The 72,089-nt window shown below is 41.2% G+C and overlaps 2 protein-coding genes across 2 annotated transcripts in view; both read left to right on the top strand.

The window, feature by feature from the left end:
- Positions 1 to 5,654, top strand: part of Pfdn2 (prefoldin 2) — an 18,604-nt gene extending 12,950 nt beyond the window's left edge. Inside the window, exon 3 of the mRNA XM_067157306.2 lies at positions 2,635 to 5,654. Within this exon, the coding sequence (XP_067013407.1) occupies positions 2,635 to 2,808 (174 nt within the window). The 3' untranslated portion in view covers positions 2,809 to 5,654. The remainder of the gene's footprint in view (positions 1 to 2,634) is intronic.
- Positions 5,655 to 31,050: 25,396 nt separating this feature from the next.
- On the top strand, positions 31,051 to 62,714 carry LOC136884669 (tsukushi). The gene is made up of 3 exons (XM_067156924.2): positions 31,051 to 31,180; positions 53,525 to 54,689; positions 57,176 to 62,714. The coding sequence occupies exons 2-3, from the start codon at positions 53,527 to 53,529 to the stop codon at positions 57,486 to 57,488; spliced, it is 1,476 nt and encodes a 491-aa protein (XP_067013025.2). The 5' UTR covers positions 31,051 to 31,180; positions 53,525 to 53,526; the 3' UTR covers positions 57,489 to 62,714.
- Positions 62,715 to 72,089: the final 9,375 nt, after the last annotated feature.

The following is a 72,089-nucleotide window of genomic DNA, read 5'->3' as shown; positions in this document are numbered from 1 at the left end:
TTTCATAACCATAGAGTTGCCACTAGGATAAAATATACTTCATTTTCCAATACACCACTTACCCCCTCTGGGTGGGGGATGCACATGAATACACCCATGGTATCCCCTGTCTGTCGTAAGAGGCGACTAAAAGGGGACCCAGGGGCTTTCAGCTTGGGAGCGTGGGTTGGAGACCACGGGGCCCTTAGCTGAGTCCTGGCATTGCTTCCACTTACTTGTGCCAGGCTCCTCACTTTTCTCTATCTTGTCTGACCTCCATTGGTCAACTCTTGTTTTCTTGCGACCCCGACGGTATTAGAGCATTCGAGGCCTACGGAGTCTTTCATTTTCACGCCCTTCGTGCCTCTTGCCTTTCTTCATTTTTCGAAGTGACGGGTCCCTTCATTTTTTTTCCTGTCTCTGTCTACACCCTGTGGTGGGGGATGCAGACGAAGAATACACCCACGATATCCCCTGCCTGTCGCAAGGGGCGACCAAGGGATGTTTGTACTAAAACCATAAAACTACTTGTGATTATTACCATCACACGGGGAACACCATGGGTCGCCTTTACTTGTGATTAGTACCACTATGTTAGGTACACAATTGGTTTGTGATTAGTAGCAACAGAAGGTGAGTCTGTATGGGTTTTCCAGTACCTGTGATTAGTACCATTGTGAGGAACACGACGGGTCTGGGTTGTTGCCTGTGATTAGTATCCACTATATGAGGAACACCACAGGAATACCGGCATCTGTGATTAGTACACCTAGGTGAGGAACACCAATGTTTTGTCGGAAATCACCCAGAACAAATCGAGCTGCTTTTCTTTGGATTTTTTCCAGTTCTTTAATCCAATAATCCTCGTGAGGTCCCATACACTGGAACCATACTCTAGTTAGGGTCGTACCAAAGACTTGTATGCCCTCTCCTTTACATCCTTAGTACAATCCCTAAACACCCTCATAACCATGTGCAGAGATCTGTACCCTTTATTTACAGTTCCATTTATGTGATTACCCCAATGAAGATCTTTCCTGATATTAACACCTAGGTACTTACAATAATCCCCAATAGGAATTTCACCCCATCAATGCAGGATTTTTAACCCCGTTTATCATCATACCATTGCCTACTGTCCATCTCACAACATTATCAAGGTTATTTTGCAGTTTCTCACAATCTTGTAACTTATTAACTATACAGAATAACATCATCTGCAAAAAGCCTTATCTCTGATTCCACTCCTTTAGTTATATCATTACCGAGCTCGATAGCTGCAGTCGCTTAAGTGTGGCCAGTATTCGGGAGATAGTAGGTTCGAACCCCACTGTCAGCAGCCCTGAAAATGGTTTTCCGTGGTTTCCCATTTTCACACCAGGCATATGCTGGGGCTGTACCTTAATTAAGGCCACGGCCACTTCCTTCCCACCCCTAGCCCTTTCCTGTCCCATCATCACCATAAGACCTATCTGTGTCGGTGCGACGTAAAGCAACTAGCAAAAAAAAAAAAATTATATCATTTACATACACAGGATAAGAAAACATAAAGTTCCAATAATACTGCCTTGAGGAATTCCTCTCTTAATTATTACAGGGTCAGATAAAGTTTTGCCTACTCTAGGTGCCAAGGATTGCTAAATGTGGCTTAGTGCACTTTCCTGTGGTGCCAGGATCACTCTTTGAAATTCTCAGTAAATGTGTGTTTTCTTGACTGTTGTGTCATCTGTTGGTTAAACATTTGTAATAAAAAAACTTTAACGTTTCTAGTTCACACTTATCACCACTATTGTCGCTTTTGGTAGTATTTGTTCGAGTTTCATGTCTATACAAATCTTGTATCTAGTAGTTGTCATGTGAACGTAATAAACAAAAATGGCTTGGTTGAAATCAAAAACATTGCTAACTGAATCGGATATTTTACAAGCTTTTGATGAGGGTAGTGACTTTACTGAAATTGATAGTGAAAATGATTCTGAGGACATTGAAATTCCAGGCGAGGCTGGAGGAAGTTTGGTTAATTTGTCAGATGACGATACACCATTGCAGACAACTGAGGAAATGTGCTGTATGTGCAGTGACAGGATAAGAGTGAGGGCGATCCAGACATTGTTGTCCAGCATGTAATGTGGCAGTCCATAACACATGCTGGGATCAAATCAATCAGAGCACCTCTTTAGAGCAAGGAGACACAAAAGGAAGAAAACCCAAGAAGAGGAAGTAGAATCAGAATAAACTGCAAGAAAAAGTTATTTTTTTCTTTTTCCCCTGTTGTGACATAAAGTTATCCGGGAGTGCTAATTATGTACAGATTTTCTTGAAACTTTCGTGGTTATTTCAGCATTACATGGGGAACATCTTGTATATTTCTTTTTTGTTATGATGAAATTTTTTGTGCAATTTCACTTTTTTTTTTTTTCAGGATAACAAAAATTCAAACCATCAAAAAGTCTGCTTTCTTATAAAGGATATTTAGTTCTAATATTTTCATATTTTATATGTATTCTTATTGTGAAACAACTCTTTTTGATCAAAGTGGTGTCTATAATGTTGGTTTCTGATATTTACCAATTTTATTAAATATTTTCTAAACCACTACATTGGCACTTGTAGGGTTAAGAGAGTTAACGTCAACTTTGTTTTGTTTTCTTACAGCTAGGCAACGTCATCTCCACTTTGTCCGAACAGCTGTCCAAAAAGGGCGTCGAGTTGAACGAATACAAGGAGAAATACAACATCAGGCTTCGAGGCCAAGATGAGGCAGCGACAGAGGCTGAAGGGGAGCAGAAGCCTCGCACTGGCAACGTTCTCGTAGAACAACCTATGTAGAGCTCGCAACGAACTTAGTGGTGGACTCGTCTTTGAAGTCTCAGGGGACAGAGCCATTTGCCTGCCAGGTGTATCGTGGTACATAACGACTGAAAGTGTGTGTTGTTTGATAATCAGTGCGATCATGCGGAAACATTTTTAAATACTCTAATTTATAGCGAACCTTCATGCCGTTGTCTTAGAATTAATGAAACAAAACATTCTCACCATTTGAAGATCATTGTAGGTAAATTCTGCCATGCCTCTAATAAAGATAATTTCGTAATATAAGATACCGTATCATGTCTAAGTACCGTATTGTCAGCGGTGGTTTGGAAATGTGTGTTATAGGACTCTTGATTGTGGACTTCAAAAGTTTAAATTTAGCTCAGTTTCACGTTAGATTCAGAGTTTTATGATATTTTCTTCCATTTAGATCACAATTTTTGTTAGTTGTAGTCTTAAAAATATAGTATTTATGCATGTATTCTTTGCTTCTGTGTAAGCTGATTTTGGTAAATAATTTTAGTATTACATTCCCCGGAATGACTTTTGTACTGGGCTGAATAGCTCAGGTGGTAAAGTTGGCAGGTTTAATTTCAGTGATGTTTGAAAGTTTTCAAGTATACTGGCCCCATGTCAGTGCTTAAAAATCCTGCTGGACAAAATTCTGGCTGCTCAGCAGCTCCAGAAACTGCAAAAGAAAAAATAGACATGATCTTTTGGGATTTGGCTATGTCGGAGAATTAATGAGTAGAAATTCTTTGTTTCCCGAAGACTTCGGTCTGCATCTTCGAAAGAGAAACAAGTCTGTCGATCAATAACAATTAAGGTTGTAATGTGAAAATCACTTGACCGTTGGTATATTGTTAACACATTGATGACGGGCCCTGAGTGGAGCCTGCTACTCATGTTGATGAGATAGTTCAAGTCTCCAAGAAAAATAATTACACTGCTGCACTTAACTACTTTAACTTGAAAAGTATTCATGATATTGACCTCAGAGTTGGATCACGTAATCACTAGGTTGCTTAGTAGTCTCTACGGTGTGATACCTTACAAAGCAGTACACTTTGTGGTTTCCCTTTTATTAGTCTTTCTCAGCGGAGCGTAGTAGAAATACCTTGTTTGCGGCTTTCATCAACTTATTGCTGTTTTTACAGACCACGCGGCTAACACATCCTAGATATGTGCTAGTTAAATAATATTAATACATATGAGTCACTGGGTGCTCCAAATTAAAATGTAAATACTGTAAAATTGTTTATTTCAATGTTAAATCTTCACCTCGCCCGGTTACTCATTCCTGCCACCCGGCTGACGAAAATTTCTGGAGAGAACACTGTTACTGCATCAAGTATGCAAGGATTTTTCTTTATGGCTACTCCTGGTTTAGTGTTAGCCATTCATCATTAGGAATATCCAATTCACTGTCTCTCATTACATGGTAGTGGCGATTGGGAATTTTAAGTGGAGAACTGGGGGCACAAAAATGTATAGACAACATTGAAAGAAATTGCAATAAAATGGTAAGTTTTTGATGCCTTCGGAGCAAATTTTGATAGAAGGTTGACAGTCTACCAACTTAAGTGCAGTAATAATAGTACTATACAATAAAACTTTCACCAGAGGAACAATAATTACGCATCTATTACAATTAAATAGAAATACAGCACGATTATACAATTAAAAAAGTCATTTAGTATTTGACTACATAATTAACAAAGTAATAGACACTAACTGAGCAGATACATCTTGAAGGAGATTGCCAGACTGACATATGACCGCGACTTGCGAGTGACCTAGGCAAAAATATACCCCTGCTGCCCTTCATCATAGAACATACTACACATTGCTCCGCAAGTCTTCACTACTTGCTGTGGCACTGTATAATTTGGTTAGCCATGATGAATGACATTCTATTCATATTTCCGCCAAGTATTTTTCTTACCGGTAATTAAAGAAATTGGCAGATAAAAAGACAACAGGATTTTTACAAATTGTTTTTTTAAATAATTCCCTGTTTCGGGCAGCTAAAATGGAATAAAATAATTCCCCCCCCCCCCAATAGCCGCTACTGTCAGTACATATGATAACCAGTCTGCACATAATTACTGTAATCACAAATATCTGCATGCATGATCGCATCGCGCTATGTTGACATCCGCACTGAAGCTCTAAGGAATACCTGTTACATTTCTGATATTATTTTGTTAATTACATGAAGGTTCAAAGAACGTTACAGTGATAACTGCCTTACACTGTATATTCCATGACTGCATCATTTGAAACTTATAGTCTCACCACCAAATTGTAGCAGTGATCAAGGGAATACGACGTGCATGAAAACCACAATTCTTGCAGCCCGTCTTGCAAGAATTTTCAAGGCCAGTGACCCATGTGGTACATCAGATAATGAATCTGCGTATAAATCTTAAAATATTTTGTCGTCACGTAAGGCAACATTGCCGTGGGCTCTTGACATGTAAGTATAGTGTATGCGTGTAGTTATAATGGCTGCAAAGAGCATGCAAGTGGAAAAATGTATCACTACGTAACATTTATGATCCCGCTGCTCCACGACATGCTTGCAAGTTGTTCTAAGTTTGACCTACAGATAGCACAGCAAGCTGCAAACGATGACCGTGTCTAAAAACGGAGATTTCCGGGCTCTGTCAATCACAGCTGGCCACAGTAATATGGAGATCTCCAGGGCCCGTCATCAATGTGTTAACACAATAGTTTGTCAACTCGTCTGTGTTGTACGTAATTTTGTTGCCAAAAAATATATATATATACAGGTTATATGAGGTAAAATTTATTTTTAATGGCAAACACTATGAATAAACAGCATATAAGAAAATTTACTAGGTTGTGATGATTTTTATGAGTGCAGTGTCCAAAATTACACTTGTGTGTAGAACATCTCCACATTGCGCAGCCATGGTAGAAATAGTTTTCTAAGGTTGTAACTTGGGCAGTGACATTTAACTCTAATTAAACACACTAATGGCGTGCATAGTTTGTTCCTGATTTTTAATATCTTGTCAAAGCCTGCTGCAATCTCCACTGGCGGCGAGTCTGAAACATTTCTGCTGCTCCAGGCTATGCTCGCTCATAGACTGGGGTTAATAAAGCGACAGAATTTTGTGCAATGAAACCTGAAGTGTTTTTTCAAATGATTTTGGACACCGCTATGAACGACAATATGCTGTAAATTTTCTTGTGTTCAAAATTCACCAACACTGACCCAAAGGAAACTTAGGTTCTTGGGCACACAAAAAATCTGGTATGTTAACCACTTGATCACTTGTAGGTACACTAGAAGATCGTTCGGTCGGATCAGTTGAGACCAGAGCTGATCCAAGTTAACTAGAGACTGTGGGAAATATCAATGAAAGATGACTATCATACTTAAAGAAAATTGCCTTTAACAGAACACAGCACTTTTGAAATATATTCACAGATTTCAAACACATTATCACACATAACAAGCACATATGTAGTAAAGTCGTCTTCTTGGAAGAGTAAGTCGTAAGCTCCTATGTCAGTTCGGAGTTCATTGTATGAGCAGCTTTTAGCTTTACTCTGATTATCCAAACTGTCTTTCGTTATTATTTTAACTCTTGTCAGGCAGATTACATTTTTGGTTGTGAGCGTAATTAATTTTTGTTATGTTAGTTGTTAACAATCACTAACGCTCCAGAAATATAAAGCATAAATAAGCCATTCATACGTAATTTGCTGGTATCCATTTATTCTGGAAGAGAGAAATATCCAACTGCCTGTTTTCCAACAAAAGTGGCACGGGGCATGCCACACGGTAGTTTTGACTAACGTACAAAACACTATATTTTACATCCACAAATCTTTGTTGTAATTCACTTTCTTGCCTACTTCATAATTCATTATCATAATACTACAGTATAATTAGAGAAATTGAAAAATTCTTTAACAGATGAGCACAGTACACTGGTGTCAAAATGGGAAGCAAATTGAAACTTTATTTATGATGTAAACTAGAATTGTTTAGAGTCCTGAATCCTTTTTTGTGATCTTATACCTTTCTATGATTTTCTTATCACTGTTATTGACCTTGTCAAATTCTGATGATTAATTCCACCAATAATATTTAGGTACTCATTGTCTGAATCTGTCCTGTTACTTATGTTGTTCTCGCACTCACGTGCATAAATTTCACTTTTTCACCCATTTTCGCTCATTTATTAGTACTCATTCACACTATCTAGTAATTATGCCTCTATTTCAGACTCATTCTGAATTCGTTGTTCAGGATATATTGTGTACAATAGCTCAGACACGAATATTTGCAGTGTTAACAAACTCCTGAAAATAACGTCACCATGGAAATTGCGCTTAGCAGCAAAACTTTTCTTCTTTTTCATTTCAAATCCCTTTGTTAAGCCTAACTGAGGGCTGTGTGTATTCGCTTGTGACAGCCATCAGCTAATACTGTATTATAAACATAATCTAAAATGTGCAAAAGCGCGTAATTTACTATTCCAGATAAAGACATCTTTCGCTCGCACGGGAGCAGACGAGTTCCAGATAAACACTTGGCTGAGATTAAGAAAACTCTTAAATATTTTTTCATGTTTTTCTTCCAGTCCGTCTCTGTTCACGTTCCAACACCATACTCTACAGTAAGTACAGTTCGATTGTGTGCTACAATTATAGCAATAAATCTGCCGTAATTGTTGCACAAAATGCATTTTCATTGTTTTTACTCTCCCTGTTTATTGTGCAAGGTTTCTTAACCTATACTTTTTTTTTTTTTTTGTTCCTCTGAATTAGTCCAAGTTACCTAGAGGTCCGTGTTTGAGGGGGTGATGTAATGAGATTCTGCTGTACCAATACATTTTTAGAGATAAAGGGTCTGTATATTTATTGTTAACATTTTGAAAGGAGCTTCAGCTTATTTCAGGGGTCATTGGTTTGTTAACAATGGGGTATTAAAGCTGGATGCTTTACTTTCTGCGACATGACTTTTTAAGGTGGTAATCCCACCTTGTTTCTCCCTGGATTTATTGGATGTGTATGGAGAAAACCAGGAGCTCAGCCTCTGTGCTCATTACACATTGCAATCCCCCTCCCCTTTTATTCCTCCCCCACCAGAATCATTATATTCATAATTTTAAAGATTTGCAAAACATTATGTATTATACAACACAGTTTTAAGTGACATTAATTGGCCAGTGTAAAGTCATTTGGAACCAAACACCACAAAGTTATTTTGGAGGAAGGAGAAGTTGAAATTTAGTCATGAACATTTTGTAGAGAAAATTACTATTGATAGTGGTATGTTTACTACCTTGCGTTTGAAAAAACTTTGATGTAAGCAGTAAGACGTTAATGATGAATAACAGTTTACTAAGATATTGCATGCATGGGTTAATGGTTTTTTTCATTTCTTTGTTGGGTATGGTAATTTCATACTTTGTAGCTGTCATGGCTCAGGCACAGCGTGCTGACCCCTCGGGGTCTGTGGTTCAAACCCCGCTCACTCCATGTGAGATTTTTGCTGGACAAAGTGGAGACAGGACAGGTTTATCTGCGTGTACTCCTGTTTTCCCGGTCATCTTTTATTCCAGCAACACTCTCCAATATCATTTCACTTCATCAGTCAGACAATAATCATTGCTGCAGAGGAGTGCGACTTCGTTCCATTCCCGACCCGGTCGAATGACTAGAAACAGGTTGTGGATTTTCATGGTAGTTCTTCTTTTATTAAACTGAAAGTAAGTAATGAAAGAAGACAAACATGTGCAAATCAAGACATATACATACCTGCCAACTTTCCAGATTTAGGCGGGAGTCTCCCGATATTCGACAGTTTTTCCTGCCTCCTGATTATTCTATTATTTCTCCCAATTTTAGAGTGAGCTTCAAGCATTTGTTCTCGAATGCCGCCGTTTCACCTTTGTACGCAAGTGGTCGGAAGTCCTTTGCTCGTTGGCCCCTTTCAGATGAAATTATTGATGTTTATTAATACGAGAAATATGCGGGAATGTGCAATGTTTATTGAAACCTGTGTATCGCAACACGTATATCGATTGACAGTCTCTCGTTCTCGCCTGCTATATTCATGTTTGTTCACATCAGCCTATTCGATTCTAGAGACTATTCACTAGATTTGGATTCTTTTCTTAGTAATTTAGTGACAGCATTTCAAAGATAGTGACCAGTGACTTTCCTAGAGATTTTACAAGCCGTTTGGTGACAGTTGTGGCAAATTATAATTAATACATAATTTTTATTGATAAAAATAGCATTGCAGTTAGCATAATCGCACGGGCGCGTGATGCAGTATATTAATTTATGCATCTAGGTGCATGACTGATTCACAGGTCTGGAGCATGAGTTCATACTATTTTCAGAAGACTTATCAGAGACCGATCATCTCACTCACATACTTCCTGTGAGGGATTAGAGATGTGTAATTTTTAGCCTTGTATAGCAACAGTCTGGTTTTGAGACAGTATGTGTTATAATATACCATAGTTCTCCTGTATTGCGCAAGACATGTAGAAAAAGCAGATTTTTGAATTAACAGACTTTGAATTATCAAGGTTCTACTGTATATAGATTATTCATTCACTCATATACTTCAGGTTCCCTATGATGATCAATATCTACATCATTTGATGGTCTAATAGGCATCAATTTTGTAATGGGGACCAAGTCTCTCGTAGTGCATTGGCATTGCCTGTGGCCCCAACTAGCCTGTGCAGTGGCGTGCATTATATGCGCAAGTACATTATCAACATCGAAATGTAGACACTATTGGTGTCTTCCTTGTTTTCCTCATCCACATCTATACTTACTCTCTGATGATGAAAGCAGATATCTGAAGATGACAAATCTCACAGGCTGCTTTCAACCAAAGCTTCTTTAAAAGTCATATTCTGTTGTATGTTAGTTCCTTGTACAGTGAAACCTTGCTAGTCCATTCCTCGTTAAGACGTTTTCTCACTTAGCACGTCATAAATTCAAAGTCCCAATTTACGTTGTATTAAATCTGTATAAAAATACCTGTCTTATTGCATCAAACATTTTTGCTATTACTACTTAGTGCAATCACATTTTTCCTAGGCCTGAAAATGTTCTTTGTCGTCCGTTGTGAAAGGAACGTAATTTCCAACACAGATAAAAGCCCTCACCACAGGAGGCAGGTTAGGGAAGTTGCTCAAAATGGGAAAGGGCCTTCAGTTTACAGGGTAAATACACCTTTGAGGAACTAGCCATTAGCCTCGGGAAAGTTCAGTTTTATTTTCTGGTTTTCAGTGATATTGCTGGTTGGTGCAGTAAATCTGTATATGCTCATATTTCGCATTCCATTTAGAAGTTAGACCTGAAGTCTGTGTTGATTGATACAGTGAAAGGTAGCAAATATTTGTTGTGTGCCGGGCTGAGTGGCTCAGGCAGTTGAGGCGCTGGTCTTCTGACCCCAACTTGGCAGGTACAATCCTGGCTCAGTCCGGGTGCTATTTGAAGGTGCTCAAATACGTCAACATCATGTCTGTAGATTTAGTGGCACGTATAAGAGCTCCTGCAGGACAAAATTCCGGCGCCTCGATGCCTCGGAAAACTGAAAAAGTACTTGGTGGGATGTAAAGCCAATAATATTGTTATTTATCGCATGATAGCCTATCTATGGATTAAGAATGTAATCATGTGAAGTTGAATAGCATGGTGCATATTTGTCTTCTGGTAGCCCAGTTATGGATACTGAAAAAGTCGTAAAACCACTTACTAATGAAGACAAAATTACATTCTAGGAAGTGGATCGGCATCCACATCTTTCAGCGGTGGCGCGTATGTTGAAAATCGCACCTCCTAGTTTATCTTGAGTTGATAAAGTGTTGTCACATTCAAGATGGCAGTCAGTCATTCTCTCGCACGTGATCGAGATTAACCTCCGGATAATTCATGGTTGAAGAGTGTGACCAGAAAACAATGTTTGAGGTAACCCACTGGTCTGAAATATTAGGCTTCAGCTAACGTTTGTTTTAGAGTGTATCTGCAATAATAAGTGATACTTTTTTTATGGGCATCAGTGCAAATGTTTTCAAATTTGTTGTCTGATGTTTTACACACTTCTTCACACACTATTGTTATTTAGTAGCTGGCACCATAGTGTAGGGGTAGCGTGCCTGCCTCTTATGCGGAGACCCCAGGTTCGATTCCTGGCCAAGTCAGGGATTTTTACCTGAATCTGAGGGCTGGTTTAAGGTCTACTCAGCCTACGTGATTACAGTTGAGGAGCTATTTGATGATGAGATAGTGGCCTCAGTCTAGAAAACCAAGAATAACGGCAGAGAGGATTCGTCGTGCTGTGCACGCGACAGGTCATAATCTGCAGACCTTCGGTCTGAGCACTGGTCGCTTGTTAGGCCAAGGCCCTTCAGGGCTTTAATGCCATGGGGTTAGTTTTATTGTTATTAAATAATCCCCAGTGGAAAAGGTTTTCGTATTTGTTGCTCACATCTTTTTCATGCCTTTTAATACTCTCGTCTTTAGAAACTGTAGATAGCCTATATCTTTCACTTTACATACACAACGTAAAATGCACACATCTCATAAGAAACGTATCAAGTATTTCCATATCCCTGTTAGGTTTTGTTTGTGTGTTAAATAGTACCTTTCCTTTTCCCCTGTAGAAATATCTCAACGATGTTTTACTGTATTTGATAAGGATTTTGACCAACTTAGGCACAGCTAAAATATAATTTTCTCAGAGGGGAATTTTGTACTACATATCTGCTATGGTTGTATGGTACCCTTAGCACATTATTATCCGAACTGGAATTTGGTTCAATTTGAATTTACACTGACCGGTTAAAATTGTATATATTTTTGTTGTTAGTGTACTTTTTATAACAACCAACGTTGTAATGTTCAAGATACTTTAATACTACCCAATTTTCTATGCCTCTATTTGTTCAAATATAATGTATTGGATTTTGCAAAGCAAGATGCAAGATATTATACACTGCTTTTCAATTGAAAATGCAACATGAAATAATCATACGATGTAGTATTTCTTTTCTGAATTGCCTTATTCCAACCCATACAATCCAAGAGCTTATGGCACTACCATCGAACAGAATGAAATCGTCATAATTTATGCTTTCTGTGTTGATATCCCGGTTTCTGTAACTTTAACTTTGTTTTGGATACTTCCACCTAATCAAAATCTTATTTGAGATACAGTAAAGTCGTATAACACAATTTGTAAGTGTTAATTAGGAGGAAATGTCCAAAACGAAGTTAAAGCTACTGAATTAAATCTTCATCAACATTGAGACACAGCCTTTTCAAACATTGTCTACAGTCTTGCAGAATAGAATTTTATGCCAGGTGTGTCTAACTTATTCTGCAGTGTGATCTACCTTTTCCCATTAAGATCAGCCGTGAGGTACTACATCCATTTACTCTTCTTCTTCATTTTCCATTTCCAGTCTTCTGGGTCGGTTTGTGAATCAAGGACGTCCATAGTTTTCTATTTTTTACAGTTCTCCAAGGACGATAACACCAGAGACTCTGTGCTGCATTTAGGAGACGCCCTAATCGTTTCCAAGGCCTCAGCTCACTCTCAATCATTTTGTAGGCTATTAGCACGATGGGCTCGCCACACCCAAAGGCATTTTATATCTACTGCCAGGATTTCTTCAGGCTGCCCGTAATGTGTTTTGCAGTCGCCCCTTTTATGGAGTGCAGACGCTGCTAGATGGACTTTCGTGTTATCTCCACCAAGGGACCACCAGCCCTCCTCGTATTCGCCCGAGGCTGCCTCTTCTGCCATTTCCACGGTACCAAAGTACATCTTCTCCACTATAGATGTTGTTCAGGTCTTCACTTGTAACCCTGAGCTGGGACCCTTACTGGATGTTACACACTGGGTCGGTGTGCTCTGGGATTCACATAGGCAGGGCCACCACTACCTGGGCAGAGCTGCTTCCGAAGGGGAGTATATACCTGCTACCTAATCTCTTCTCAGTGCTGCAGCTACAAAAACGATCTACATACAATATCAAAATAGTTTGCTATGCAGTTTAGGTCACATAGCTGTGAGCCTGCATTCAAGAGATATTAGGTTCGAACTCCCACTGTCGCAGCCCTGAAAGTGGTTTTCCATGATTTACTGTTTTTACACCAGGCAAATGCTAGGATGCACCTCAATTAAGGCACGGTCCCTTCATTTCCACGAGACCTGTTTTTGTTAGTGCAATATAAAACAAATAAGCAATATCAAAATAGATTTATTCACTTTACAAAGGAAAAATTTAATGTATCCTCCTATTCAATGCATAACATAATTCCATCATTAGATGGAGTAATAAAATTCAAACATGTTTTGACTTGTCTGGGCCATCTTCAGTGAAATAACAAGCGGGGGTGGGGAGGTTTAAGTTATTTTCATAATACAAGCTAAAAATATGCTAAAAAGGAACAAATGAAAAACAGAGACACGACAGAAATAAAAAACAATACAGTATACAACATTTCCATCATTAGATGGAGCAATAAATAATTCGAGACAAATTCAGTGGAAAAAAAAAAGGTTAATATTATACATAATTGAATCTAAAAAGTGTGTTAAACCTATGAAGAAAAGAAATGAAAACAAATGATAGACGGAAACGAACAGTAAGCGCTTCTAGTGAGGTTGCGGACCTCTTAGTCTAAAAATTTTGCAGTTTGAAACAGTTTAAAAAAACAGGGCGAAATTGCTGTGTTGAAAATTCAGAATTTACAGTCTGTCTCTGTAGAGTCACCATCACCACAAATGGCTAGGAGGGGAGCAACAAAATTGAGAAGCTGTGTTAGAGAAGATAACAGGTGCATGGTAAACTGTCTGTGACCATAGTGGAAACCGTCAATGAAGTTCCAATCTGTAATGGAAAAATGAGGTTGTGAGAGAAACTTGGGCTGATAAGTAAAAAGTGTAAAATGAGTGCAGAGAAACTTGAAACTTACGGTACTTAATAGGTGGTTGTCCTCTCGAAACGGCCTGTCCTTCTCATAGTTAACGGTCCCGTTCTTATGATCGTGTCTATTGTTGACTCAGCTGTGTTTGCAAGGATGGGAGGAGTGGGGGAGGAAAGGGGGTGCAGGGCTGGTGGGGAGGGGGGAATGGTGGTGAGTTGGAGAGGTTGAGGCGAGGTTTGTTTTCTATTATAGAAGTTCTGAAAAATATATGGATTGAATGTTTCAAGTAGAAGGATACATTAAATTTTTTCCTTTGTGAAGTGAAAACCATAAATACAGAATGATTCTAATATCTTCTAATAGATGTACAGTGGACACCGCTTATTATGATCACTCTGGGATGCAGATAATTTGATAACGTTAACCGGCTGATAACAGTAGCCGAAAAATAGAAATTGATAGATAGCCTACTATATTTATTCATAACCTATATGCACTACAACGAAACAGAACCGGTACACAGCACTGCAGTACAATTAACGGTTTTCAGCTATGTAAAATAGTCTCTAATCATTGTTTGCTTCTGGTTGTCTCTCAAAAGTCCATTAATATCTAGCGCCTGCCGCATTTCAGCATTCGTTGGTGTTCAGGAAGTTTCGGCAACATCGTCGTCATCAGCATCGCTATCTTCTGCTTCGTGTTCTTCACCTATCATATCTAATTCTCCAGAAGTAACTGCCTCACATATGCCGTCTTTGTTTCGAATCAGTAATGATGCCCTCATCAATGTTCGTCTTCCGTTAAGCCTGTTGGACAAAGTTCAACATCGTCATCTACTTATGGTAACTCTCTTAAAAATCCCCCCCCATGCCGGAAACAGTTCCTTATTGTAGGTTCTGAAACATTGTCCCATGACATGGCTAGAAGATGCAGGGCATCGAGAAGGCTGGTTGTTTTGGCAAGGGCATTGGCACGAGTTTTATGTGAGTCCTCTATGTTTTCTAAGATCCTTGTGCGCATTTCATGGTGCGAATGATTCATTGATCGCATGGTTGAATTGATTGTCATATTCGCCAGTAAGAAAACCACAATGATGTTCTTGAGCTCACAATTCACAACGCGTGCTGCGCAGTTGTCAACCAGCAAAACTATTTTACAGCCTAGCCTATTATCCCACTTCAGTAGCCATTCTTTGAAAATCTTTAAATCGTTACAAACTGAGTCCTTTGTCATCTTGGTCTCCCTCTACTTCTCTTACCCGAAATGTTGCAGAGTTTGGGCTGGGAAAACTTGGGAGAAAGGAGTCGAGCTGCTCGACTAAGTGGTATGTTGATATAGATGTTGATTCCCATAGGGAATCAGAAATATTTGTTCCGAATGAGTAAATTTATAATACCAATATAAATGGTCCATTATTGGACATTATAAATTTTCTAGCTAACTCATTCCTGGTTGCCAGCGTTTCCCCCCCCCCCCCCCCCCCGTGTGCTAGCCCAAACTCTGCAACATTTCGGGTAATAGAAGTAGAGGGAGACCAAGATGACAAAGGACTCAGTTTGTAACGATTTAAAGATTTTGAAAGAATGGCTACTGAAGTGGGATAATAGGCTAGGCTGTAAAATAGTTTTGCTGGTTGACAAGTGCGCAGCACACATTGCGAATTGTGAGCTCAAGAACATCAATGTGGTTTTCTTACTGGCGAATATGACAATCAATTCAACGCTGGCAACCAGGAATGAGTTAGCTGGAAAATTTATAATGTCCAATAACGGACCATTTATATTGGTATTTTAAGTGGTAAGTTGCAAGAGACTATCCTCATTTTTCCCCTATTGAAAGTATATTAAAAGGAGAATATTAAAATTTTGATTCCACCTATTCAATACATTAAAAGCAATTACAAAATTAGGATCTCATCCCTAATTTATTGCTTGATTGTTAAAACATAGGACATGTTTCGTTCATTTTTTGAACATCTTCAGCCATAAATATTTATACAAGGTTAATTAGTAACATCGTTCCAGAACTTACACTTATGGTTTGCCGTTAACTTATCCATAATATGTTTTTTTTAAAACCTCTTAAATATGATCGTTTATGTATTACTTTGTCTAATTAAGAATAATATGACAGTTTGTTGAAATTTGAAAGTTAAAAACTTATTCTAAAACTCAAAATTTGGTCTCTGTATAACTACATTTACAATCTGTTAAACTGCTGAATGTCTTAAAATTATTCATTGTTTGAACATAAAAATACTTTTTGTTAAAATGTAGCGTAATCTTTTTCACATGTTATACAATATGGAAAATGAGATCTTAATACACTCTCAAAACAGCTGAGTATAGGTGTGAATTTTGTTCTGTTAGAACAAATCGAGCTGCTTTTCTTCGGATTTTTTTCCATTTCTCGTATCAAGTAATCCTGGTGAGGGTCGCATACACTGGAACCATACTCTGGCTGGGGTATTACCGAGCTCGATAGCTGCAGTCGCTTAAGTGCGGTCAGTATCCAGTATTCGGGAGATAATAGGTTCGAACCCCACTGTCGGCAGCCCTGAAAATGGTTTTCCATGGTTTCCCATTTTCACACCAGGCAAATGCTGGGGCTGTACCTTAATTAAGGCCACGGCCGCTTCCTTCCCACTCCTAGCTCTTTCCTATCCCATCGTCGCCATAAGACCTATCTGTGTCGGTGCGACGTAAAGCAACTAGCAAAAAATAAAAAGAGGTGGGGTCTTACCAGAGACTTACATGTCCTCTCCTTTACATCCTTACTACGACCTCTAAGCACTCTCATAACCATGTGCAGAGAGGTGTACCCTTTATTTACAACCCCATTTATGTGATTACCCCAATGAAGATCTTCCCTTATATTCACACCCAGGTAATTACAATGACTGCCATAATGAACTTTCACCCCATCAATACAGTAATTAAAACTCAGAGGACTTTTCTTATTTGTGAAACTCACAACCTGACTTTTAATCCCGATCATACCGTTGGGTACTGTCCATCTCACATTATGGAGGTTATTTTGCAGTTGTTCACAATCTTGTAACTTCTTTATTGCTCTATAGGCTACAGAATAACATCATCCGCAAAAAAAGCCTTACCTCTGATTCCACTTCTTTACTCATATATATATATATATATATATATATATATATATATATATATATAAAGAAAGCACAAAGGTCCAATAATGCTACTTTGAGGAATTCTCCTCTTCAAGAACAAATGTTACGTTGCACTTCATTTGTTGGTGCATCCGGGCCATTAACGTGCGCTAGGGCCGATTACCTAGATGTTAGGCCCCTTTAAACAACAAGCTAGTAACGTGCACTAAATTACTATTATTTTGCTAGTTGCTTTACGTCGCACCGACACAGGTAGGTCTTATGGCGACGATGGAATAGGAAAGGCCTAAAAGTTGGAAGGAAGCGGCCGTGGCCTTAATTAAGGCACAGCCCCAGCATTTTCCTGGTGTGAAAATGGGAAACTACAGAAAACCATCTTCAGGGCTGCCGGCAGTGGGATTCGAACCCTCTGTCTCCCGGATGCAAGCTCACAGCCACGTGCCCCGGAACCGCACGGCGAACTCGCCCGGTATTATTACGAAATCCATTTACGGTCCAGGGTTAGTTTTTCCATCGGACTCAGTGATGGATCTCACCTCTACCGCCTCAAGGGCAGTGTCCTGGAGCGTGAGACATTTGGTCGGGGATACCACTGGAAAGGAGGATCAGTACCTCGTCCAGGAGGCCTCACCTGCTATACTGAACAGGGGCGTTATAGAGGAAGGGATAGGGAAGGAAGCCTTAAGTTAGGTACCATCCCGACATTTCCCTGGAGAAGTGGGAAACCACGGAAAACCACTTCGAGGATGGCTGACCACCCGAGGTTGAGTGGACCCCGTTCCATTCCTCGTATCGCTTTCAAATTTCGTGGCACAACCCGGAATCGAACCCGAACCTCCGTGGGTGGCAAGTAATCACACTAACCGCTGCAGCACAGTTTCGTACACATAAAATATTACGTTCAATTAAGGGCGCAGATAATTTCCATCTACCATAAATCAAATGAAATGTCAGATTCTGCTGTCTGCTTCATGAGTTGACTGGGGTACCAGCTAGCTTTCTTCCCGCTTGCACACACGTCTCTGCTACTCGTTGTGAACGAAAGAGCACACCCAGTCTGCCGACTCGTTCTTTTGACCGAGACGTCACAGAATCAAACTGCTCTACCATGTTCTAAATAGTCGGATACTATCAGCTGATTTTCAGGAGATTTTCTTGCTTTTATCAGGGTCTCCTCTCTCGCCGCTCCTCCTCATTACAATCAAAGATACCGTCACTAGAGATCTGCATAAAATGTAACTTGGACTTTACGGTAAGCTGATGATGTGTTGTTGATCTAATTATTTGGATAACATCAAAATCAACGATGTTGGCCAACCGAGTGTTGGGAATGTTTAAAAGCAATAGGCTTACATATTTAAATGTTAATAAAGTACGATGGAGACTGTTCTTAATTTGGTATTAAGGAATGCCGTACGGAAAGTGTTTGTGATGCATCTTCTTCGACCTCAAATATGCAGAGCGATCTCCAAGATAAGCAGAAGAGAAAACCTACCAACATACAGAAGAAACAGTGTATCTTCGTAAGTAAGTTACATGGGCAATAGCGTAAAATTAGGTTCCTGGACCGATAACCTTAGATGTTAGGGCCCTTTAAACATCAAGCATCATCAAATTAGGTTCCTTACAATGCCCTAACTCTAAAAATTTGGAAACGTATTTACGAGCAAATTTTCTGGAGCCGGCCCATTGTCTTATATAAATAAAAAAAAGATTTACCGGCTGCGATCTTTCAAAGGTTGAGTTCCGCTGCTCCATATTACACGAGCCGGCAGTAATGTTAAGGTATCCTCAACCCAGCCTGACTGTTCGGCGTTGTGGAGGAGCGGGAGCACCCTAGTAAGGAACGGAGGGGAAATTTGAGACGTCATGCGTACCGAAGCTTGATGTCAGTAGTGATTCACGTTGTTTTCTCATTAGACAACGTTCAAGCCCAGTCGGTACCAAAGCTCCACTCAAGATTATTGGCCTGCTAATGATATCTCTGAACATACCGAACAGCTCGTGTCTGTACTCAAAGTTTGTAACATTTCGTAATACTACTCTTTTGCTATGATGGCTTCTTCTTAATTCTCAATCTGAAGATTGGTTGGTAGCTATTCTTGTCCTCCCATCCTCTCTGTAATCTGTTAATCTCTTCATTTCCGCACATGAACATGCTCCTACATAATCTCCGATCTGTATTGCAGTCTGAGTCTTCCTCTCTTGCCTTGAATCATTCCTTCCATCACATTTATGTTAAAACTATTGTGCCTGTAGAGACGGCCAGCTAATTGGTCTCTTCTCTCCTTGTTGATAATACAGATCATTTCCATCTATTCTTTGAAATTCTTTATTTGTGAGTTTTGCTGTCCATGATATCTTTTGCATCCTTCTTCAGCACATCTCAAACCAAACGCCTCCACACGTTTCTTATCGCATGCACCAATAGTCGACGTTTCTGAGCCATACAAGGCCACACTCCGGACATAGCACTAAAGGAATCTCTTTTTGGATTTCACATTTAGATTCCTTGATGTAACCAGCACGTTTCTTGAAATAGGCGGAATTTAGCTTGTGCAATTCTGCTCTTTATGTTGGCTGAACTTTTACCATATGAAGTAATTTTTACTTTCTAAGTAGGTATTTATTTATTTATTTAGCGTATGGCATACAAATACACTGACTGACAGAGCAAATGCAACACCAAGGAGGAGTGGTTCGAAAGGGATGAAAGTTGGGGAAAAAACAGAGACGGCACGGACGAATAATTGATGTTTATTTCAAACCGATATGCAGGTTACACAATGCGCACGGCATCGACTCAGTAGGATGTAAGACCACCGCGAGCGGCGATGCACTCAGAAACACGTCGAGGTACAGAGTCAATAAGAGTGCGGATGGTGTCCTGAGGGATGGTTCTCCATTCTCTGTCAGCCATTTGCCACAGTTGGTCGTCCGTACGAGGCTGGGGCAGAGTTTGCAAACGGCGTCCAATGAGATCCCACACGTGTTCGATTGGTGAGAGATCCGGAGAGTACGCTGGCCACGGAAGCATCTGTACACCTCGTAGAGCCTGTTGGGAGATGCGAGCAGTGTGTGGGCGGGCATTATCCTGCTGAAACAGAGCATTGGGCAGCCCCTGAAGGTACGGGAGTGCCACCGGCCGCAGCACATGCTGCACGTAGCGGTGGGCATTTAACGTGCCTTGAATACGCACTAGAGGTGACGTGGAATCATACGCAATAGCGCCCCAAACCATGATGCCGCGTTGTCTAGCGGTAGGGTGCTCCACAGTTACTGCCGGATTTGACCTTTCTCCACGCCGACGCCACACTCGTCTGCGGTGACTATCACTGACAGAACAGAAGCGTGACTCGTCGGAGAACACGACGTTCCGCCATTCCCTCATCCAAGTCGCTCTAGCCCGGCACCATGCCAGGCGTGCACGTCTATGCTGTGGAGTCAATGGTAGTCTTTTGAGCGGACGCCGGGAGTGCAGGCCTCCTTCAACCAATCGACGGGAAATTGTTCTGGTCGATATTGGAACAGCCAGGGTGTCTTGCACATGCTGAAGAATGGCGGTTGACTTGGCGTGCGGGGCTGCCACCGCTTGGCGGCGGATGCGCCGATCGTCGCGTGCTGGCGTCACTCGGGCTGCGCCTGGACCCCTCGCACGTGCCACATGTCCCTGCGCCAGCCATCTTCGCCACAGGCGCTGCACCGTGGACACATCCCTATGGGTATCGGCTGCGATTTGACGAAGCGACCAACCTGCCCTTCTCAGCCCGATCACCATACCCCTCGTAAAGTCGTCTGTCTGCTGGAAATGCCTCCGTTGACGGCGGCCTGGCATTCTTAGCTATACACGTGTCCTGTGGCACACGACAACACGTTGTACAATGACTGTCGGCTGAGAAATCACGGTACGAAGTGGGCCATTCGCCAACGCCGTGTCCCATTTATCGTTCGCTACGTGCGCAGCACAGCGGCGCATTTCACATCATGAGCATACCTCAGTGACGTCAGTCTACCCTGCAATTGGCATAAAGTTCTGACCACTCCTTCTTGGTGTTGCATTTGCTCTGTCAGTCAGTGTATGTACTCAATACATTTTGGGGCTGCCAACAAGAAGTCTTCATATGGCCCTCCAATATGCTCTGCTGCTGCAGTCCTCCCTAATGTGTTCAATAGTTTGTCGCGGAGCACCACAGTCGCATACCGGTGGGGACAGCATTCGCCATTTAAAAAGTGAATCCCCACATCTTCCGCGTCCCGTCCTGAAGCGGTTGAGCATTGACCATACCTTGCGAGGTTGATCAAACCCTGGAACCGTCTTACTGATGCATGGCATTGGCTGGCATGTAGTTGGAGCATTTTGCATCCATTCTCCCCTCCAGGAATCGGTGATGTTGAACCCAGTGCGATTGATGTCAGCTGCAAAAGGTGGGTGTCTCGAACGGAGTCGGTTGATTCTGAGGTCTGAGACGTCAGAGTGTACCAGTAGTCCAGGATTCGCTAGGATCTTGTATTCTCTGATCAAAGGTACTTTCCTTCGCAGGTTAGGGAGTAGTATGTTACTTAGGACAGGCAGCCAGATGGTGGGAGTAGACATGATTACTCCTGTAATAATGCGCATAGTACTATTAAGTTGGACATCAACTTTGATTGTATGGGCGCTGTTCAACCGTACTGGTGCACAGCACTCCGCCGCAGAGTATACCAAGCTCAACGCAGACGTCCGTAGAGTTGTGGTAGATGATCCCCATGTGGTTCCACAAAGCTGTTGTATGATGTTGTTTCTTGTTCTCAATTTCGCAGCATATCGCCATATCACCAATAGCAACCTATGGGATTAGCATCACCTGGGAAAAATTCACACTCAGCCACCTGATGACAATAGGAAAAGTCAAGGCCCGATATCTCAAGAGAATACTAGGCATTGGGAAGTCAGCCCCTTCAAGGTTAACATATGTTCTAACCAAGGAGGACTACTTCATTGACGATATCAAAACACAGTTTTGTCTACCAAACACCAAGCCCTACGAGAATGCACGCCAAACTTTAAACGAGAAAAGGAATGCTATTTGGTCCGACTTCTATTCCACGGACGCTATAATGACGGAAGAGTGGAAGCAAGCAAATTACGAGCTACGGCACGTAATTACACGTTACGCCACTCGTGGATTTCACCACAGATTCTGCCAAACCAAAAACTTCCACCAGCCGAACGAAGACTGTATATGTAACCTGTGGAACGATCATTGTGAAAGATACCATGCACAAAACTGCAAAATGAGGACAACCTCAATAATAAGAATGGCATTAGCATAGTTGACCATCTGTACAAAAACTGTTTTTGCACATTGTGCGCTTTTCATTTAATAATAATAATTTCGCAGCAGTTTTTGAGAGATGTGATTTAAACGACAGGAATGACAGCTGTTATCGACAAAAAATTATCCATCCTACTGCAATCTTTCCTTTCTTCCTCCCGGCAGAATGCAAAGTAAAAACTGTAGGCTTGAGCAGCGACGATGACCGTTAAAATCACGGAATTAGAATTGTGGACGTTAAAAATAACGAGTGTTTGGAATGATCACCATACTATGTGGCACTTCACCTCATGACCTACACGTGCTCATAAAATAAACCAGTGACATTGACATTGAGACAACCTGAATTCCTTATGAACAATAAAGCACTTTATGAGCCATTAGTTAATAGTTATTTGTTTTAATCTGCTGTGGTATGACTAACATTGAACAACAACCGTGGAGGTTGTCAGCGACGCTGGTGAGAGATTCGCCGGCTGGCGCCTGTTACTATTCCTTGATGGATGTAGTATTTTATGGCGACGATGGGATAGAAATGGGCTAGGAGTAGGAAGGAAGCACCGTGGCCTTAATTCTGTGGCTTGGTTCTTAAAGGGCCAATGTCAAAAAAAAACCCCTCTTTTTTGAGCTATGAGCATTTGAAGTTTTGCTTATAGTTTTCCAATTATTTTTTCAACAGCTATCTTTAAATAACTTTTACCGGGCGAGTTGGCCGTGCGCGTAGAGGCGCGCGGCTGTGAGCTTGCATCCGGGAGATAGTAGGTTCGAATCCCACTATCGGCAGCCCTGAAGATGGTTTTCCGTGGTTTCCCATTTTCACACCAGGCAACTGCTGGGGCTGTACCTTAATTAAGGCCACGGCCGCTTCCTTCCCACTCCTAGGCCTTTCCTATCCCATCGTCGCCATAAGACGTATCTGTGTCGGTGCGACGTAAAGCCCCTAGCAAAAAAAAAGAAATAAATAAATAACTTTTTACTTTCTTTGTGGAAGTCACCTTATTAAGCGCTAATCTTTTCTATCGTATTCTTTAAAAATTGCCAGGTCTCTAATCTTTATTGGTAATCTAACATTATTGGCAAGGGCTTATTTAATTAAACCTTAACTGTTCTTTTAGTATTTAACAGAGACATTGGCCCTTTTAGAACCAAGCCACAGAATTAAGGTACATCTCCAGCATGGGTTCGACCCCACTATCTACCGAATGCAAGCTACGTGACTCAAACTCTGCGGCCACTTGCTCGGTGAAAAAAAAAGTGAATGCTTTACCTGCAGCGATCAAGTACTAACGTTTTCTTATTTCTTCCACATTTTTCCCACTCCATTTGTACGGCAGGATGCCCTTCCCTATGTGGACGGATGTAGTTACTATTGCGTGTTTCTCTGAGGGTAATGTATTGTGTTGTCTGAGTATGAAAAGGAATGTCATGGGATAAACACCCAGTGTCCGGGTCATAGGAGTTAATCATATGCAGTTACAATCTCCGACCCGACCGAGAAGCGAACCCGGGGTCCGCTGCACCGAAGACCAGTACGCCGAGCATTCAACCGAGGAACAGCATAAACAACAATAATAATAATTCGTCTTGATATGCCTGTCGCAGTTATATTGTTTTGCCTGTCCTTTTCAATAGTTTTATGAACATTTAATACCGGTACATAATGACCAAGGGGAATGTTTTCATTCGCTTCCCCGGAGGGGAGGGGCGGGCCACCTAGAAGGTAACGCCTTCTCTCTGGCCAGGAGATTTGGAGGATTTGTAGGAGTTGGATGAGGGGGAAAACGGTGATGTATTTTGGAGTTGTTTTGAGGGTTTGGCCTCTTGGCTAAGGAATGTAGCTCTGATCTCGTGCTTTTTATTGAGAATTTCCATGAATTACATATTTAGTTGCATTTAGTTACAAATAGGTTTTACAATGCAGTTTTACAAATATAGTGATGGTACAGTTGCTGCATTTAGGTACATATAGGGTTTACAATACAGTTTTACTGATACTTATAGTGATGATACAGTTGCCAGTTAGACGTGATGGCTTAGTAAGGGGTGCTGGGGTAGAGTTGGGATGTCAGGAAATGGAGGATTGTTGTGATGTTGGTGATGGATGTAGCTGGAAGACGGAGGAGGTCTAGTATTGGGAGGGGTGATAGGAAGAAGCTGGTTTGGGGAATAGGTGGGTGTATGGCTGGCGGAGGTGTAGAGGGTGGTGGGGGTGGGCGGGGGCGCCGGTGAGAGTTGTTGGAAGGTGAGCGCGTAGTTGGCGGTGGGGAGCGGGAGTGCTCTACTCGGTGGTGCTGACTGTGGATTCGGACGCCGGTGGTTTGAGGTGGTGTGCTTCTTCTTCGGAGGGGAGTTGAATTCGTACCATGAATGTCGGGCCGTTCCTGTTGTAGATGCGGTATGCTCGGAGGGCTGGGATGCCTGTTGTTTGGAGTTCTTCCAGGATGTCTCTTGTTGTTATGGCTGGGTTAATACCCCGAATGACACAGCTCGGCGCTGGTGGCTGCTGAGGTACTGGTGTTGTTGCGGTTGCTTCTTCTTGTGTGGCTGGCTGAGCTGTGCTGGTTGCGTCTGCTTGGTTGGCAGGGGGTTGCTGGGTACTAGGTGGTTAGGAGCTTAGGGAGGTAATGGGTATTGACATTATGGGAGAGGGATGGGTGGTCGTGGTGGTGATGATAGAAGTGTAGGGAGGAGTAAAGGCCGAGGTAGTGATGGTGGTGGTGGTGGTGGTAGTAGTAGTAGTAGTAGTAGTAGTAATTGATATGGACGATATGGTGGAGGGGGCGGTGGGGTCTTCTGGGTTGTTTTAGGTTGATATTCAATAACAGTGTTAACAATGTTAGGGTTATCACACATTTGCTGCAGAATATATTCTGGGGTTGGCACCACTGTATATTGTCTGTTGTCTATCTTCGCTCCGCAGGCTTCCAGGACTGCTGCATCATCTCCGTCTCGTACATACGCCAGGACCTGCGTTGAAGGCTGGGAAGTTGTACGATCCATGAGTCTGCGCACATCGTGGACTCGGTAGCCGCCCTTTCGGAGCTGGGCCCGGATAAAATGTTCTTTGAGATCAGAGTCTACACCTGTGAGGAGGCAGGAATACATGATGTTATGGGGAGGTGACAGCCAACTAGGCGTCTGCCTATTTATGCTTTCTTGGGCCGACTGAGTTGCAATTAGAGGTGAGGGCACCCCAGCCGGAAAAGTACAGGTGTATTTGGTTGATCCCGAGTTTGGTGAGAGATGTACATAATGATTGATTCATTCGCAATGTAGTTTATAACACCTCTTTCCATACAATACTCACTGCGTTTCCACCATTCGGGCGTATCTGGATCTTAACATTTTCAAGCCGTAGTGCGAACATGCAATTATTGGCTCTGGCTGAATATACTCTTTTTAAAGAGTTTGTCCCGGTGCTTTATTACTAGTAATGGTCATGCCTCCCGTCTGCGCGTACGTCGATGTTTTCTATTAGCAGCATGTAAGATATTAGGAAAGTTCTGCCATCTGTTGAGTAAATTCAGAAGCTGGGGAAGGTCAGAGAATCAAAGAGTATATAGTACAGAATAATATTCTTCCATGATCAGAGGAAGTGTATACTCTCTGGCTTGACAGGTAGTAATCAAACATGGCTGCATGCAATGACATTACTAAGGATAAAAATCACACAATTTGATCAGAATCTATATATATAAAATAAGAGTTTTGTCTGTACATTGCTCAGAATTTGAAAAAGTTGTATTTCTGTATCAGTCATGTCCACAGTAACAAGGAAATGCATTTTTTACTTTTCCGTAATTTCTGTCTGTCTGTATGTATGTACACGCATCACTTGAAAACGGCTGAAGAGAACTTCATGAAAATCGGTATGTAAAGTCGGGGGATGAGCCACTACAATCTAGGCTATAAATTATTTTATTTGCGCTGAGCAAAATGGTAGTTTAGGGGAAGGCCTAAAATTCAATTCTCAAATATTTATATTATTAGTGGTCCTATCGATAAATATTACATAACTAAAGTTACATAGAATTTCCTATCATTTATGTCTTATACATTTTTACCGTACCGGCCACGATAACCGAGATATTCATGAATTTCGATTTTTGTTGCTAAGTTCACATCAACGAAGAGCCACGAGAAAATGGATGAAAATAATTTAATCAAAATCGATATATAGAGTCGAGGAAGAAGAAACTACAGCCTAAGCTATAAACAATTTTACTGGCCCTGGATTAAATTATAGTTTAGAGGTAGCACCTCAAATTTAATTTTTAAATATCCTACCTCTGTTATTGGTCCTATAGAAAAGTACTACATAACAAAAGTTATAGAGAATACAACTTCCGATCATTTATGTTTTATTCAGTTTTACCGTACTGACTATGATAAGAGTACCGTAGTATATCAGAGTCGGAAGAAAACTAAATGTGAAGGCCTACAATATCGAAAGCGCATAACATTGATCAACAATAACATTACATTGACCATTGTTTGTTGTGATGTTCATTGTTTGTTATGCTGCGCCTCAACTCCGATTGATGGGATTGGGATTATTGTTGCGTACCGAGTATAACAGCCTGACTGAATATTGGCGGGAAATAGCTGGGGAGTTATGAAACTTTTTTCTTTAGCATGCCATTCCTCTGGTTCATACATTTTCTGATACTGCCGGTACGTAACACACTGGTTCATCATAGTATTCCAGCTATTCGATCCCTACTCTGACGCGGTGTTTTGAATGAGCATGTATGTATGTTGGGTATTGCCCGAAGGCTGGTTTGATCCTCTGCAGCTCCGCCATCAGCTGTCATAAATAGCTTAGGCGTCACTGAAGAGGCGTACTAGGGAAATGAGGAGTGAGGTAGTTTCCCGTTGCTTCCCTCACCGAGCCAGCCGCTGCTATTACATATCAGTCTGCCAAGCCCACTGAAATGCATGCACCAACCGACCCTATGAGCGATATCTTCACACCATTCATAACAGGGACTGGCTGTATAAGCAATGTTATTACTAGCATCACTCATACCTCAGTCACCTTCATATTGTCAAAGCCAAGGATGAGACTGAGACAGGTCAATGAAAGTAACAAATTTGATATAGCCCATACCAGAAGACATAGTGCACTGTAAACACTACATCTCGCCAGCAAAGGCATTTTGAATGAGCAGTGTGCACATTTGGCAGAGGCTCATTTAGTAATAGTAGTATGATAGTAGAATGTAGAATTACAATTTAAGCCTATTCCAAATTATAGCACTACAATTCACTGAATAATTCAAAATTTAACCCTGAAAAGAGCCGTTTCTTAAGAAAAGCATCTTCCTCTCCACCTTTATTAAATTCTACATTCATTTTATTGCAAATTATCAGTGAAGAGGGGGTTTCTCTTCTGGCTTGAAGGAAAAATTTGCCTCCAGGTCAGATTTTTCTGCCGCCAGTGTAGTGAAATGGGATTTTTTCCGACTCACCGGGTACTCCTAGGAAAGATTAGTGAATGGACATAGATTTGCACTGGGACTCTCCAATATTCGACCCCCAACCCCCGCCGATGGAAGACGATGAGTGTTCACGGATCACGGCTGTCTGCAGCTTGGTCATTCCAGCTCTGGAACTTTGGACTGTTAGATCGGCAGCGTAGTACTGTTCGTTAAAAGTGAGAAAATGTGGTTTTTTTTATTTGATCGAGTATTTCATATAGCTTTAAATCGTGTCATTTCTACCGACGTCTTTGTAATGACCTATGTTCATTTCACTTGGGAAAACCACTATGACAGTCTTTCTGAGGATGTTAAAAAAAGGTGGAGAGTGAGTGTCTGCCATTATAATGAAAACCTGCCAACCTGATTGTGACTGATGATAGGCAAGCGGGCCTACCATTACAATGAAAATTCCCTAACCCAGTCTTCAAATTAGAAAAGACGTTTGGTGACTTCCCCGTCGCGTTTCTAGGGTAACGTTGCTATGCAATATAATAAAATCTTGCTCACAAGGTGTACACTACCTAACCTAGAATTCTGTATACAATGTAGAATTCCGTAGCGAAGCACGGATAGATCAGCTAGTATTAATGAAAGTATTAATCGCTTAGCAATCTCCTAAGTACAGAATGCATTGCGGGTTAGGATAAGCCTTCGCCTGCAATTATTGGAGTGATCATTTAACGATTTGATTTTATTATTACTGAAAGTTGGCTGAACTTCGTAACCTCTCAATGTCTCAAGATTCACCGGCAGGTAATTCCGCAGAGAATAAAACAAAAATGAAGCGAATTGGTCCAGTAGAACGGACGGACGGATTTGCTGAAGCTGTTTTTAGTAAGCTCTTTTAATATATTGCTGCTGCCATTTCTGGATGAATACAGTACTTTTGTATCCATCTCTTGGCACAGGCCAGAGTAAAGAGTAGCTTCCACCGAAGTCCCAGTCTCATCAATGGCTGTGACAATATGGAAGCTGCTGGGGTATGGGTGGTGCTGAGTAATGATATTCAGAGCACGACTAGTGCATCTGAGTGTTATGAAAGGTGTAGCTCATAGGGTCAGTCGTGCTGCAATAGCACTTTCTGACCCAATATGGAAAGCAATGGAAAACTACCTCACTCCTCGTCTTGCCTAGTACGCCTCATTTTGGTGCTGCCATTGGTTTTTGCGGTTTCCTTATAACCGCATAACCTTTGGTGGTGCTATTTGAGGATCCAACCAGCCTCTGGGCTGATGACTTAACAGAGGAAAAGAACAAGAGTTGACCAAGGGAGGTCGGATAGAATAGGTGAAAGTGAGGAGCCTGGCACAAGTAAGTGGAAGCAATGTCGGGATTCAGCTAAGGGTCCCGTAGTTGAAATTCCAGGTTTACCTACTGTCGCTATCATATCTTTACGTAACCGAGCGAGTTGGCTGTGCGGTTAGGGTCACGCAGCTGTGACCTTTCTCTCGGGAGATGGTGGGTTCAAACCCCACTGTCGGCAGCTCTGAAAATGGTTTTCCGTTGTTTTCCATTTTCTTACCAGGCAAATGCTGGGGATGTTCCTTAAGACGGCCACGGTCGCTTCCTTCCCACTCCCAGCCCTTTCCTATTCCATTGTCGCCGCAAGACCTACCTATGTCTGTGTGACGTAAAGCAAATTGTAAAAAAAAAAAAAAAAAAAAAAAAAAAAAAAAAAAAAAAGGTCAATATTTACGTAAAGATGGTGCTCTTTAACTGTGTGTAACCCGTAAAGTTGACAATGTGTGCCGGACTAGAGTAAGCCATCGCTTGCAATTATCGTAGTGGTCATTCATTTTAATGACTTGACTTTAGGATGACTCAAACTTTACTTATTATAGAGGCCTATCAATGCCTGATGATTCTTCGGCAGGTAATTCCGGAGACACCGGACGAGTTGGCCGTATGGTTAGGGGCGCGCAGCTATGAGCTTGCATCCGGGAGAGAGTGGGTTCGAACCCCACTGTCGGCAGCCCTGAAGATAGTTTTCCGTGGTTTACCATTTTCACACCAGGCAAATGCTGGGGCTGTACCTTATTTAAGGCCACGGTCGCTTCCTTCCCATTCCTAGGCCTTTCCTATCCCATCGTCGCCATAAGACCTATCTGTGTCGGTGCGACGTAAAGCAAATAGAAAAAAAAAATCCGGAGACAAAGATGAATATAGACGTCGGCATAACCATAAGCGTATAGCCTACTCATGTCCAGAAGATCTCTTAAGTCATGCGGAGAAGGAGAATTGCATTTTATGGCCTCTTGCTAAGAACGAAACCCACAAGATTATGGAACCAGATCTTTGCCTAGTTTAAAGATAAGAAGACCCAGCAAAGTTGGTTCAAGGAGGTGGGAAAGGACCTACAGGAGACGGGGATCACTTTTGCAAATATACAAGAAAGTAACCCACTCAGTAGGAAACTAAAAGACCACCAGGGTTTTCAAGAAAGACCAAAGATGAAGATCAAAGTCCACAGAATACAGCTGAAATAACGTGGTCCTTAGTAGGCCGATACGAACAAATAATAATAATAATCGATTAAAAATAACCATAAAATGTGAAAACTCACCTACGAGAATTAGCCAATTATATAGCATTTTAATGTGCAAAATTTGGGATGCGGTATATAGTGGACCGAATAACTGCACACCAGGGTAATGATGATGATGATGATGATGATGATGATGATGCTTGTTGTTTAAAGGGGCCTAACATCGAGGTCATCGACCCCTCAAACAGTGTACTAGATGACAGTCAAATCATGACTGTCTCGCAAAAATGCTACTCGCAGTTTATGTTTAATGATTTCAAGATGGCGCAACAGCCCCGAAGGGCCATGGCGTACCAAGCGACCGCTGCTCAGCCCGAAGGCCTGTAGATTACGAGGTATCGTGTAGTCAGCACGACGAATCCTCTGGGTCGTTATTCTTAGCTTTCTAGACCGGTGTCGCCATCTCACTGTCAGATAGCTCCTCAGTTGTAATCACGTAGGCTGACTGGACCTCGATCAGCTCTCAGACCCAGGTAAAAGTACCTAACCTGGCCTGGAATCGAATCCGCGGCCTCCGACTAAGAGACAGGCACGTTATCCCGCATTCAATTATCCTAAAGACAGTATTTTTGTTATTAGAGTGTTTTTTTACGTGATGTACGCATGCATGTTTCTTGCCTCTAAACATTACAAATATGCTTCAGTATTTTTCATCTACGTTTTGTCTATGTTCGCAGCAAGAAAGTCACGTCTTTCAGGTATTCAGCAATGTGCGTCATCTCTGTAGTTTGTTTTGACTGGAGTCCAGCGCCGTGAAGGAAAAGCCTCCTACGGCTGAGGCAGGTAGCAAAAAAACACGAAGCGTGTGCCGATAGGGGGGCTTTGGTTCGGGAATGCTATCGATAAGTCGACATGTTTCATCATCAGCAAGCGACTGAAGTGTTAGTATGTGAGTAGCTGCCAGTGATACAGCCTCGACTGTCTTCTCTGTGCTCAAACATTCCTTCACCTGCGAAAGGTAGGTTTATTACTGTAGCATCTATCTCCTTTAAGTATTTCCCGTTATAATTACTGCTTCTCAGCTGAGCGAATATTTCAACCGAACGAGCTGGCCGTACGAATAGGAGCGTGCATTCGGGAGATAGTGGGTTCGAACCCTACCTTCGGCAGCGCTGAAAATAGCTTTCTGTGGTTTACCATTTTCACACCAGGAAAATTCTGGGACTCTACCTTAATTAAGGCCGAGGTCGCTTCCTTTTTCTCCCTATTCCTAGCCCTTTCCAATCCATTGTCGCCGTAAGATCTACCTGTGTCGGTGCGACGTAAAGCAACGATTATTATTATTATTATTATTATTATTATTATTATTATTATTATTATTATTATTTCAATGCAAGACCTATTCCAAAGCTCACCTGTTCATTATAATAGACTACATTTATATATATATATTTTTTTTACAGTTTACAGATAGGTCTTATGGCGACAACGGGATAAACCTTAATTAAGGTACAGCCCCAGCATTTGACTGGTGTGAAAATGGGAAACCACGGAAAACCATCTTCAGGGCTGTCGACAGTGGGGTTCGAACCCACTGCAAGCTCACAGCTGCGCGCTCCTAACCGCATGGCCAGCTCGCTCGGTAAAACAGTCTACTTGAGAACGTTGTTGTTGTTGTTGTTGTTGTTGGGTCATCAGCGTATTGACTGGTTTGATGCAGTCTCCATGCCCTCCTATCTTGTGCTAATCTTTTGATTTCTACGTAACAATTGCATCCTACATCTACTCTAATCCGCTCATGTCTTAGTCGACCCCTACCGTTCTTACCGTCTACACATCCTTCAAAAACAAACCGAACGAATCTGGGGTGTCTTAAGACACGTCCCATCATTCTATCTCTCACCAATTCGATTCAGTATCTCTTCATTCGTGATTCGGTCTATTCATCTCACATTCAGCATTCTTCTGCAACACCGCTTTTCAAAAGTTTCTTTCTGAGGTAGAAATTGTCCATGTTTCACTTTCATGCAATACCATGCTCCAGATGAAAGTCCTCAAAAACATTTCCTGATTTCTAGGGTTTATCAATGTTCGAAGTGATCAAATTTCTAGTCTTAAGAAAGCCCTTCCTTGCTTGTGGTAGTCTTCATTCTATATCCTCCTTACTTCTGCCATCGTTCGTTATTTTACTACCCGAGTAACAACATTCATCTACTTCCTTTAAGACTTCATTTCCTAATCTATTATTTCATCCATTATCTGACTTCCTTCGACTGCACTCCATTACATTTGTTTGGGATTTATTTATTTTAATCCTGTAGGCCATCGCCAAGCTCTGCATTCGGGAGACGAGCGTGATAATGATTACATCCCTACATATACGGCTGGCGTCAGGAAGGGCATTCGGCCATAAAACAGGGCCAAATTCACATGTGCGACACGTTCGCATCCGTGACCCCACAGATGTGGGAAAAGTGGTAGAAGAAGAAGAAAAAAGAAGTCTTCTCTGTACAGGCCTTGAAGGCCCTTGGAGTGGTGGAAGGTAAAGGCTTCCACTATCTGTAACCTCGGCAGTTGATGGGGTAGAATGGTTAGCTCTAAGCCCGACCGCCTTTGCCCCCAGGAATTAACCTGGTACTCATTTTTGGTGTAGGCTGAGTGAACCTCAGGGCCATGTACACCTCCGGAAGTGGAAATCTCGTTTCTTAAATTTTACGGCTTCTCAACGGGCATTCGAACCCACGTCCTTCCGGGCGAACCGAGCACGCCTTTACAGCTTCGGCCAGGCAGCCCCTAGAAGAAAAGACATAGATTTCTAATAATAATAATAATAATAATAATAATAATAATAATAATAATAATAATAATATGATGGTAATGAAATTCCACTTAGGTTTGGTGTCAGGAAGGACATTCAGTCGTAAAACTTGGCCAGATCCACAAGTTCTGCCGACGCCAAGGAATTGAGGAAAGCCAAGGAAGAAGAAATGGATTTCTTAATGCTCAGTCATTTTCTCTCGTCTCTTCTGTGGCAGAATGAGATGTGAAAACCTGCTCGTAAACAGACACGATCTGAATGTAATCTTATCTTAACTGGATTAGATTACAGCAGTTCGCCACGAAATACTCCGCCTCTCACCTGTAATCAGTGAGGTGAATCATTCCCCTACACAAATGCACTGTGCATAACAAGAAATGTAAAGACACCTCGCTGTATCTGTTATGGGAGTGTCACAGCTTTTATCTTTCAACGGAAATATTATCTTTCTTTTTCATTTCTTTCTGGCGTACAACAAATGTATACCTTCTCGGTCGTACTTGAGGCGGTAAGTGTTATAAAAACAGGAGCGTTTAAAAAATAAAATAATTTTGAAAGAACGACGGCGATGACAGCGTTTAACTTGTAAGACTCCAGCAAGACAGCAGGTATTTTAGATTCACAGTGATGTAGTTGGAACAAAATATTTACAGGAACTCACCTTATTAATTCAGCAATTTCCAAATGGACTCGTATTAGGTGTCAAAATCAGCGGCCTTATGTTTCCGACAAGTTGTTTCATCAGCTGAACGTTTCCCCTTTCGTAGCCATGACTTGACATATGGTTGTGGGTTAAATATATGCACAGGGGGTCCAACGCTGCTTATGAAAATAAGTAAGCTTGATCTTGCAACCAGCGGCCTATTTCTCTTTTCGGCGTGGATCTCATTGTTTCAGCGCTATGTATAGATATAAGATATTCTTACTGAGTGTAAAAATGTTACGTCATTCTATAGCGGCAAAATATTTTCCGGAACGGCGTTCCGGCCCGTTCCGGTCCAACTAAACCACTGTAGATTCAGGAGGTCAAATGGACTGTATTGCTATTGACCTATCGAAGAGGGTAGATCCTGGGAGATTACTGACGAAAAGGAGGGCTATTGGACTTTGTAGAAAATAGAACTCGGAGAATTAGAGTCGGTGAAGTGATTGTGAGTGGGGTTCCTCAGGGCTTTGTTGTTGGACCTTTGTATTTTTGTATATGATTAAAAGATATTAGTAAAGACATGGAATCACAGATGAGTATATTTATGGATGATGTTATACTGTATATAGTAGTAAATGAGTTGTAGGATTGCGAGCGACTGCAGAAAGACATAGAGAATGTTGTGAGATCGACAGCGGGCAATGGTATGATAGGAAAGGGGACGAAAAGTCAGGTTGTAAGTTTTACCAAGATAAAAAGTTCTCTCAGTTTTACTTATTGTCTTGATGGCGTGATAGTGCACAGGTGTTACCATACTGATGTCTTCACATTGTTATGCGAGTATTCTGGGGTTGTAGTGCGGATGTAAAGAAGAGGGCATATAAGTCTCTTCTAAGATCCCAAATAGAGTATAGTTCCAGTGTACGGGTCCCATGCCAGAATTACTTGATACGAGAACTGGACAAAACTGAAACGAAAGCAGCGCGGTTTGATCTTAGTGATTTCCGACGAGTCCGTCTGTGTGGTGTGATTAGCTGCCAACCTCGGCTCTGCCACGTGGGCTGGAACGGGGTCCACTCAGCCTCATGAGGTCAACTGTGTAGAGGTTGGTTCGATTCCCACCTCAGCCATCCTGGAAGTGGTTTTCCGTGGTTTCCCACTTCTCCTCTAGGCAAATGCCGGGATGGTACGTAACTTAAGCCACGGTCGCTCCTTCCCTCTTCCTTTTCTATCCCTTCCAAACTTCCCATCCCCCGACAAGGCCCCTGTTCAGCATAGCAGGTGAGGCCGCTTGGGCGAGGTACATTTTCTCCTTCTCAGTTGTATCTCCCGACCCAAAGTCTCACGCTCCAGGACACTGCACCTGAGACGGTGGAGGTGGGATCCTTCGCTGAGTCCGAGGGAAAAACCAACCCTGGAGAGTAAACGGATGAAGAAAGAAGGAAAGATTTCCGACACATGCGTAGTGTTACGAAAAATGTTACAAACTTTGGACCGGGAAGACTTGGGAGTAAGGAGAAGAGATGCACGACTATGTGGTCTGTTTCGTGCTGTGAGTGGAGTGATGGCGTGGAATGACGTAAGTTGACAAATAAACTGGAGTGGAGCTATGAAGATAATTTGTTTATAGGTCGAGGAGTAAGGGGTTCTATTTACGACTAAATGGTTAGCGTGCTGGCCTTTGGTCACAGGGGTCCCGGGTTTGATTCCCGGCAGGGTCGGAAATTTTAACCACCACCGGTTAATTTCTCTGGCACGGGGGCTGGTTGTATGTGCCGTCTTCATCATCATTCCATCCTCATTATGACGCGCAGCTCGCCTACGGGTGTCAAATCGAAAGACCTGCACCTGTCCTCAGACACTTCCGGCACTAAAAGCCATACGCCATCAAGGGAAATCTTCGATACATTTAGAAGTTCTTTGTAATTGTTTAAGCTGGGCGACAGATCGAAATGCAGATGAGTGATTGATTTAATATCTCAGTGTAAAGGAGAAGAACCACGTCTGGTCTCGGTATGACGGCCATCTTAAGGTACTGAAATAGCCGGGCCATGCGGCTAACAATCGGATACTTATCAGAAGAAAGGTAAAAAAGTGCCACTTTTAAAACTTATGGGTACTATTATCAAATAGGGAGTGCGACTAGGCGAATGCCAAATCCACTTACAAACACGCAGCTCGCACACACACACAAGAGGACCCATTAGGCACCAAGTTTATCAAACCTCTCCGGTGTTTCGGAAGATATTTTTAATTTTGTTTTTGTAATGCGGGGATAGTCAACCCAAACACAGACTGCTCATCAGTACATCACACATCGGTTTGTTTCTCACTGAAAACGAAGTGTTCTTTAAAATGTAATTTTATGTGCCCAATCGATAGAGCGGTATCAAATTAGTCTAGGTGGGACGCTCGGTATAATTTACTAAAATCGAGCCTCTACACTTTCGCTATAAACATAAATATCACCGTATTTTCTTACCTTCTTATTGCAATTTATCACGGGGTAAATTAAATGTAAACTATTGTAAATACAAATCTATACTATATACATAAAATAAGAGTTTTGTCTGTGCGTTGTTCAGAATTTAAAAGGAAAGGTATTTCTGTATTCGTCGTGTCTACAGTAACAAGGACTTGTACCCTTTAATTGTCCATCTTATCTGTATGTATGTAAGTTCTGTATGTATGTATGTATGTATGTATGTATGTATGTATGTATGTATGTATGTATGTATGTATGTATGTATGTATGTATGTATGTATGTATGTACTCTACGGGCATCACGAGAAAATGACACAAGGGAATTTAATGAAAATAATTTTATTTACGCTGAGTGAAATGGTAGTGCTCCGTAACTGTACACATTCGACCAGTCAACAGTACTACATTACTGCATGTCCAACAACAAAACTACAAAGAGGGAGCGTCTGAACCTACTCAATATCTTTTAACGAGATTAGTACCAAGGAAACTAATGACACACCACAATATTTTGCTGTAAATGATCCAACATTGTTAACTATATGAACTTACAAGATAAACAATACACATCGTTGAACATTGTAGAATGCTTGGTACAAACATGCCTGTGAACATACATAATGCTTTACCAACATTAATATAACTCCAAAGCGTACCGCAGGAATACTGTGAACATTTTTTCGTCTGTCTGTCTGTTAGGTCATCAGCCCAGAGGCTGGTTGGATCCTCAGACAGCACCACCAAAGGCTAGGCATTTATAGGAAAACCACAAAAACCAATGGCAACACCAAAATGAGGCGTACTAGGCAAGACGAGGAGTGAGGTAGTTTTCCATTGCTTTCCTCACTGGGCCAGACAGTGCTATTGTAGCACAACTAACCCTATGAGCAACACCTTTCAGGACACTCAGACGCACTAGTTGTGCTCTGAATGCCATTGCTCAGCACCACCCATACCTCAGCAGCTTCCATAATATCACACGCTCCAGGACACTGCCCTTGAGGCGGTAGAGGTGAGATCCCTCATTAAGTCCGAGGGAGAAACGAACCATTAAGAAAGAAGTAAAAATTCTCACTTATAGATTTTTTCTGCTATTCGGAAAATCACAGATATGTTCTGGAACTTAGAAGAAGAGAGAGGGAGTATAGATAGATTGGATGCTCCCCTCTTAGTAGCCTTTTACTTCATCCAGGGGTGATAGAGTTCTGATACAAAAAAGAGAAATTAGGGAGATATATTAAGGGTAGGAATTGAAAGGGCGGCAGAAGGGAATGATATGGATAGCGTGCTAAAATTAATAGAACACCCTCTATGGAGGGTGGGGAAGAAACTGAGGAGAAGGGTAGAGGGAAAAAAGAACAAAATGAATGGATGGTTTGATGGAGACTGCAGGAGAAAACGTGAGGTTGTAATGAGAGCCCTAGCGGAGTTTAGGAAAGAGGGGGAGCAAGAAAAAAGGAAGGAATATTGTAAATTGAGAAGGGAATATAAGGAGGTATTGAATGAGAAGAAAAGAGGATGGAAGGAGGCGGAAGCTGAAAAATAAATAGATATTGTAGAGAGAAGAAATTTGAGAGGATTTGGGAGTCAATAAACAAGATTAGAAGAACGAAACCTGTGGGGAAGGGGGATAAAATAGGAGAAAACGAGTGGGTTAGGCATTTTAAAAGGCTTTTAGAAGGCGAGGGGAAATTGGGTAGAGAAATAGACAAGTCATAGAGGAAGGGAATTGGAAGTAGTAATTCCAATATTGGATGGGGAGATAACAAGGCAGGAGGTAATTAGAGTATAAAAAAATTCTAGACCTAAGGCTGCAGGAGGTGTGAATGTATTTCCAATGGTGTATGGAAGGAGGTGGGGGCAAATGAACCGATGTTGAGGGGGATTGTGAAATTCTTTAATAGGTTGCTGGAAACGGGGAAATTTCCGAGGGAATGGAGGAAGGGGGTATTATACCCTATTTATAAAAGTAAAGGAGCTAGTAGCGATCCTAACAACTATAGAGGAATTACACTCCTAGACGCGTTGTCGAAGGTGTACACAGGGGTTTTTCTGAATAGGATAACAAATTGGGCGGAACAGTACGGTAGGATATCTGAGTTCCAAAATGGATTTAGGAAAGGAAGGAATACAGTCGATAATGTTTGGATTCTAGACACTTTGATTACAAAGTATGTGAGGATAGCAGGGCGTAAATTATATGTAGCAGCGATCAACCTAGAAAAAGCCTTCGATACGGGCGGCAGAGATGCGCTATTTTTGAGATTAAGGGAGGTTGGAATGTCGAAGAAAATGAGGGTGGCAATAGAAACAATTTATGAGGAAGTGTTTGTGATGATTACATTGCAGGATGGAAGGATGAGTAAGTGTTTTGAATCGAAGAGCGGAGTGAGACAGAGGTGTAAGCTATCCCCGATATTATTTATAAATAATATTTTAGAGGGTCATGGAGGAGAGGCATGGCAATACCCTTGGATAAGGGAAAATGGAGGTTCCGGGTTACTATTCGCGGATGACCTATTGATTTTGGCTTTGACGGCAAGTGGGTTGCAAAAAGGGTTGGACAAGGTGATTGAGTATACTAGGAAGTGGTCTCTCAGAGTAAATGTAAGAAAGACTCAGATAATGGTGTGTAGGAAAAGGGGTGGGAGAAAGAATAAGGAAGTCTGGAGGCTAGATCAGGAAGAAATTAAACCAGGGGGAAAATTTGAGTATCTAGGGGTAATAATTAGTAAGAATGGTTCTTGGAAAAATCAGTGTAAGAGGGCAAAATTTAAAGGAAGAGGAGCGCTTGCGGCAGTGGGGCTATTAGAAAAGAAATTTCCAGAAGTTAAATATAAAATCCAGAAAACGGTGTTTAAATCACTGATCATGGGCGAAATGCTATTTGGGTTGGAAGTATGGGGAATGGAGGAAAGAAGGGGTGAACTAAATCAGGTGGTGGCGAAATTTAGTAAGATCATGATGGGAGGTACAACTGAATAGGAGGCCCAGTACCTCGTCCAAGCGGCCCTCACCTGTTATGCTGAACAGGAGTCTTGTCAGGGGATGGGAAGATTGGAAGGGATAGACAAGGAAGTGGCCATGGCCTTAAGTTAGGAGGAGTAGGAAACCACGCAAAACCACTTCGAAAATGGCTGAGGTGAGAATCGAACACCCCTCTACTCAGTTCTCCTCTCGAGGCTGAGTGGACCCCGTTCCAGCGCTCGTACCACTCTTCAATTTTAGTGGCAGAGCCGGGAATCGAACCCGGGCCTCCGGGAGTGGCAGCTAAGCACACTACACCACAAAATCATGTCCGGCTGCATGGCTAAATGGTTAGTGTGCGTACCTTTCGTCTGGAAGGTCTCGATTTCAATTCTCGAACGGGTCGGGGATTTTAACCTTCATTGGTTAATTCGGATGGCTCGGGGGTGCTCGGTATATTAGAGCCCCATTCTCACAGACGTGCAGGTCGCCTCGAAAGACCTGCGTCCGGCCTCTTCGGAGGTCACACGCCATTACGGATTAAGTCTCTGTGGACTGCGTGTTAACAAGCAATCTCATTTTCGGTGTCTGCGTCTTGTTCGTCTGCCGGCTTTGACATCCTGCCAGTATCTCTTGAGCCCATCTATCAGCGCTTTCTTCCATTCCTCTGGTAAAGGGCCTCTCCATCTTCTAGGTTCTGTCCCCACCATAAAACCCTGATAGCTTTCCACCATCCTTCTGAAACTAACCCTGTCATCCTCCGTAATGCCCACATCTCTCAGATCTTTCTCACACTCTTGGAACCATCTCAACTTAAATGCCTTTGCTTTTATAAAATTCTGAATTTTCTTTCTGAGCCGCTCATTATTCATTTCGAAAATGTGCCCATAAAACAGCGATCTTCTCTTTCTAACTGTTGTTATTATTGGTTCTATCTTGCTCTATACTTCTTTATTGGATTTCACTCGAACCTGCCCCTCAACCGATCTGTTGCCCAAGATCGTCCCTAGTTCTCTTTTAAGTAGCTGATTGACTTGTCCTTTCGTATTCATGGACAGGCTCTCGGAAGCACAGCATATACGCACGCTATTATTATTATTATTATTATTATTATTATTATTATTATTATTATTATTATTATTATTATTATTATTATTATTTTACATCGTTATGCCCTACTTAGGAGCTCGACTGAACCAGCTTAGGTGAAGTGTTGGCCTTCTTCTCCCAAAATATCTTCACCCTCTCGCTGAGCTTCTTCCTTCGTTCTTCTGTCCAAGTAATAGTGGCTCTGGTGTTGGGTTTATCTTCAAACTGGTGATTGTCGATTCTGGTTCAGAATTTACATCTGTCCTGTATAATGTCTTCTGAGATGTTGATTTCCTGGAGATCTGTTTCAATTTCACGAAGCCAGCTATTCTTCGTTTTAGACGAAGGAGCCAGGTTGAGAATTCTTTTAGTTAGTCTGTTACTGTTCATTCTGATAATGTGTCCATACAATTTCAGTCGTCTTTTCCGAAAAGTGTGAGATATATTTTTCAGAATTCCTGGGATGATTTTTTTCCCTCCATATTCCCTCTATACAAACTGGGCCAGGAATTTTTCTTAAAAATTTTCTTTTCCTGTTTCTCTATGTCTTTGATTAGAGATCCGCCACCAGTGATTAAGGTTTCTGAAGCATATAACGCTTCAGGTTTGATTACTGTATTATAGTGTCTAAGTTCTGCTTTCCGAGATATTTTTGTTGTACCTGTTCCAAGTGATCCTGTAAAATTATTATTATTATTATTATTATTATTATTATTATTATTATTATTATTATTATTATTATCAAAGGATATTGGACAAAACATTTACGACCTAAAATAATGCCACGATCGACATATTAGCCAGGCCTGGCTTACACTTAGGAGTGTGTTTACTTTGAAGTGACCTAGAGTTTGGACGTGTCTCATTTTTTGATGTTTGGCTTCGATGATTAGCTTTGCCGTAAATGGTGTGAACAGCTGTTGCAAGAGAACACGAGGTGTTGTTGATGATCATCAATATGTTTCGATTAGTTCAGGGTCAATCTGCAGTCATGACACCTCTCCCTACCACTTGACAGCAGGTCACGAGTTCAATTGGTGCCACATTAAAGACAACCTGTTGAGGCGTAATTCACTATCAATAAAAACAATTCCTGGATTAAAAATGGCTCTATAGGTTTAGACTGAATTACAGTATTGCGTCATAGTTAAAAATCAAATTTGTATGCGAATGCATATTTGTTTGTCGATATGTAGATGTCCAAAACTGTCAAGGAAGTGTGTTTGAAGGTTAAACTGGACAAATTATTAAGTTTAATGGATATTTACATATATTTGAGATTATTGCATACATGTCAAATTTCGACTTTTGTTATGCATATTTTAAAATGTTTTAAAGCACTATTCAAGAAAATGTAAAGTAATTAATGCCGAGAACAGTTTCGGCAATGAAACGGTTCAAAGGGAAGTCGTACTTATCAAGACACACTTCGAAATCATACCAGCTAGAACCAATCACGTCTTGGTGACTTGCTGGACATTATGGAAAGCGTGAAGCTCGGATTCCGTCTGCAAACAAAATATCATTATGTCCAAAGAAACACTGCGACTGAGTTTTAGGCATATTTTATGGAATAATTCGATTTAGACATATTACTATACCCCTGAGAGCCTCCGTGGCTCAGACGGCAGCACGTCGGCCTCTCACCGCTGGATACCGTGGTTCAAATCCCGGTCACTCCATGTGAGATTTGTGCTGGACAAAGCGGAGGCGGGACAGGTTTTTCTCCGGGTGCTCCGGTTTTCCCTGTCATCTTTCATTCCAGCAACACTCTCCATTCTCATTTCATAGCATCTATCAGTCATTAATAAATCACTTTGGGAGTGGCGACCCCATCGTACTAATAGCCTATATCTGCTTCATTCATTCCATCCCTGACCCGGCCAATGACTGGAAAACAGGTTGTAGGTTTTCATTTTCATTTTCACTATACCCCTGATCAGTTAGCGGTATGATTTTCCATGTTCCACCATTTTTAAAGGCGCAGCGAGCGAAACATTTAAATGTCTGCTGCACTGTTATTAAAACGCCCCTCACTCTTCGTTCCACACAGAACATTATCTTGTACACGCATTTTTCATGGGATAATTTCTATTGCTTTCTGCGAGTGCATTACTTAGTAATTACAAAATACGTTCAGTATCTTTCCGTTGGCATAATCCTAAACGCAAAAGCAAAAAGAAAAGAAGAAAAAATGGCAATATTAAAATATGTGCGTGATTTTAAAACATGCCTTTCTCTCAGTTGCACATTTTCACACGTATAAAATGTACTACAAGGGCTGATCAACAAAGACTAAGGCTGATTTTATTTTTCACAGATGTTTATTACCCCATTTCAATGTTTACATGATCTTTATCAAACTAGTTCCCTCCTACTTCAATGCACTTTTTTGTAGCGTCTCTGCCAGTCCTTGAACATATGCTGCAGACCATTCCTTGTCAGGTCCTTGAGAATCGCCTGACTTTTCTTGAGCGCTGCTTCAGAGTTCTCAAATCGAATGCCCCTAAGCATTGCCTTTAGTGATGGGAATTTTTTAAAAAAATCACAGTTTGCAAGATCAGGGCTGTAAGATGGATGCGGTAGAGAAACTGCATGACTTGATTTGCGACGTGAGGCCGTGCATTGTCGTGATGAAGTCGCCATCCAGCCCGAGAAAGCTCTGATCGTTTCTTTGCAATGTGCTTCCTCAGTGTAGCCAATACTGACGTGTAGTAACAGTAGTGTGAGGAGGAACTGCACGCTGGTAAATCATTATCTGGTATGCGAAATGCACGTAGCATTTACGAGAGTGCTGCCGCCTACGAACATTTCACATAAAAACCCACTCTTTTCAAATAGTCATGTTACAGATAGGGAACTATCACGACAGCTACAGAAAAAAATCAGTCTCAGTCTTTGTTGATCAGCCCTCGTACGTGCTACAGATCTGATGCTTTTTGCTTGTAAATTCACATCCATGTTCCTTAGTACTTTGTCCATAAACATATGTATTCATTTTAGGATTGAAGTTCTGGTTTACCTGTAAAAAAAAATTCAAACCTTAACATTTCAAGAATTAAAGAAAATTAACTTCATTGCCGGAAAAAGTTATATCTTCATAGCAAATAATACAATCTCAAAAATGATGCACCGTTTCATTTATATATATGAATAAGGCACGAGATGATTATTTAAAAAAATGCGCTATCTGGATCGGTTCGGCACGCTTGACATTTAGAATATTTGAATAATTTGAATATAAATGTTGGCAAATGATTAATATCTATGAAACTAGTAAAGCTAGCTTGTTGAAATTCAGTACATATATTCATACTGCTACATACTTTGAGCCAACAAAATATTAAGATGGTATCTTAATATTTACAGGAATTAGACATTTCAGTCCCTTCTCTTTTTTCTTCACAGTACCGTATCAGGTCCCCCTGGCGATCACTGTGGCGAATGCAGGACGATCTCTTGCTGGGTGGAAAAGTCTTTCAACACTGTGTATTCCACTTCATTCTTTGATGTTTCCAAGCCATGATGTTCGCTTCCTCCCGACACTTCTTCGACCCTGTATTTTGCCTTGTACAATCCGCTGTAAGATGAGGTAACGGTCATTTCTAAGGATGTGGCCAAGGTAAGAGATCTTCCGGTGTTTTAATGTTTGTTTGTTTTTTTTGCTAGGGGCTTTACGTCGCACCGACACAGATAGGTCTTATGGCGACGATGGGATAGGAAAGGCCTAGGAGTTGGAAGGAAGCGGCCGTGGCCTTAATTAAGGTACAGCCCCAGCATTTGCCTGGTGTGAAAATGGGAAACCACGGAAAACCATCTTCAGGGCTGCCGATAGTGGGATTCGAACCTACTATCTCCCGGATGCAAGCTCACAGCCGCGCGCCTCTACGCGCACGGCCAACTCGCCCGGTGTTTTAATGTTTGAACGAGTTCCCAGTGTCCCTTAAAACAAATCCGGGCTACGATATCATGATAGCTAAAAACAAATAAGTACTGATAATGTGGATCTAGGGGCCTCCGTGGCTCAGACGACAGCGCGTCGGCCTCTCACCGCTGGATACCGTGGTTCAAATCCTGGTCACTCCATGTGAGATTTGTGCTGGACAAAGTGGAGGCGGGACAGGTTTCTCTCCGGGTACTCCGGTTTTCCCTGTCATCTTTCATTCCAGCAACACTCTCCATTCTCATTTCCTAGCATCTATCAGTCATTAATAAATCATTTTGGGAGTGGCGACCCCATCGTACTAACAGCCTATATCTGCTCCGTTCATTACATCCCTGACCCGGTCAATGACTGGAATGTTTAACAGCTACACTCAAGTACTGCTCCGTCACATTCGTAGATCTAGAGAGCACATTCTCCGCATTGAAGGTAGTTTTAACAGACAAACGCCATCGATTTATACCAGAAAAACCGGGCGAGTTGGCCGTGCGGTTAGGAGCGCGCAACTGTGAGTTTGCATCCGGGAGATAGTGGATTCGAACCCCACTGTCGTCAGCCCTGAAGATGGTTTTCCGTAGTTTCCCCATTTTCACACCAGGAAAATGCTGGGGCTGTACCTTAATTAAGGCCACGGCCGCTTCCTTCCCACTCCTAGGCCATTCCTATCCCATCGTTGCCATGAGACATATATGTGTCGGAGCGACGTAAAGCAAATTGAAAAAAAAAATTCCCGTAAAATCAGTTTAACGTGATGTTGTCCGGCCCCATGGCTAAATTGTTAGCGTGCTGGCCTTTGGCCACAGGGGTCCCGGGTTCGATTCCCGGCAGGGTCTGGAATGTTAACCATAATTGGTTAATTTTGCTGACACGGGGCTGGGTGTATGTGTCGTCTTCATCATCATTTCATCCTCATCACGACGCACAGGTCGCCTGCGGGCGTCAAATCAGAAGACCTGCATCTGGCGAGCCGAACTTATCCTCGGATCTTCCCGGCACTAAAAGCCATACGCCATTTCATTTTCAATGTGATGTTAAATTCTTAAGTCTGATGGAACTGGTCCATAGAGAAATAATAAATGGCTTGATAATGAAATTAATAGTACATGTAGTTCTTTTAAAATTGTAGGAAATATTTTCAGGCGTGTCTTAAGACAGGCGGCCCCCCAAGAGATTCAGTGAGACGTGTTAACGACCGGAGAATTTATTTTCGTTCCTTGGTGCCTTTTTTTCTACCTGGAAATTACGTGACTACCACGGCTCGTTACCTGCACGGTATTTACACTCGGGAAAAACAGAGCTGTCAATACACTGGGCTACGCGCTGAACAGTCTGAACTTTGGCATGCGGTAAACATGGCAAAAATAACAATTGGGCCGTGTTTTTTTGTAGCCAGACGATAAGATTATTTTGTTACTGAATATTTGAACAATCGTCTTACACATGGCATATGTCAAGGCCTGATGAAAACTAAATGAAAGGTTGAAGAATTGTGAAGTAGGGATAGAATCAACTGTTGGAAACAGCTGTAACTTCTGCTATTTTTTTCTTTGTGAAACTTTCTCATTTATGGACTGAATTCCTCATTTTTATTCATTTATGTTATTTCAGCCGGCCAAGGACCACTGGACTTCAACACTTGCTCAGTACTCCCGCAGTCGTTGTCGGTGCTGTTCCTTTCTTGCTTCGGTCGACGCCTTCCCTGTTTTCAGCTTCGGATTCTTCAGGAAATTCTTGTGGTCTTGAAGTTTCTTTTGAAGTGGGTTGCGCTCCAGAATATCATCACGTGTGATACTCACATCTTGTAGACCTTTTTGTACCTCATTTATTATTCTTTCTTGATTCGTTATGCAGAACTGAGGAGCACGTTTGAACTTATTAGCTCTTCTTCAGTCCATCGTGTATTTAGACGGGTGGACTTTACATGCAATTTGTGTTTGTAAATGAAGTTTCTGAATTGTATTTTATCTTGAATGGTTTCTTCATTAATTAGGTCTTTACTGATTTCTTTTAGCCAATTATTGTGATTTTTCATTGATAAAATTTTCTTTCTGAGCCTGTAAAGGATGTAAAGGATGTAAAGGAGAGAGCATATTTGTATCTGGTAAGACCCCAACTAGAGTATGGTTCCAGTTGTATGGGACCCTCAGCAGGATTACCTGAATCCAAAGAAAAGCAGCTCGATTTGTTCTGGGGGATTTCCGGCTAAAGAGTAGCGTTACAAAAATGTTGAAAAGTCTGGACTGGGAAGACTTGGGAGAAAGGAGACGAGCTGCTCGACTAAGTGGTATGTTCCGAGCTGTCAGTGGAGAGATGGCGTGGAATGACATTAGTAGACGAATAAGTCTGAGTGGTGTCTTTAAAAGTAGGAAAGATCACAATATGAAGATAAAGTTGGAATTCAAGAGGATAAATTGGGGCAAATATTCATTTATATGAAGGGGAGTTAGGGATTGGAATAACTTAACCGATGTTTAATAATTTTACAGTTTCTTTGCAATCATTTAAGGAAAGGCTAGGAAAACAACAGACAGGGAATCTGCTACCTGGGCGACTGCCCTAAATGCAGATCAGTAGTGATTGATTGATTGATTGATTGATTGATTGATTGATTGATTGATTGATTGATTGATTGATTGATTGATTGATTGATTGATTGATTGATTGATTGATTCTATGCAAGTGACCATAACATTTTAATCGTCGTTTGCTGATTGTATCTGCGATTTTTTTTTCTGTAACTTGATAGATTTCATGTGATTTATTTTTCATCCAAATTTCATTTTCGCACTTTGTTCCTAAGACTTTCCTGAGAAATTTTCTTTCTTGTTTTTTCGATCATCTTTATTGGAGATCTGCCACCAATTATAATACAGTAGTTTCAGATGCATGAAGTGCTCCTGTTTTAACTACTGTGTTATAATTGTCGTAATTTTGCCCTTTTTTACATAGTGCTTTTGTTGTATATGTTCGAAGTAATTTTGTATCCTCTTTGAAGTTTTTCAATTCTTTCTGATTTAACCCTGCTGGTTCAATGATTTCACCTAGATACCTAAAATTATCTACTTGAGTGATATTTCCACATTTGATGATTAATGGTTGATTGTTGAAACCTGATCTAGTCCCTTCCATATGCTTTGTCTTTTCATTCTTATTATTATTCACAACGTTGTGAGAAGCGCGATTTTGCTTATTTTGTTTTCTCCTCTTTCCTAGAATCTCTTCATCCTCTCGCTGTGTTTTTCTTCTGTCCAAGCAGTGGTGGTTCTCATCTTGGTTTTTTCAGCAAAATAATGTTTGCTTACCAACATCCTAAAACTAGGCCTGTCCCATATAATTTCGTGTTATGCTGATTTCTTGAAGATCTTTTTCAGTTTCGATTATCCAGTTATTCTTAACTTTTAGCCAGGAGTCGTCATTAAATATCCTTTTAGTAAGTCTTTCATTATCCAATCCATAAAATTTCAGTCGTCTTTTTCTAATCATCATCATCACTGGTGGTCTGCCTATCGGCAGGTCTTCCCATGAATTTTCCGCGCTGTTCTGTCTTCAGCCATTGTCTTTGTCTTCCAATAGCTTCTGTTCACTTTTACACTGTCCACTAACTGATACCTCTTCCTTCCTCTCTTCAGTTTCCCTTGTATCTTCCCTTCCAATGCTTCGGTTATTAAACAATTTCGTGGCCTAACCAATTTTCTTCCGTCTTTGAATGCATTCCAATATCGTTCTCCTTCCTTCACCCACTCTTTTTAATACTTCCTCATTCCTTACTTTTTCCTGCCAGCTGATTTTCTCTATCTTCCGTCAGATCCACATTTCAAATGCTTCTAGTCTTCTTTCTTCCTCCTTTCTCAATGCCCAAGTTTCAGACCCATAAAGCGCCACATTCCACACAAAGCACTTCACTAAGCTCTTTTTAAGGTCCTTATTTCGAGGCCCACTCAACAGTGTCCCTTCTTTCATAAATGCTTCCTTGGCCATTGCAAATCTAGTCTTCACTTCGTCCAACCAATAAAGATCATTTCTGATTACGCTTCCCAAATTAGACACTTGTTCGATCTCCTCCCCCGAAAGTATTATTTTAGCTGATCATTGCCTTGGTCTTTTTCCTATTAATTTTCATGGCTAACTTCTTACAAGATCTGTTCAATTTTTCCAACATAGCAGTCATCATTTTCTCGGTTTCTGCTAGAACCGCCATGTCATCTACAAATCGAATGCATTCAGTTATTTTTCCTTCAACTGCCACATCTTGTTTTCTTTGAAAGCAATTTGCATTTAATTCCTCCAGGTATATGTTAAACAGCATTGGTGAAAGACAACAGCCTTGTCTCACCCCTCTGCCAATTCTGCTCCCTTCTGACAGATCATGTCCTATTCTGATTTGGTTTATGTAAAGGTTCTTAATTAGCCTTCTTTCTTTCCAGTCTCCTCCATTCTTCTTCAGTATGCCTACCAATTTCTCCCATTGAACTCTGTCAAAAGCCCTTTCCAGGTCAATAAAAGTCACAAATACCAGTCTTCCTTTTTCAATATATCTTACTCCAATAGTTCTTAGTAACCCAATAGCATCTCTTGTACCTTTTCCCTTTCTAAATCCATACTACTCTTCCTTAATCGATTCATCTAATTTTTTATATAACCTTCGATTTAGGACTCTCAATAGTACTTTTGCTGCATGGGAAATCAGAATTATGGTCCTGTGATCTTCAAATTTACATGCATCCCTCTTCTTTACTATACGGACCATCACTGTGGTTAGAAAATCTTCAGGCCACTGGCCTGTCTCATATATTCTGTTACAAAGCGATGTTAAAATTTTATAATAGTGCCTGATATTTTCTCGGAATGCTGGTATAATTCAGGAGACTTCATTTTCATCCACACTCCTTCTGCGTATTACTATTATTATTCATTTAGCATCGTTTCAACCTCCTATGGGTTGCGATTACACAACTTCTTTGACTGTTGATGTTCTTTCTTTTTACGCCAATACTCCTTCATTCTCTGTTCTGTTTGTAATGTCTCCCTCCACAATGCCACAATTTTTAAAGACGCAGTTGAAAAAGACTGGGGAGAGGCCATCTCCTTGCCTCACACCTGTCTTTTACTTAATTCTTCTCGTTTCGGTCGACTGTGGACCTCGACATTTCAACTGTCTCCTTCTTTGGGCTTTAACATTTTCCCAGTACTTCTGCTTTCGTTCTCAGTGTTGTTTCTTTTTCTCCTGTGTTCATGCTTTTGCTGTTTTTACCTTTGGCGCTTCCTTAAATCCTTGGCGAACTGTATTCTAGAGTGGGACTCGCTCCAAGATGACATTACGTCTGATCTCCAGTTCTTCGAGATCTATTTCTACCTAAGTGAACCAGGCCACTTTGATTTCCTTGTCAATACACTGGGGTATGAGATTACAAATCAACTTACTTTCCTTCATCCTCTAATTACTGACACAAAAAATGTTATATCTAGCTAGTTGCTTTACGTTGCACCGACACAGACTGGTCTTATGGCGACGATGGGACAGGAAACGCCTAGGAGTGGGAAGGAAGCGGCCGTGGCCTTAATTAAGGTACAGCCCCAGCATTTGCCTGGTATAAAAATGGGAAACGGCGGAAAACATCTTCAGGGCTGCCGACAGTGGCGTTCGAACCCACTATCTCCCGGATGCGATCTTACAGCTGTGCGCCCCTAACCCCTCAGCCAACTCGCCTGGTAAATATTATTCAATTGAAAGTTCTTTGAAGTACTTCCTTGTTCAAGCACTTGCCTCAGCTATATTGTTTGTCTCTACTATTCTCATATTTACATTTTCACATAACCTTTTCATTATAGGCTCTGGCATCTTCCCAAATTTAATTTGTTCAGCGTTGTTACTATGAATGGGCTGATTAGAGCCCACATGTTTCGGCAGAAATATATTACAATACGAACTAATTTGGCTGGTAGAAAATGTGGTCTAGCCCGCCCCTCCGTAATGTAGCGAGAGTAACATAACTTCCAAGGGTTCTAATAGACCGAGCTCCTAATGCTTATGCAAATCACAAAGCACAACTGTTGTCCGGGTAGGCTATACTTGTTACTCTCTTCAGTAAGTTTGCATTGTAACCTATTACTGCCTAAACAGGCGGGCTCTATTCCCGCTGTGAGTGGGGGCGGTAGAATAACACCCACGGTATCCCCTGCCTGTCGTAAGAGGCGACTAAAAGGGACGCGAGTGGCTCTAAACTTTGGAGCGTGGGTTGGCGACCACGGGGCCATTATGTGAGTCCTGGCATTGCTTCCACTTACTTTTGCCACTCTCCTCTCTTTTATCTATCCTATCTGACCTCGTTTGGTCAACACTTGTTCTTTTCCGACCCCGATGGTATTAGAGCACTCGGTGCCTAGGGAGTCTTTAATTTTCACGCCCTTTGTGGCCCTTATCTTCTTTGGCCGATAGCTTCGAAGTGTCGGATCCCTTCCATTTTTCTCTTTGATTAGTGTTATATAGGGGATGGTTGCCTAGTTGTATTTCCTCTTATAAATAATCACCACCGCCTGCAGGCTCTATTAATGATCCTATTGGATAATCTTGGTGGTCTCATTCGCTTCACGTGTCTATAGAACGTGATCCTTCTTTGCCGCTTACGGGTGTTGGGTGTGTTCCTTCCTGGTTTTGCTGTCTTCTCTATTCGCCATTTATTTTGGGTGCTAGATTTTTCTCAAACTCTTTCCTTCTTTTTCTTTCTTTCATCCTTTCTTTCTTTCTTTGGCGTGCAGTTTTTCTTGCTCATCGTGAGACACACTCCAGCAGTCCCACAGCTTCGCACTGAAGGACAATGACGATCGTGTAGACACCCTTAGTTAGCTGGTGCGTCATTTCCATTTTGTTCATCCGTGACGCGAATACTTCATCATCAATGGTCTGCATTTTGAGCTGTCACGCAGGTGGCGGATTCTCTGTTAGTTGTTTAGCTGGTATTTAATTAAACGTTTTCAAAGAACTTTGAAATTTACCGAAAATTTCCCTTGATAATTTATTCCGATCCCTTGCTCCCCGTCCTATACATGAATATCTGCCCCCAATTTGTCGCCTTGAAATCCAACTTTACCTTCATATTATGATCTTTCGTACTTTTAAAAGCTCCACTCAAGCTTATTCTTCTACTAATGTCATTCCAGACCGTCTCTCTACTAAAAGCTCCAAACATAGCAGCTCGTCTCCTTACTCGAAAGTCTTCCCAGCCCAAAATTTGCCTATATGGAAGGATTCACTATTGCGTGTTTCTGTTGTGGTTGGTAATGTGGTGTGTTGTATTAATTTAAAGAGTGAAGTGTTGGGACAGGCACAAACACCCAGTCCCCGAACCAGACGAATTAATCAGACGCGATTAAAATCCCCGACCCAGCCAAGAATCGAGTCCGGTACCCTCTGACCATTCAGCCAAGGAGTCGGACTCTTCTTTTATCTATACTAGAGGACCTGCGCTACTCCGCAGCATTCGTTATAAATAGGTCAGATAACTCGTCTGGATATAAAATTTCTCCATGCACTGCCCGGGTACTTTTTAGGATTTATATTGCCTGTTAATTATGTGTGAAGTGCTTTTTTTTTTTTTTGTAGATTTCTTTCTTGTGACATTGGCTGATAAATTTACGAACTTTTAAAAATAAAATTGTTTTACATCGCACGTAGCATTATAGATATGAAGTATACGCTTCCAACTATCATTGGAACTGTCACCAATCAACTTAGAGAACCCCAAAACTGTAAATTCAGTATTGATACCTGTCATTTTTGGCATTTTCTTTCTCACCCTTTATGACCCGCATGTCGATGGAGGCTGAAGTTGGACTTAAATGCCATCTAGAGTATCACTATTCATCCCAGCGACCCCGAAAACTATAGATTCTATACGAACATACAGTAGAACTCTGTTATAACAACATCCAAAGGACCTGAAAATTTGTGTCGTTATAAAGGAGTGTCGTAATAACCGATATTATCGTATTATCAGTCCAGTGAGGTGGAAAATGGAAAATATAGTAACATAAACTTAATTATGCTTCATCCACGTCGCCCCATTCAGGTTTTCATAGCCGCTTAATGTTCGAACCACTTTGTTCCCATGCAGCAACAATTTTATCTTTGTTCTTTCAAATCGCTTGGACTGTGGAATTAACAAGGACGAACTCACGACACATTTTAAATTTCATTCTCAGTTTGGTGAAACACTTTAACTTTTTCTTCCAATGTTAAAACTTTTAGTTAATAGTTATATTGCGTTAAAATGCGTGAACTCACCGCACGCAGGTAATACCGCAAGAATTCGGACAGGTTACAGTGGGGTGGGGAATCTGCCTCTATTCCCGAGGTCTATGACAAACGGGAACAGGAAAGAATTTGCCAGGTTGCCAGATTTCAAAATAATATTTCTTAAAATACTTTGGTTCTTAGAAAACCGATTTCGTTGTAACAAAGTTCATCTGTAGATCGTTTTCGATTATTGTTTTCTCCCTTCCCACTCCACCCGAAGGGGTGCTCAGTGTGTTTTACTCCCAAGGCATTTTTCTCCAGACAGTATCAAGCCATATGTGTACCAAGTTCGGCTGAAACTGCAGATTTGTCATTAGTCGCCGCCATTTCTAATCGTTTATATTCCCCGATATCTTTATGTAAAGATATTGCTCCTTAACCTTGTGCAACCCGCTAAGTACAGAATGTATTGCGGGCTAGTGTAGGCCTTCGCCTTGCAGTGATCATTTAATAACTTGAGTTTATAATTACACAAATCTGACTGAACTTTGACACCTATTAATTTCTCATAATTCACCGGAGATATTAAAACAAACATGAAGCTGTTTTAGTAAACTGTTTTAATGTATATAGATAGAGATAATAATAATTGTTCAGTGGTTCACAGAGAAATAGGAAGTGCCTGAGTTGAATGGTTGGACAGGGGATCACTTAGAGCAAACATTTACCTAACAATTTATCTATTACAAGGTTTCACAATCAGGATGAAGTACCAAACGTAGACATGGTTACCCGAAGAACCATAAAGAATATACAGGGCATAATTGACCATACTGCACGGCCTTAGTTACCGGCATGTGTTAGGCAGATTACCTTAAAAGACGATCAAGTGAAGTGTTGACAACTTTCGTACATTAAGAAATCAATCATCAGAAGAAAGGTTTACCAACTACAACAACTAAAATGTCTTCAGCAATTTGTGTTTAGTCCATTAGAGGTCGATATAAAATAGATGCCAGAGCCATCTAACCATCGGAGAAGAAAGTTTTAGAAAGCTTTTTAGAAGATCTTGGTCACTATCATAGATGTCCGTAGATAAAGCGTGCAGTTTAAATAACCGGGAAATATGCACCCCTGGTATAATAATAATGATACTAATATTATAATTTTGTTTTTTTCAGAGATGGCGCTGCTATTACAGTCGTCCGTTCTGACGCTGATGCTCCTCCTTGTGACGTCGACATCAGCTGTGGACATGACGTCATCATCATGGCGCTGCGTGGATCAGAACAAAGCCCTCAACGCCACCTCTCTGGACTGCACGTGTTCGAGGAGCAGCGCAGGAAGCAGCTTCTCTTGGACCAACGTCGATTGCACTCGTCGAAATTTCTCCAACTTCGCACCGAACGCTTCTCTGCCACTTTTCATCCAACGACTGGATCTCTCCTATAACAAGATCACTTCGCTGGGGGAATCCCCTTTTCAACATTGGAACCCACTCAAGGAGCTCATTCTCTCCAACAATGGAATGGTCTCCATTATTGATAACCCTTTCTCAGGGTTGGAACTGTTGACGCACCTTGATCTCAGTTACAATAAACTGACTGTCCTCCCTTCAGATCTTCTCATAAATAACACGCGAATTATAAGTGTCAACTTTAACTTTAATAACTTACATACTTTGCCACCTGAAATTTTTAGTACAGCAAATAAATTAAATTCGATTTCTCTTAGTCATAACATTGGTATAGGTAAGTACATAAGTGAGTCGCCATACGCACTGACTGAAGCACTTAAAAATGGACTGAAACATCTTGAGCTAAATCATGTCAATCTTTCACGTTTTCCAACTAACTTCTTTAATGATGCGTCTGTTTTAAGTGAACTTTACATTTCTGACAATCTCTTCACAAAAGTGCCCGATTTGTTTATTGGTGCTCTACAAGTGTTAAATTTGAGTGGTTGTGACATTGAGAGGTTGACTGCTGGAAATTTTATTACGCTCTCCTCGTTGAAGGAACTATATTTGGATCGTCTGATAAATCTGACAGTAGTTCAAGAAGGCGCCTTTGAAGGTCTTCGTTCTTTGAGGACGTTATCTATGGAAAACTGTGTGCAACTTCAGTCGTTCCATAAACTGGCATTCGGACCCAAAGAATATGAAGTGAAACATTTAAAACAGTTGTCGTTGATTCAGAGTGGTCTTCAGGTACTGTCTCCGGATTTACGACGTGTGCTGAAGGAAGTGGAGTCAGTGCAGCTTCATGGCAACCCTTGGCATTGTGACTGTAACCTAGCGTGGTTATTGGACCTCAACTTGACACTCCACGAGAGGAAGAAGTTGAGGTAGGAATAATTTTATTTTGACATAGATTGTTGCAACGAATGTGGTAAAATGTTTAGTGTAAAGGCCAATCTTAGTAAACACCTACTCACTCACACAGGATAACGACTATACTGTTCTAACTTCTTCTTTCTTAGCCGTATATACATCCATAAAACGGGCTCACTCAGGGTCGGCTCACCTGATTCGGAGAGAATATATATGACGTTCTTGTACCAGATGTAATGGCACTTCACTTTCCTTAAGGCAGCCTCAGCAGTTCGTTGCCTTAGGCCGCCCTCTTCCTCTCTTCGGCTCTTCGATGGGCAAGAGCTTTCCGTACTAAATGGTGTTCATTTCTTCTTCTGACGTGACCAAACCAGCTGAGCTGTTTTTCCTCCATCTTATCACTGATAAGCACAACTTTGAAAGATCCTCGCACGTGTTCATTGCGCACTTTTTCATGCAGAGTGACTCACGCAGACCATCGCAACATCCGCATTTCTGTGACATGCATTCGCTGGTCATACTTTTCCTGCCTTGCCCAATATTCGGAGCCGTACATGAGGGCAGACCGGGCAGTGGTTTTGTACACTTTGCCCTTTAATTTGACTGGCATCACAGAGAACACCAGTGAGAGACCGCCGTTTCATCCAACCAACACTGATGCGGTACCATCAGTTGTGATGATTGGTCCGCTGTCGGTCTTCATCAGTGGTTCTCCATCAAGAAAGACAGTGTTGTGTGGGCCCGCTTGTCCTTGCTGCGCAATGTTTAAGAACATATACTATGATTTCTTGCGACTTATTTTCAATCCATTTGCCTCTAGTATTACTCGCCATCGTTCCAAAACTGCCTCACCTTCCTGACATGACTCACCAACCAAAACAATATCGTCTGCATAAAGTATGGTCCACGACAGGTCTGTCATCAGGTACCCCGTCAGGTAGTTGATGACAATGTTGAACAGAATCGGGCTCAGTGCCGACTCCTGTTGAACACCAACATCAACACGGAAACTATCTGAAACACCTGCAGTGGTTTTCACCATAGTAGATGGACGTAGTACATACCTTGGATCATCTTCAAATACACCGGAACCTTTTGATGTTGTAGTGCTGCCCAGACAATGTCTCTAGTTACGCGATCTTTCTTCACATCGATGAATATCCTATGGAGGTAGCTCAGGTGTTTCTCAATCAAGATCCACAGAGTCTGAATTGCGTAAACAAACACATTTCCACTGAAAGTGTGTTTAAAGTATTCTAGAAGTCGTAAGAAATACAGCATATATGTTTCTAATTAAAATTCTTCAAATATAAGCACTTTTTATCAACAAGAGAAACACAATGATTGGAGTACTCTGTTTCATGGGAATATCTTCGAAATGTTGGTGTGTTTGCTATACTGTTCTAACGAATGTGGAAAACTGTTTAGTTTGACCCTACACTACACAGTGGGTCTCACGGGACTCATACCTCTCGTTGCATCCCTTAACAACTGAATAACAATACTTCCGTGTTAGGCTTCGGCCATGTAATTATTTTAGTTCAAAATTCATTCACTAGAGATCAGCAAATATAAATATGATATAGTACAGGCTTTTGGGCTTATGCCGTGTCAAGAAAATAAGGTGAAATTCTTTACATTTCGCAGAGAACTGTGTTCTGCGTCATCAGAAGAAAATCTCGACTGTCCACGAGAAAGGATTCTTAAACAATGACTTTGATATTTAGACGTTATAATAGAAGTGGAAATGGTACGTTCATTCGTCACCAGATGGCTCCTCGGATGTAACAATGTTGTGTGACGCTCTTAGACTGATTCTGATGGTTCGGCCAGCTTCCGCTTCGAACGCTAGCGGTGTGCCACGTCCGGGGAGCCATCTGATGATGAATGAACGTACCATTTCGACTTCTATTATGACATCTAAATTTCAAAAAGTCATTGTTTAAGAAGCCTTTCTCGTGGACAGTCGAGATTTTCTTCTGATGTCGCAGAACACAGTTCTCTGCGAAACGTAAAGAATTTCACCTTATTTTCTTGACACGGCGTAAGCCCAAAAGCCTGTACAGTATCATGTCTATAAGTACGGGCCGTGAAAGCATCAATGGCAGCAAACATAAAACTTGGCCGTACTTACTGTTACACTGTACATACGCATGGTTTAAAGAGATTTGATAGAATCTGAAGATGTTCTTATAGAACGAAACATATCATTCTTTGTTTATTGGTGTGTGTGTTTTCTACAGGTATGATAAGTGTTTTCGACGGACTGAGAATTTTACTGTTACATTCACTAAGACGATACTGAAAAGAATGACTTCTTCTTAAGAAAGATGCATCTAACTAAACGAGGCCACAGAGTTAGTGACAACTAGAGGATTGTGGAGGCGCTTAAGTAATTCACAGAGGGTTGCGGACTGATCGCTGAAAGGCGAAATAGTCTAAAATGAAGATGCATATAAAAGAGTTGTCGTAACTTAAATCAAATGTTATTCTGTTGCAGGTGTTTCTCACCTCCTCATCTACGAGCAGCCCGAATCTTCAGCCTCACCTCCGACCAGCTGGAGTGTGTTCGTCCTGTTCCCAGGGTCAAGTCTGGCCTGGTGGTAGCCATGGCCGTGTTGCTCGGTGTTGTGTGCATGGTAGCGGCCATAGGGGTTTTAGACTTCATCAGAAGGCACCGCTGGCGGTCGGCGAGAAGGGTAGGCAGGTATCGCCCCATTGAAGTTCAGCTGGAAGCGAACAGGGCTGAGTACGAATGTGAGGACAAGGAGCTGTCGCCCCTCGGCGTTACCCAGACCAGTGCCTCGCCCTAAGAAATGCCCCGGATCCTGCGTTAAAGAACTCGAAAATGTACCATTCGTTCACGTCGATACTACACGATGCCGTTCAACGACTTAGAGAGACTGTGAAGTTCGGACGCTATCCTTCCCACTCTCTTCCACTCCACTCCTTCGTTTTAAATTTAAATCGGAATGGTCATGTGCTGATGTGATGCAGAGACAAAAGTGTTCATCCTCCTAATCTCTAACCCTGTTTACAGCGTGACAAACGTGCCGCAATCTCAAACTGTTTAATTTGAAAGGCGTCTTCTCTCTCTGCCTCTGTTAACATGGATATGTTTTTGGGCCGAGAGTCTATGTGGAATTATTATTCTTCATTTGCCACATCCGATCCCCCAGACATTGGCAATCACTCTGGAGAAAACACCCCTTTCTGTAGCTAACCTGAAGACTTGTTCGGTGTTCTTGATGCAAGTTCGGTCTTTGATGTTTTGGAGCCATGATCAGCTCCTCGCTTGCCTTCTGTCTTTCCTTGTAGTATGAGGTGTAGAAGTCAGTGCCTTCTACCTCGTGGCTTTGATGATGATTGCCAGCTGAAGCTCAGCTCTAGTTCTCCGTAACCTTTCATTATTTGTTACAAAATCATCAATTTAGCGTGGACAGAAAACCGACAGTGTGGTAACCAGGCAACCAATGTTCGCCATCTTCTTACCCACGTTATTACACTGCCTTCTATATACAGTAGCTACAAATGGCGCCGTGTTTTAAACGAGTTTCCACTGTCTTTGACTGGCGTTTCGTCTACGTCACAGTAAAGATCCCTACACACGGTAATGTCACCGAAGACAGCAGGATTTTACATGACAGGAGCTCATCCGAAAATTGTGTAACGTAACGGGACAAAACGTGTGACGGAAGTGTAACCATAGCAACCGTGCAGGCAGTGATGTAAGGTATTGTTACCTAGCAACCGTGCAGGCAGTGATGTAAGGTATTGTTACATAGCAACCGTGCAGGCAGTGATGTAAGGTATTGTTACTTAGCAACCGTGTGGGCACTGATGTAAGGTATTGTTACATATCAACCGTGCCGGCAGTGATGTAAGGTATTGTTATCTAACAACCGTGCAGGCAGTGATGTAAAGCATTGTTACATAGCAAGCGTGCAGGCAGTGATGTAAGGTATTGTTACATAGCAACCGTGCCGGCAGTGATGTAAGGTATTGTTATCTAACAACCGTGCAGGCAGTGATGTAAAGCATTGTTACATAGCAAGCGTGCAGGCAGTGATGTAAGGTATTGTTATCTAACAACCGTGCAGGCAGTGATGTAAAGCATTGTTACATAGCAAGCGTGCAGGCAGTGATGTAAGGTGTTGTTACATAGCAAGCGTGCAAGCAGTGATGTAAGGTATTTTTACTTAGCAACCGTGCAGGCTGTGATGTAAGGTATTGTTACATAGCAACCGTGTAGGCAGTGATGTAAGGTATTGTTACCTAGCAACCGTGCAGGCTTATGTCTTATGGCTGGTTGCCATCTGAAATTACCAGACGTTAATGGATGGCCATGACTGAGAGACAGATTTATGGTCATTTGATTTTCGCAAAGGGAAAAACGGATTCTTTTCAAAACAAGTTTCCACTGCCAGGACTGGCGTTTCGTCTTGGCGATACCAAAGCCCCTTACACACGTAACGTCACCGAAGGCAGCAGAATTTTAACATTGATATGTGTTTGATTTATCTGGAATTAACGTAAGCAATTTAGCGTCGTCAAAAAAAAAAAAAAACGACGCCGTAACCAAGCAACCATTGTACGTCATTTTGGTGGACGGAAATACATGTTTTCGGAAGATGTTGAACCTATTAGACCTAAAAACAAAGCAGCGGGGAATATTTTTAACGGGATAACATTAATTAAAATTATAAACACGCGGAAGAGAGAGAAAATTATTTCTTCTTCTAAACCTAAAAACATATACATGATTCGATGCCTCTCTGTGCAGCTTAGAAAACAGTGATTTTTTTCTCATAATATGTATCCTGCGAATATGTATGGCTATGAAATGGTGTGCTAAATCAGCGACCATTTTGTTGGACGTGTAGATCTAGTGTTAGAATGGAGTCCACGAGATCATCAGAGGCTTAGAGGAAGGCTGCCGGACAGATGGGACAAAAACATCAAGAGAATGGCTGATGCTACCTGGCAGAGAACTGCTCAATACTTACCTGAGTTCACGACTTAAAGAGGCCACATCATGTAATGATAGAATTGACTGATGATGATGGTGGTGATAGATCTTGATACGTGCGGCTATCTTGTGACATGGTATGGGGGTAATTTCAATATACGGAGTTTGAGTCATAAGGCATGGCAACTTTTTTTTTTCTCGCGAACAGCAGACAACACGGAAAACCTGCGGTATGTACTTGCGTATGATGCCACTAGATGGTGTATGTAAACAACAGTGCGGGTCTAAGCATGCCCCCAAGTTCAGTGTGTGAGTGAGAGCGTCACAAAATGGAAGTCAACAAGCACGAGCAACAATCGTATATTAAAAGGTAGCGTCCTACCCTGGGCACTCCAGTATATAACACACAACTTCGCGAAGAAATATATATGAATTGTACCTTTAAATCCTTTTAGAAGAGAGATGTGTTCATTACCAATGCCAGGGACCCACCAACCCGCCCAAAAATGTATGTTTACTTTTATAATACAACGAAAGTTTTCACGCGCCATCGACCATTAGCCGGCCAGCTACGAGCACGGCCATTGGCGGACATGACGTCATTCCCATAATTCGTAACTCGCTGGTTCCGTTACCAACCCGCTCAGAATAAAAACGCAACAAGAAACACACCAAGAAAAACATGTAATTTAGTAGCTGTAACCTATCTTTCCAACTCCAGGCCTTCGGGGGCCACACACCCTTCGAGAGGCTCTTAACTATCGCCGCGGCGCATACTGTCCGCACGGCAAGAAAAAAGTAATTTAGTGGTTGCAACCTAAAACAAATTTCGCAACAGTCCGCTGGACATTTCCTTAACAGTTGGCAACAATTCGGAGATCGCTGGCAGATCGTAAAGAACGCTTCTATCGGCAATCCCGTGAACTAAAAATAAAAGAGTATCACCGGCCGCGGAGCTTCCGTGTACAGCAAGCGGAGTGAGTGGAGTGCCTACACTAGGGCTATGCCATGCCGTGCCCTATAGAACAGTGGCGAGGTGGGTGGAGGCGTTCAAACGGGGTAGAGTATCAACTGCCGATTTGCCCCGCCCAGGCCGTCCAGTCTCCATGGGGATGGGAGGTTCTTCCACACCCGCCTTATTCGCTTGATCTGAGCCCATGTGACTATGATCTAATCCCCAAAGTCAAGAAGCCATTACGTGGACAGCGATTTGCTAACAAAGAGGACATCCTACAGCATTTCGGAGAGAGGTGTCACACGTTAGCGATACACATGCGGCGAATGGTATTCAGCGCCTGCCCCACCGCTGGCAACGCACAGTGGAAACCTTGGGTGATTATTTCGAAGGTCTGTAACCAGTGGAGATCTGTCCTTTGTACGTAGTCTTGTGTTTTTGCTGTCTATACCATAATAAAACAATGTTTACCAATGGCCTGTGTTCTGTCACTTTTCTACGAGAATCTCCTGAAGTCAGAATTTGTCTTCAGGCACTATGTATAAGTACATGCCCTATATTTCCAAATGCATATCTTAAATTATCCGTGTTATCTCCTTACAACTCGACCCTCGTAAATGGTCCGTTATTGGAAATTTGAAATTTTGCAACTAACTCATTCTCGGTTGCCAGCGGTTCTCACCAATGTGCCAATTTGGGCTCGTCATTTGGTAACTAACACCCCTACCAAGCTGCATGATTAGTGGATGTAGTGGAGGCCACTGCGTCTCTTTTACGAAAATTGATGCCTGCTAGGTCATCAGATGATATACGTAGACGTTGATCCCATAGGGAACTTGAAATATTTGTTCTCAATGAAATGAATTTACTCATTCAGGAGAACTATTTCAATTTCCCTGTGAGAATCAAGGTATCGGAATGTTTTGTGCTGGATCAGCTGCCGTACTGTAGATCGTGATGCTGTATATTTCTTTCAACATACCGTATCTCTTTATCTCCCCTGTGGATGGAATCAAAGGATGCGTTACATGTGACCCCTGCATGTCGTAAGAGGCTACTAAGAGGGGAACAGCCAAAGAATCTGCACTTCCTCTCTCTACTTCTACGTCCAAAAACATATCCATGGTTCTATACTTGTCTGCGTAACGGAAACAATGTACATACTGTATATCATTTATCTTAGGATCTTGTAGACTTCATTGTTTTACGGTTGGATGTCACTCCTTACGCCAACCTTACAAGTGAACTACTACATGTTTTCGTGGTGGTTGGTTATGAGGGATGTTGAGTGTATATAGACAAACACTTGGTATCAGTGGCGGTTCGTGCCTGAAGGGCTTTCGGGCGCCGCCCCGCCGCCTTTTCAAATACATTTAACGTTATTTCACTCTGTAATTGCTTACATAAAGAGACAAAACAATGACTTCCATTATACTGACTATTTTAACAATTCAGTTCCATAAAAAAAGTTTTGTAGGGTGGTCAAAGTATTAAATACATTATAATGCTTTGAAATTTGAGCAAGAAGGGAGAAATTCGGGAGTGCACTGTTTATTTGTTTTCATGAATGTTTTTATTATCACTTGTGATTGTGATCAGTGAAACATTGCAGTGCCATAGAAGTCGGGATTGCATTAGCTGTTACCCTGTTAATGTGTGTGCATAAATGGCATTGTAGTGTAGTTAATTAATTAATGTTGTAGTGGAAGCAGATTTCTATTCAGCCATTTCTATCGGATGATGATGATGATTATTATTATTATGTCACGAACCGCCACTGCTTGGTATCTGATTCCGCATGCGGAATGCTCTGCACCCAAGGTCGCTTACGGTGATCTTGTAGCCAAGAAGACGAACAAAGTAGGATGGCCAAATAAACACTACTCAGATGGAGGACACTTTATCCAGCAACGAAATTTTGCCTCAAACACTACCTGTCGTCATATTGCAGGCCATAAAACGAGTTGCTGGTTTCTAGGATGGATTTTAAAAAGAAATACGCCGTACTATTAAAAACATTCATATTTCTTACCATTATGTGTAATTGTAAATCATACTCATATTCATCTGCTGATGTGATTTTTGCCAATAAATCATTCTTGTTAAATTATGAAATTTTGTGCATTCAAAATGTTTCAAGTTGTACGTCACAAGAAACAAACCTTTCTTCGTTATTCCCACCGGCCCGTGTGGCTCACACGGTAGAGCCTAACTCGGCAGGTTCGATCCTGCCTCAGATCGGCGGTATTTGAAGGTGTTTCGGAGTTTCCGAAAACCGTAAAAGTAGTTTGTGGGATGTAAAATCAATATTTTTTTGATTCGTTATGCCCAACTAAAGAGCGTGTGTGAACTTATTTAGCACAACGTTTCTTCTTGTCTTCCCAAAATCTCTTCATCCTTTCGCTGTGCTTCTTTTTGCGTTCTACCGTCCATCCTGTAGCTTGTCTTTTAGCTTGATCAGCAAATTTGTGTTTGTTTATGAGATTTCTGAATTGTTTTCTGTCTTGTAAGATTTCTTCGTTTATACCAATTTCCTGATCATCTTTGTTTATTTCTGTAAGCCAGTTGTGATTTTTTAGAGATACTGCGAGATTTAGTATTTTCTTTGTTATCCTATTGTTATCCAGCCTGATCAGTTGGCCATAGAATTTTAACATTCTTTTACTAATAGTGTCTGTGATTTTTTCTGTTACTTGATAGATTTTCTGTAAATTCCTTTTCATCCAAATACCATTTATGCATTTAGGTCCTAGAATTTTCCTGAGAATTGTTCACTCTTCTTTTTCTATGTTTTTTAAATTTGTGATCTGCTACCAATTATCAGAGTGTCTGATGCATAAAGGGCTTCTGGTTTGACAATTGTGTTGTAGTGTCGTAATTTTGCATTTTGGGGTATGGATTTTTGTTGAATCTTTTCCAGACAATTTTGTATGCTTTTTGTAATTTTGTAATTCTTTCTTTGTTTGCTTGCTGATTTATCCCGTGATTTATCTAGTGATTAATGGATGGTTGTTAAATCCTGATCATTATTATTATTATTATTATTATTATTATTATTATTATTATTATTATTATTATTATTATTATTATTATTATTATTATTATTATTATGGAGCTGCCCATAGCCCTCCGGTTCACCCAGCGTACACCATAAATGAGTAACAGGTTATTTTCTGAGGACAAAAGCGGTCGGGCGTAGAGCTAACCACTCTACACCACCAAGTACCGAGGTTGCGGATTGTGGAAGCCTTTACCTTCCACCCCTCCAAGGGCCTTCATGGCCTGTACGGAGATCAGTAAATCAATCAGTCAACCTCAGTCATGACTGATCTGCATTTAGGGCTGTCGCCCAGGAGGCAGGTTCTCTATTAGTTGTTTGTGTAGTCTTAAATGATTTCAGAGAAGTTGGAAATTCATCAAACATTTCCCTTGATAAATTATTCCAATCCCGAATTCCTCTTCCTATGAACGAATATTTGACTTGTAAATTTGATTATGCTTTGCCTTGCTTTTACTTCTCTTCATTAGCATTATGACCTGATGCTATGAATAAATACTTTGCAGTCCTCAGGAATTCAGAATACTGCTCAAAATATTTCTTGCCGTATTTCTGAAAAAATCCCTGTGCATGCCAAATTTGCAATTTCAGTTTTTTTAAAATTATTGTTACCTGTCAGTTCTGAGGTAGCCCCATTCGGTACTTTCTGGAAGGGTAGAACGCAGCCCGGAAGGCGGTTTCGTTGCGCAGAGAGAGACAGAAGTATGAGGTGCGGTGATGCCAATTTGGCTACCCATAACAGCATGTATGTGTAAACATTTTTTCATACAGCTATATCTTGAATTCCAAAGCGATGACCTATATTTTTTGTGGGCTTAAAAGTTTCCTGAAAGTCCAAATTAATTTTTAACATCAAACCCCGAGAAAGTATTAAGGGAAATTTTCGAGATATTAAAGAAGTTAAATGGAAGTTGAGAGAAATGAAGGCGAAGGGCAGAGAGCATAACAGCATGTATGTGTGAACATTTTTTCATCCAGCTATATCTTGAATTCCAAAGCGATGACCTATATTTTTTGTGGGCTTAAAAGTTTCCTGAAAGTCCAAATTAATTTTTAACATCAAACCCCGAGAAAGTATTAAGGGAAATTTTCGAGATATTAAAGAAGTTAAATGGAAGTTGAGAGAAATGAAGGCGAAGGGCAGAGAGCATAACAGCATGAATGTGTAACATTTTTTCATCCAGTTATATCTTGAATTCCAAAGCGATGACCTATATTTTTTGTGGGCTTAAAAGTTTTCTGAAAGTCCAAATTAATTTTTAACATCAAACCCCGAGAAAGTATTAAGGGAAATTTTCGAGATATTAAAGAAGTTAAATGGAAGTTGAGAGAAATGAAGGCGAAGTGCAGAGAGCATAACAGCATGAATGTGTAAACATTCTCTTCTTCCAGTTATATCTTGAATTTTAAAGCGATGACCTATATTTTTCGTGGGCTTAAACGTTTCCTAAAAGTCCAAATTAATTTTTAACATCAAACCCCGCGAATGTGTTGAGGAAAATTTTCGAGATATTAAGGAAGGTAAATGGACGGTCCAGTTTCAATGCCGTAGGATATTCGCCGTTTCTATACATATCAAATATTGTTGTACGCAGAACATTTTTATTGAAATCATCGAGGTCACTGGCTTCTTCCTCTAAGGGTTCTTCTCTGGCGACCTGAATACCGCATTATTTTTATTTCCGAAGCTTCTTTGATACTCTGTACTGTTCGCAGGCCGATACCACACGCGAGTGTTGTCTTCTTTTGAAGCGTGGCAACATGGCGTTTCTCACCTTCTCCGCCTATGAACGCCTGCTGCTGCATGCTTACAAAATACAAATACACTTTAAATACTATTTCCCTCGCCTGTCGACGGAATACTTGTCTTTTAGCTCTTCCTGTGCTCTTCCTGGATCTACCGTCACACGCAAATAGTTCCCTAAATTCGTTCATTATGATATTTACAAATGAAACTCGAAACATTCACTCGTGACCCGCACAAACAGGCACCTCTTACTGAAAGGATTCTATTGGCTCAGCGGAAAACATGTCATACTACAAAGCGCGCGAATGTTACTGCGCAACCCTCTTAAAACTGCCTTTCGGGCTGCGTTTCACTCTAGTGGGTCACAAAACCGGAGAGTTCCCAGCCGACCTAGAGGGCGTGGCCGGACTTTCACTTGCGCTCATAAGCCAATCACTCAGGACAACAGCTGCGTGCAGACAAGGCCACACAACACTTGGTTCGTCTTCAGAGACAGTCCAGTCCAGTAATTCACACAGTCCAACACAATCAACAAGTAAACAATGACAGCTCAATAGTGTTAAATAGCAGCACAATACTCCTCACAATAACCACCATTAACACTTCCAATTATTCCCATCACTGAATCTACGACGGTCCTCAGTCCACAGAAGCATACACACACAGACAGAGATAGTCTTTCGTTCGGTACGCTGTGATACTCTGGCTTCTTTGGGACAATGACCGCAGCCAACAGGCGTCCCAGTCCAGATACTCGTTCGACACTCCAATGCAACAACAACAACAAAACCCGTTCGGACTCCGGTGGGACAACACACTGAGTCCAACACTGACTGTTCGCAGCTGGCCTCCTTTTCATAGCTCGGTTTATGTGTACCGGAATATTCGCAATGTGGCTAGAGATGGAACATAGGACGAAGAGAAAAATACAGGGAATGGCCGGCCATGCCCTCCAGGCCACTTCCAGGAATTACCAAAAGGGGGTACCACAGGGCTGGCACGTAACATTACAGTAGAGTCTCGGAAATCCAAGGCCCCATTAAATCCGAATTTTTGAAATATTCTTTTCTCAAATTTAAACTGAGTTTTCTACAGCATTTCATTCCCTGCTTACTCCCGCAGTCATCGTACGGCTTCCTCTCTAATAAGATCACGCGTGTGTTTGTTGTCGTGCCTGAAACTAAAACAGTCTGCGCATTAAAGCAGTTTTATTGCTAGACAACTCAGGGCCACACCCAGATGAGCAGGAACTAGCACGTGATGGAATTCGTGCTTTAATTCTAACGTAACAAGTTTGATACAACTTATAGATTAGGCCGTTTTGGAATGAAGTAGGGTATTTTCACGCTCTGGTTTCTGTCTCCCGGACATAGGGTCGAAATGTAGGACAAGCCCGGAAAAAGTTGGACGTCTGATCAACCTAGGACAAAGACGGAACACAAATCACCCTTCTTCTAATTCATCAACTTCTTGACCTTTCCCTAATTTATCAAGCTCGGTACGTCATGCAGATTTAGCCTTGTTCTACGGCTGGATGGCCTTCCTGACGCCAACCCAATGTGGAAGAGAGCATTCACTATTGCCAACTTCTGCGGTGGCTGAAAGTATGGTGTACCGTATGTACATGAAGATTAGTCTCTTAAGAAAAACGCTGGTAAACTCCCTGATCCGGCTGGGAATTGTACCTAGGATACTCTGACCCGAAGGCCAATACGTTGACCATTCAGGCAAGGAGCTGTACTAATAATGACTTACATTTTAGCGTCGAAACATGACACAACCTCGCATTATGCAAGAGACCCTTTTGGAGTTCCTCTTACGTGGTTTGTTGTACAAACGATATTACCCGAGACAGTTGGCCGTGGCGGTTCGGGTACGTAGACACCCCTTTTACAAGAGTTTGTCCCTGCGCTTTGTTAATGGCCATACAGAAGGCTGTGCGTATGTCGATGTTTTCTCTTGCCAGCATGTAAGTTATTAGGAACGTTCTGCCATCTGTTGAGTAAATTTAGAAGATCGGGAGGGTCAGAGAATCAAAGAGTATTTGCAGAGAATATTATTCTTCATATGAATGCCAATTTTATTTGGCATCATGTTATCCTTAGATGATGTTTTAATTTAATTTCCCAATAAGTTCCTTCATTCCATCATTACTCCCGCAACAATTCCTAGCTCTATTTCTTTCCAGGCTGCGCGATATCTTTATTTCTCTGTTTAATTTGCTTCACGTGGCAACGAAACAGATAGATCTCATGGAGACGACGGAATAGGAAATGGCTAGGATTGGGAAGGAAGCGACCGTATGGGAGGAATCTGGTTAATGCAGCACGGGAGGTGTTTTAGGGAGTGGAGATTGTAATCAGTGGGATACGGTGTAAGAGGGATAGTGACTGAAAAGTCATCGTGGATTTCAAAGTGAATATGGAGTGGGCTTGTGGGAAACTGGGAGTGAGATTTATGTACCCTAATGGATGGGTAGGAGATAAGGATCTGTGCTCAGCATTTGCCTAGTGTGAAAATAGGAAACCGCGGAAAAGTATCTCCAGAATTCAAGGTAACAGCTATTTGACCCAAACCATGCAGCCACTCACCCGGTGTTTCTATGTTGTATTGGAGTGGGTCTTTCCATTTCACATTGCATTTAAAAGCACAGGCCTGTTTTCGCACCCCTCAACAATTATTGCTTTAGACCAGTCACGTAAGGAGTTCACATTTATTTTTTACCATCTTCGACTGATCATAATTACGTTTTAAAAACTTCCCCCATGCTTCCTTTATCAACCATAAGGTATTTCTGTTTTTACAACCTTAAATTCTATCGCATTTATTTTGAAGTACGAAAAAACAGCTTCTACCACCTGTCACGTCAATTTTTCTAGAGCTCATCTGGTTTTATCAGAACCACGTCCAGAAAATTCATCCCTTTAGTTGATTCCATCACTTTCTGATTCGGCTCTCCTTTCCAGATGAACTTATTTGCCATTTGTTCATGTTTCCTGTCATTCGCATTACCTTCCCAATTGACATTCGGTAAATTGACATCTCCCACTACAATCACGTTCCTTTCCTTGTCGTTTCCCGCATAGCTGATTATCTTATCAAATAATTCTGAATCAGTGTCAGCGCTACCCTTTCCCGGTATGTACACTCCAAAGACATCAAGTTGCCTGTTATCTTTTGAGATGAGCCTTACACCTAGAATTTAATGTTTTTCATCTTTAACTTCTTCGAAGCTTACAAATTCTTCTTTCACCAGAATTAATACTCCCCCTCCTACCATTCCTATACTATCTCTACGGTACACACTCCAGTTCCGTGAGAAAATTTCTGTATCCATTATATCATTTCTCAGCTATGATTCAACTCCTATTACAATATCTGGTAAGTATATATCTATTAAAATACTTAATTCTATTCCTTTCTTTACAATACTTATACAGTTCAATATTAACATTTTTATGTCATTCCTACTTGACTTCCAGTTCCCTGTTCCCTTATCACCACTCCTTAGGCCACACAGTTTCCCTGAATGTACCTCCCTATAACCCTTCTAAACAAATTTCCTAACTTATATGTACCACTGCAGTTTAATTGAAAGCCATCTGAGCGCAGATCCCTATCTCCTACCCACCCGTTACGATCTAGAAATCTCACTCTCATTTTCTCTCATACCCACTCCATAGCCTCATTTAAATCCGCAATCACCTTCCAATCAGTATTCCTCGTACACAGTATTCCACTGATAATAATCTCCTCTTCCTTAAACTTCACCTGTGCTGCATTTACCAGATCCCTCCCACACATCCCCAACTATGCTGGTACTTATACCTCCTTGTCTTACATTGTTATTACCAACGTGAAACTCTACCACCTCCTCCTTCTCTTCTACTTTCTTCAACATCTGCCTTAACCTAATTCCTGATAACACTCTACCCTGGTTCCCTTTCCTCCACAGACCAAATCGCTTGTTTGTTTTTTATTCAAATCCTAGCCAAATTTACTTATTTACATAATTCTTTCTGTAATGTGTTCCCTGGATCAATGCCCTCAGACGTTTATTTTAATTTTAAAAATTTCCACACCGAATGTAGTTATAAGGGCTTAAGTGAAACTCTGCATCGACTTACATTAGCGCTCGTAGTGGTAGAAAAAGGCAAACTGATAATCTAAACGACCGGATAACGATGATTAAGGAAAGGATTGTCAATTTTAGGAATAAATAAATATTCTCATACGGTACGGTACTTTATTTTATTTACCTAAATTTTGTAGTTCATATCCCTAGGATGTTTTCAACATTGAGTTGCTTTCCTGAAGAGCTAAAACTGGATTTTTAAACGAAGGAATGATCACAATATGAGGATAAAGTTAGAAGTCAAGAGGATAGATTGTGGCAAAGATTCGTTTATAAGAAGAGGATTGATTGATTGATTGATTGATCGATTGATTGATTGGATGGATGGATTGATTGATTGATTGATTGATTGATTGATTGATTGATTGATTGATTGATTGATTGATTGACTGATTGATTGATTGATTGATTGATTGATTGATTGATTGATTGATTGATTGATTGATTGATTGATTGATTGATTGATTGATTGATTGATTGATTGGAAACACAGAGTACCAAGACTATTAATCGTAATGCAGCATACGTCATTTCCAACGTTTGTTATAAGTGACTTTCCGATCATGAGGGAGACTGAAAATCGCTAAGTAGGAATTATTCACCTTGCGGCACCCCAGAGCAAATCATATTACTGTACACATTCTATACAATATTTATAGTGTATATTTTGTTCCTAAATAATGAATACAAAGTGTGAAGTATAGGCAGAATTAGGAAGATATCATCAATACAGCAAGTAAAAAATGACTTACTTATATAAGGTATACTTAAAATACAAGGATGGCAAAAGGATTCTTTATTTTGGAACTCCTGCCATGATTCTTCATAATACTGAAACCGTACGATAGTTCGTTTCGTCTTTTCAATTTGTCGTTATCTCTCTTTCCCATCGTGTTATTGTGGGCGATCTTTACATTCACCTTCTTCCTCTACTTCCTTCATCGTCACGAATCACCGTTCTTCCGTTTATTGTTTTTGCAATTTTAAATGCTTCCTTTTAACCAGTTTCAATAGTTCTTGTGGAAGTTTGTGGAGTAGTATGGATAATTTGGAGCCCTGTTTTATAAAATGTCTCGAACAGTCCCTATACAACTCAGGAATATTCTCTGTGTTTTGGTAAATGTTCATTAATATTTTGTATAGCTTATTCCTCCTCGTAGACTTGAATTACTTGAATTTCGCTTGTTATTCAATCTACTTTCCCCGCTGTTCGTGAATCATCAATTCGAAGGCAACTGCCAGTAATAAAGGGGGCAATTATTTTGAATTGGAGAGATCCACTTATGACTAAGCGGAACATCTACATTAATCATGCAACGAATGCTTTAACTCCGATGGAGCGTCACCGTGCTTAATTATAAAAGAAGTACAGCTCGCAGTTTATCGGGGGGTATATTTCCCATTATATCTGCAGTTTTTAAATCTGTTCATTTTTCATGCTGCAGACTGCGAAGCTTGAACCATCTCTCTATACTGAAGCACATTCTCCTTTTTTCCCGTTTCCTTGAAGGGTGGCAATCGTCTAAATTCAGAGGCTCTCCTGAAACTTTGAATGAGATTCAATAGATCTTCTCCTGGGTTAATTGTGTGCCTGTTACTGAATGCGTAGTTCTGTCCTCTTCCACGTTTTCCAGACGTCATCATATTATTTTCTTGTACTCGAGCATTTTTCATCCTGAATTCTTTCAGTATTTGCACCAGTTCTTCGGGGTTGGAGACTAGTATGCGTAATTTTGTATCATTGTTTGCAATAGATTCAAGTGGTAACAAATCAGGCTTATAATGTTGCACTTTAGTTTTTCTAAACATTGGAATGAAGTTATTTACGACTGGGGCATTATTAGGAATTCTTTCTGGAAAACTCTGTTTCATATTATTTCCCACGAAACTAGGATACGTCATTGGAGGATTAACATGGATATATTTTCTCCCTGACAAACTTTGTTTTATGTTTGGAGGACTATCAGTGAATATTTTCCTTCCTGTAAAGTCATTTTTTAAGTTATCCACCGACCCTGGAAATATCACTACTTTGTCTGCACCCATTACTTCTAGCCTCCCCTTGCTTTTGTTTAAGTCTGTCACTCGCCTTTGGTTTGGCGGAAATTTTCCTGTTAACGCAATGTTCATATCAAAACTTTCCGGAGAAGGCTCAGAGTCTCCTTCGTGCACATTTATATGATTTCCTGTTGAAACTGATGAAACTCTATTCCTTAATTCTCTGCCCATGCCCCCGGGCGACTCCAAACTATTTTGTTTAATCGTTTCTACCGGAGACTTCATTTCATTTTTATGAACATTGAAGCCTGTATAAAAAGATGCCTTTATGGCCGGTCTGGAAATACTCACGGATTTGTCTTGAGATGGATTGATATTTGCTCTTAATTCATCTTTGGATTTTGTATTATTTCCCATTCGACTTTCCGAAGGGAGGTTTGTGATAGGACTAGTATTAACTCTTGAGTCTTGATTAACATTGTATTGGCTGTCTGCCGGTGATTGGGCATTCCCGAAAGATGCAGAGAGGTTTGTATCATTTGTTGGTAAAGA

This window comes from Anabrus simplex, chromosome 13, assembly GCF_040414725.1.
Source record: "Anabrus simplex isolate iqAnaSimp1 chromosome 13, ASM4041472v1, whole genome shotgun sequence".
Taxonomy (NCBI): domain Eukaryota; kingdom Metazoa; phylum Arthropoda; class Insecta; order Orthoptera; family Tettigoniidae; genus Anabrus; species Anabrus simplex.
This window is presented reverse-complemented; position numbering and strand designations above follow the sequence as displayed.

Bases quoted from the DNA above. Each gene is read 5' to 3' on its own strand.
- LOC136884669 (XM_067156924.2), top strand. From the start codon at position 53,527: ATGGCGCTGCTATTACAGTCGTCCGTTCTGACGCTGATGCTCCTCCTT. The intron at 54,690-57,175 runs GTAGGAATAATT...ATTCTGTTGCAG, and splicing joins CACGAGAGGAAGAAGTTGAG to GTGTTTCTCACCTCCTCATC.